At 41.7% G+C, this 72,089-nt stretch overlaps 2 protein-coding genes across 2 annotated transcripts in view; both read right to left on the bottom strand.

Moving 5' to 3' along the window:
- Positions 1 to 19,232: 19,232 nt before the first annotated feature.
- Positions 19,233 to 46,209, bottom strand: LOC137884722 (F-box/WD repeat-containing protein 7). The gene is made up of 11 exons (XM_068726686.1): positions 45,752 to 46,209; positions 41,521 to 41,603; positions 39,978 to 40,119; positions 35,367 to 35,501; positions 33,069 to 33,192; positions 32,740 to 32,876; positions 32,021 to 32,134; positions 26,816 to 26,997; positions 25,021 to 25,246; positions 23,773 to 23,983; positions 19,233 to 21,848 (listed from the first exon to the last, which is right to left on the bottom strand). The coding sequence occupies exons 1-11, from the start codon at positions 45,788 to 45,790 to the stop codon at positions 21,580 to 21,582; spliced, it is 1,662 nt and encodes a 553-aa protein (XP_068582787.1). The 5' UTR covers positions 45,791 to 46,209; the 3' UTR covers positions 19,233 to 21,579.
- Positions 46,210 to 67,433: 21,224 nt separating this feature from the next.
- LOC137884723 (cyclic nucleotide-gated channel beta-1-like) overlaps positions 67,434 to 72,089 on the bottom strand; it is a 32,452-nt gene continuing 27,796 nt past the window's right edge. The window contains exon 4 of the mRNA XM_068726687.1: positions 67,434 to 67,530. Within this exon, the coding sequence (XP_068582788.1) occupies positions 67,438 to 67,530 (93 nt within the window). The 3' untranslated portion in view covers positions 67,434 to 67,437. The remainder of the gene's footprint in view (positions 67,531 to 72,089) is intronic.

Here is a 72,089-nt window from a genome sequence, read left to right as displayed (position 1 = left end):
ATGGCTCGAGAGGATGTGGATGGGGAGCAGCACTAACACCACACACATAAAGACAGAGCTAACAGCTCTGCACTGTCAGCCCCGGCGCTGCCTCACAAGGGGAATCCTGCTCTAAGAACTTCAGGAAAACTCTGTGCACCAAAAAAAAACAACCCTTGATGACCTCTCAACTCTTGGAATAGGCTGCTGTCACCTGGCTGGTAATTACCTGCCAATCAGGGCAAATGGACCCGCAAAGAAAAATGGGTGGCAGTCAAAGATCAGACCCAGTCGCAAGGATAGAGAGGGAGAAGAGAGGGTGAGGTGCAGGGAGAATGCTGAGACAGAGAGGCTCATAATGAGGCCTATGAAACAGACACAGCTGTCAGAGCAGCAGAAGGAGACTGAGACGGTCGGGCTGGAAACACACACTCTTGTTCCTCAACTATGGATGCCAATTTTGGGGGGCTTTTATCTGGGGACGCCATTGTGCTCCATTTTAGGGCTCTGATACTGTACGCTTGCTATTGTACAAGACAAACTGCAGGGGATACAGCGGTGCTCGCTGCTGTCGAGCAGATGATTAGAAAAGAAAAGGGAATACGGGAACAAGGACTGGAAACTGGGCTACATCTTTAAGTAATATTAGATCCATTAGATCAGGACTATTTTTGGAAATCTAAGAGGATATAATGAATTGGCACTGATGGTTAATTGATTACATTATGTTTCTTTTTTTTAACCATGTTGTCAGAAAAAACTGTTTCTCTCCTTTGATGGCCCGTTGATGTGAAGCAGCAAGACATTCTCTTCTTCTGTAGGATTTATTATTTAGGCCCGACCATGAATATTACATTGCTTGTAGTTCCTGGAGTGTTGATCCCGACTGTGCATCAACTTTGACTTTCAGGCACCGTCACTGAGTTTCTGTAGAAATGGCAGCTGTCTCCAGTATGTTTTAAAAGGAGGTTTTCATGGCTGCAGATGGTGGATTTCAGTGTCAATAGTTAGTCGAAAGAGAGTGTGAACTTTAGCAAAATAAGAGGGCTCTACGCAAAGAAAACACAAGCAGAGCTTTTGTGCCTGAAATACTGATTGTTGGATTGTGGATGTACTTTTCCAACGTCAAACAAAAGTTACAAATTCTGAATTCCTTTGAGGAAAGAATGTCCCAAAGTGTGCACCTTTATCTCGATTTTCAATTGATTATCTTGACTATCTCTATGATGACATGCTGAACAGCTATAAACACTTGACTTGGTCGGACAGCATGATGACTAGTTTCTTTCAGACATACCTTGGCCTTCAAAGTTAGTCAAAACACTGCATGGTGGTTTATAATACTATGAGACAGGAGTTTAATTGTTTGGAAATTTATCAAAGCAAGAAAAATGGTATCTTCTGTCTCAATGATTGTGAAGTTAAAAGTGGAATTGAGTTACAGAGTGATCTACAAGTTTGTTTGGCCGCTGCAGTTAGTTGAAGAATTGGTTATGTTGCATTGTGTCTCATTGTAATGAATAAGGGCACTTCAAATTCAGGGCTGTCCCACGGCAAGACCAACAAGTGTTTGAGGAGTCAGGTTAACTTTTGAGCCATGGAAATCCAAAATCATAAAAAAACTAAAATGTAAAAAAACATGGAAAGAGATGGGAGGAACATACATACATATAACATACTAATGGGAGCAAGCGCTGTGTCTGGCCTTTTATTACATGAAGACATCAACATGTGGCCACATTTTTAAACATTAAAAAGGTAAAAGTGTTTCTCATGTTATAGAAACCACTAAAAGTTATTATTGTGATATTGCTACTGCTGCCTCCCGCAGGTTAAAAACAACAACGCATTTAGTCTGTGCAAATAGAAAAATCTCATGAATGTGACGTGTTTATTTGCATATAAAGCGAGGAAGTAAGACCTGATCACAAGTGGTCACAAGTGGTCACATGTGGCGACGCAATCTAATGCCAGATGTGAACTTACGTATTATGAGCGGTCCACTTGTGATCAGACCACCCGAGAGGCATCTTAATGCCGGGTCTGAACAGATTACACTTATCATCTGATAAATTATCATCACTTATGCTGATCATGCATGTGATGTCATTGGAAGTGCTTAGTGCTTAGAGTGGACACTGGGAACTTCTCATAAGAAGGAAAAGGAGCAGCATTTGGCCCTCTGACCTCTTATTTTGGCAGAAAGCACAGCTTCCTGTTTGCAGTCTTGAAGGTGCACAGACAGAGAGCAGGTGGGCAGACTGAGGCCCAGTGACCTGTGACGGACTGTGGATACACCTGCTGGAGCTGCAGGCAAAACAGACTGAAAGGTTTAGTGGTGCCACACAAATGAACCCAAAAGAGCAGACATGAAATGAGACGAAAAGGGCAACTAGAGCAGGAAGGCTGCAAGCACAAAAATTGTTTCATTTTATTTCAGTGCTGCAAATGAATAATTTCATACCAGTGTTACAATAGCCAAAGGCAGTAGCACTCCGGAGAGAATTAGCAACAATGAGGTTTGTTTCACCTCCCAGTTAACCACTTATCACTTCAACATCATCCATGCTTGTGGCCTCTATGTTAATCAAATAACATGTAAAAACAAGAGTCCGTAATGTTTGTGAATTTCATCACATTTCCACTAGTGTGGCAAGTGGCCATGTTTAATTCATAGTTTTTTCTAAATGATGGAGGGCAGCGCTCGATATTGCTCTGGACAACGGCAGGCTACTTGAAATGATGGAAAACCTGCTAATTGTCATTTCCATCGTAAGTTCCACGATTCCTCTTCGAAGGCCGCGCTTGTGAGACGGAGCTTCATTTCAGGCCATTCAGGCTATTTGGATCTGTGCACCATTTCAATCGGTCACTGCCATCTCTCCATCCTCTGCTTTGTTAACGTCGGTCTCATTATGGCCGCTGTTCCTCCTTCCTTGTTCTGCTCAGCTTGCCTCCTGACAAGCTGAGGGTAATGGAGATGGGTAGGAAAAGGCTCCGAGCGTCGCCCTCAGCACAGAGATATGAAGAAACTGAATAGCTGTGAGAGTTATGGAAATAGATTCATTTGGACTTATGATAGTTTGAATTTACTGCTTCCGTGTGCTCTTTTTCTTTTTTTCTCCATCCTCTCAGGCGGAATGCCAACAGGATATTGAAGTTGGGTTGTTCTGGAAATCAGCAAACAGACAAGCGATGACTCACCGTGATTTAGCAAATGTACATGGAAAACATTATGAATCCATTTTGCCTTTTGTCTCGTTATTTTTTATTTTTTTTAAAGCACCATGAGCTAAGTAGCACTGAAGCATGAAATGATATCTTAACTATATATCTGAGCTGGCTGCAGAGTAATGGGCTTTGCCACTGAGTTTATGTAAGCATTGTACACAGAGAAGAGGATCCTGTGAGTATTGATCAGTGGGACAGATTCACTTGCAGCCTTTTCTCCAGATTGACTGGAGCCTCTCGTTAGGCCTTTATTATTTTGGCAGACTTCTTATATTAAGGATTTGTTTCCTTTGTCCAAGAAAAATTGTTCCCTGCACGCACACAAGCGCACGCACGCACGCACGCACGCACATGCACACACACGCACACACACACACACACACACACACGCACGCACACGCACACACACACACACACACACACACACACACAGAATCACTCTTCATTTCCTCTTCTCTCCTCCTGTTTCTTCCCCATCTTCTCATGCATTCCCCCACTCAGTACCCAGGGGTGCTCATTTTTCAACAAACTATAGTTTGCTGCGGCCAGATTGTGTGCATCACGCACAAAAACAACACTCATACACACATGTGGAGCCGCTGCAGAGTGTTTGCATTATAGATCTGCAGTGGCGGATACCTGGAGGTAATCATTGGGAAATTAATTTGAGGCGATTCGGGCCAGTGGCGATTGATTGTCTGCCTCCTGTGTCGTTGTGATGCCCACAGGAAGGCAGCCAGTCTTCATCTGAAGCACCTCTACAATAAAAAACATACATTCACTTATACCCCACAGCTAAAGCAGTGAGATGAGACGTATGAGGAATACTAACAGAGATTCGCTGAGGCTGGAGGTGAAATAAAAGCATGCAAGCTGACATACTACTCTCATTACATCAGGGATTGTCGAACTCATGTTTCATGTTCCTGGATGGAAAAATAATAAGCAGATAGAAAAAGTGGGAACTGTGCTAGTCCTACTAATGGATAATTTAACACATATTCTGGCTTTGCATCTTTCTCCACTTTGTAGAAATACTTTATAGAAATATATGGCTCATTACAAGCGGCCACAGCTTTGAAAATGAGCGGTGGATTAACATTATGAGCTGTGTTTATGGATCTTTGATTAATGATGCTCCTCCCCGGCCGTCTGCTCCCTAATGCAATATGTATGCATTGTTTTTCCTCCGTTTCCTCTCTGAATCTGAACGGACTGCAACTAATTACACACACGGCAAAATGAAAAATACAAACTGCTTTCACGCATTCAATTTCCATTAAATCTGTCTTTAATGTCACTTAATTTTAAGCTTGATAAAAAAAATCTGAATAAAAGCCTCTCTGAAGATTTGCTTCCACAGGGGTTGTTTGTGTGGAAATTCATGCGGCTGCGTCTTTGCTTTGTTCCAGGAGACAAGCCCAACGTGGAATCGGAGTCAAGCTGGAGTGCTTTAGCTGAGCTCGGCTGAACCTCATTATAACTTTTCAATTAGAGGCTGATTGAAGTCTGCGGCGACTGCAGAATCAGAAACTCTCCAACCAATCGCGGGGCTTTTTAATCATTCCCTTTGGTTCAAGGGGAAAGTATGAATGAGAGAGGGTAACGCATGGCCCTGTGAACTGCAGTGCCAACTGAAAATGGGGTGCTGAATTGTGTTTTTGTTGGAGAAGTTATTGTTTTTGATAAATAGAAATTCTTTTATTTATTTATTTCATTTTAAAATAACAAAAGATTGGATATTCTCATTCACACTCGCATGCAAAACACTCTTCCTGTAGACGGGTGGCACAAGATGCAAAGTGATAAACAAAAAGACAAAACTACAACAAAGAGATGCAAAATGAGACGCAAAATGATAACAAAGAGACGCACAACAAGAGGCACAAAACAAAAACAAAAACAAAAACATGAAAAATGACTAGAAAGAGATGCAAAATGACCACAAAGAGTTTCATTGTTTTTACTCATATCCCAAATGCTCCGCCAAGCAAAGTTTAGTCTCAGACAAACAATTTAAGTTAGGTTTTGTTTGCACCTTAAAGAACAGCAAAACTGTCAGAAACCAGGACATCCTCCTGTTTCTTCTCTGATACAGACACGATACTCTATGTTTGGTGATGTCAACTCATCCCATCTGCTGGCAGATCATCTCATCCCACTCACTGTCTGACTGTGTGACATCCTTCTATTCTACTTCCTGTCTCTTTGGTAGCAGCAGGCCACATAGGGGAATCTTGCATGTTTTAAGGCCGAATGTTTGGCGGTTACACGTGGGTGTTTTTTTTCTTTCTTTCTTTAGCACCAACTCCAAATTTCTCCCACCCTCCCCTCATCTGAAAGAGTTGTCCTCCAGTGCAAGAGCCCGGCTCAGACAACACAAGCCTGCCAACAGTCTGCCACAGATTCCTCCAATCCCTCTTCACAGTCTTCTTATCCCGGGCCTCATTATCCCAAGGGTCTGGCAGTCATCAGCTGCACGGCAAACGTCCACCGAATCCACTCTCAACGGGGCCCAGAGAGCATCTTCATTGTGTCGAGCAAACTGATCGCATACATCACGGTCCGCCGGGAAGGCCTTTATGCATGCTTATTTCACCAGGGTTTGAAGGAGTCCTCCCTGAGAGAAAACAGCCTATTTCTGTAAAACATCTGATGCGCATTCATTTGCTCATTTGCTGTTTCTATGGTGAAACCAGTCTCTTTCCTTCTAGGATATCTCTCTCTCTTATTTCTCACTCTCATTTCAAACATTAATTTTCACATTTCATATTTTAGGGCTTTGATCAGTTTTGTGTGCTGCACATCATCATGCACGTCGTCTCACACAGCCGGGGGCTACCATCATTATTATCAGTCAAAATACAGTCCGGAGCATTGCAACGCTCCAACGTCCATCCTCAGTTTCCTTAATTATACATCACAAACAAAGACCTGCAGGCTTCAAAAGGGGAGCGTGTGTGTTGGGAGGGTGCAATGTACAGTCTTTGTAAGTGGACTTGATTTGTCAGGTGTCTCCTTGACGGTGTTTAAGGGCATCTGGCTTTGCTTTAAATCCCAATCCTGTATGCTGCAATCTGCTCCCTAAGACGCCCCTCAGCCTGCTCTCTGTTCTGACACGTTGTTCATGCCTGTGTTTGCCGTGTTTCTCTCCTCTCATTCGCCCCTTTGAAGTCGGGCTTTCTCGACAGTCTGAGCTCTCCTACTCTTTTCATTAGCAGCAGCACTCCCCTCCCTCTACCCTGCGTGTCTCATCTCACCCAGGAGGGGGGTTAAAGCTTCACCCAGCGACTGGCTGATCAACTCCCCATGGGGGTAAAGAAAAAAAAAAAAAAGAAGAAGTGAGATATTGATGTGACGCAAGCCTTTAGTGTCACAGTGGAGAAATGAAAGCAGCACAGTCTTCTTCTTCTTCATTAGTGCTTAATTACATTTCCTGTTATAGAGTGAGACTGCTCCTTTGATGTAACACTAATTAATTGAGATAAAAAATTAAAAAAACGAAAGAAAATACATTTCTTCAGTAGCTTTGGAGAAGGATTAGCAGACGCACCATCGTTATTATGGTTGTGATTATCTGCTCTCTAAAATAGTATTTCAGCAATTAAGGTGATTAGACAAATCAAGAACAATGAGAATCAATAATGATTACACAACGTTTCGGGGTAAATCACTCGTATTGGAAGCTTTATCATACTGTTGGAGAAATACATCACATCCTGCAGAGTGACAGAAAGCCATTTGGTAGCAGGAATAATGTAGCAGAGAAGAGAATGGCAATGACTTCAGGTCACAGTGAGGTCATGAGGGGTCGAGATAATTTGTGATCCTCTTTCATCTCTAGGCCCCAGGTAAAGTTGACTTCTGCTCTAAGGTCACACTGCCATCAAAACAAGCTTTTAAACTGAGCGTGAAGATTCATTTTTGACCTTAACAAGAACAATTGTAGCTCAAGGTAGCTTTACAGGCTTTCTCCTGGGCATTAAACCGCATCTCACGGTCGTAATCAGCACATTAAGTTTGCTCAGTTTGCATCATGTGGCTGCAATATGACATGTCGGTCACATGATAACAGGTGGTCGTATATATATATATATATATATATATATATATATAGGGGGAGATTGTAACCTTCTGTCTCCTCCACTTCCCCTCGGCACTTGGTACTACATTGCAAGCTTCGGGGGAAAAGTCTGAGGGGAGCGGATGTTTGAAAATGGAGCATCCTTGGCCTAATTTCTACATAAACTGCTCAATGAATCGTGAAGCAGCCATGTAGGAAACTACACAGGGAGGAACTACACGTGTACTGTGTGGTACTGTCTTTACCACATACTGTAACAGCAGAGATCTGGAGTTGTTGAATAGTTTGTGGAAAGTACTGAACCTTGAGACATGAAGTGAAGGGACGATGCTCGTGGTCCATGGTTATTCAGCAACATCTTTCCTGGTCTTATGCCTGGGAGGGATTCTCCCTGCATTTCCTACTCACTGTAGTCTACTGTCACATTAGTAGATGGAGTTAAAGGAATACTCACCACTCAAGTATTAAGCTAGAGTCAGGAGCCCTATGGAAGTTTAAACACATGCCTACCAGCACCTCTAAAGCTCACAAGAGAATATGTTTTTTTTTTATTTTATTTGATCCATACAAAACCAGTTTTAGTAAGAGTTACGTAGTGTTAACTTTTCTATGCTAAATTAAGCTAATCGCCTCCAGCTCCATACTTTAAACACAGATGGCCGAGTTAGAGTATTCCAATTTAAGACCGTTTTGTCAATAAGTTGTTAAAAAAAATTGGAAAAAGTGATGCTTTCCATCCTATTTGTATTGGGAAGCACCTTTTGATGCCTGTGAATTGATCTGGCTAGATTATTGCATCATTCAAAATGTAGCCTCTCACATCTTGATTCAGTCCCAATCATTCCAATTCTCAACTTCGCTCCCTGTTAATTACAGAATCGACTTTCTCACTCGAGAATTGAAAGATCTCGCTCCTGGTCCATGAAGCTCTTAATGATCTGGCTCCAGATTATATATCTGACATGCTTCCAATTTATCCACCCAACAGATTTATCAGGTCACTAGACAGATGTCTCCATCAAATTCCCAGAGCTCAGTCTAAATCTGGCGACTGAGCATTCAGTGTTTATGCACCTAAAGCCTGGAACAGCCTGCCTGTTAATTTGAGGTTTGCACAAACACAATCTTCATCTACCTCTGTGTGAATATACGATTTGTCTGTCTCTATATGTTTTAACAAATTGTTATCACCCTGTAAAGCAGTTTTGATTGCTCTTGTATGCGATTATGCTCTCAAATTAACTTGAACATGTTGACAAAACTAATTCAATGCTGCTGTGACCTCTAACAGGATAATAATCATACTGTTACATTGCAACACTTGACAGGAGCCATTTGCAGACTTGTATTGGTCCCAGGTTGGAAGGAAGTGTTTCCTCCTGGGGAAAAGTGTGATCATGATGAAAGCCTACCGACGCGGCAGGCTTGGGAATCACTGCTGAGCAATATTTTGCAGATGGTGAGTATAATTAGTGGCCTGGTATTAAAGGCACTTTAAGTAATTGCTCCATTGCATCCTTCCTCTCTCTCTCTGTCTCTGGATAATATTTAACCTAGATAAAGTAATGCCTTTTTTTTTCTTTCTTTTTTTTTTACAATCATTCCACTTACTGTGTGTTGGTAAAGGGAACTGGCTTACCTCTGCAGTCCAACTTTGGATAAACCTCTGGTTCTTGCAGTCAACTGGCCGGGCAGATTTTTATCCTGGCCAGGATTAACCGTTTTTTTTAAGCAGTTCATTTAAAGATATGAAGGATGACAAAACTCATGAAATATCCTGTGTACTGAAGGAGAGCATTTGACATCCTGCAATTAAACAAGCCAGGGGGAGCTATGTTTGGGGGGGGGGGGTTGTTTAAAGGGAACATATCATGAAAAACTTTTGAAAGAATTGCATATTCTTGTGCATATACATTTGGGTTTCTGGAGTGCTAACCAGCCCACAAACTGTGAAATAAGAAAAGCCTGTCAGTTTTTTTGTGTGCTGCCTAGATCAGAAAACAGGCTTCCCTTCCTACAGTATGCCACATCGCCCCCATATTAGTACCTCCACAGCTTGAGAACTACTTTTCATAGCTGCTCCATAATTTTCTTGCAAGCAGGAGTGTGCGCTTGCATGGATTTGACTGTCCAACGCATCTCCTTGCTGGGTGACGTAGAGTAGCTTTGCAGCAAAAGTTGAGCCTGGTTCAACTTTTTTTTTTGCTGGACGACCCTGCATTGTTTTTGATGGAGTCCCCTCTCCATGGACGGACTGGCTCCCTTTGAATTGACTAAGAGGGGCTCAATCAGCCTGAATGTGGCTTTTACAGAGCAGCTTGTTTCATGTAGGCACTCACCTCCACCTGCTGAACCTTTATTCTGTACTGCCTTATAGCTTCTTATACACTTGAATCAGCCCAACCACCAAATTTAACGGCCCATGTCTTCAATCATAAGATAAAAAGTCTGTCGCCACACTTACAATGCTCAATGTTCTCATAATTGATAAAAAAAATAATGGCCTAAACTATGAAAATCAGTTTAAGTTTTAAGTTTAAGAAACTGAAATACTCTTTAAACATGAGACACATATGGTGTGAGAATTTTGCAGGAGGTCAGGGCATCAGGGACTACTTTTTTTTTTCCACCTCAGCTCCGTTGAGTCATAAGCGTGCTCCAGAAGAGCTTGTCATGCCCGAGCTTTGCCAGCAGCACTCTCATGCTCTGCGTCTCCTGCCAAACCACAGCGGGCAAAGGCAGGCGAGCACCAGCAACAACCTCCACACACACACACACACACACACACACAAACAGGAGCACACAACTGCTTTAACAGGAAAACAGAGCGGACACAATTGCATTTTCCAGACATCTAATCAGTTAAAGATTAGATATTTCTGTTCCATATTCATGTGAACATAACAAATGTGTCTCTGAAATGTTCACTCTGTCCTCTGTTGCAGAAAATTGACCGCATAATTAGCACTTGAGGACGACACCACAGGTGAATTTGCTTACTCATCTACTCTGCAGATAAATGAGAGCACACACCGTTGCACACCTTGTGCTCATCAGTTACCCGAGTGAGACAGGTGGTGCTGGATAGTCAGCGTGTGTGCCCTCTCCATAGCAGTATGTACTGGCATCCTCCCCTGCCATACTTTCGCCGCCTACGCACACGAGTGTTGCAGATGGGCTCTGGTGTAGCGTGAAGCAGAATGCTCCTTTACAGTCCTCCACGGTAGGAAAACACATTTTCATAGTTCACTTCCACAACAAACTACTGAGACAACTGCATGTTGCTGTCTTTGTACTTGTACTCTATGCAATGACAATACATTTGAATTAATCTAAACTAGAATTTGTCCAACCAAACATGCCAAGGTTTCTACTGTAGTAAGTGAGGAAATGTTTTTTTGTGTATGTGTGAGGAGATGACTTAAGGCCTCAACACACTGTGGGATAACAACGATCTTGCAGGTTAATTGCATCTTGCACAGTGTCATGTCGCACTTTCCAAGATGGGTGTAACGAAATCTTGGTTGCAATCTGTGTCTGACTGTAACAATATACATTTTGAGACAAGTAAGCAGAGACACATTAGTAAGTCATCCATCTTTGCTGCTGTTATTCAGCCATAGTGAGGTACACAAAATGTAGTCTTACAAAAATGCTGCGATGTCGGCCATTTTATTGTATGTCTCTTCATGCCGTAGTCCAATTGATTACATTTTAGACGTGAGTTGTAGCAGCAGCCACATTGAGAGAATTGGGCCCCTTCATTTCTGACTGGCTGTCTTTGATCACAAAAGCCCTAAATTGTACATATGTGTGGAAGTACAGCATCTCCCACTATGCACCGTTTTACAGTAACCTCCAGAGATGTCACCACCTCCTTGCTCACTATTGCCATCTTTTGTGAGGGAGCCCAAAACGACATTGTGAAGAGGCGTTAAATGATCCAGGTCAGAGGATAATATTGCTAGAAGTACTCACTCACAGATAAGACCATCCTGACATCCTCTTTCCTCAGGCAGTTTCACACCAATTCATGGCATAACTCACTCACTCTGATGACTCACATGACTGCCACGGGACCTTGCTGACCCTCAGGTCATGTTAATGTGTGATCAACCAGGAAAAAAGGTTCAAATTCCTGCGACAGTAACTGTAATCTTCTTGGGTGAGTAACAAAACATCTTTAAGATTGAAGTACGTCTAGACAATAAAGCTCTGCCACTCATGCTGGTTACAGTGTTGAAACCCTAGATGTCATATTTGTGTTGCTGCACCATTTGATCAAACAGATTTTTTTTAGACGTCTCGTGCATTATTTTTTATGTTTCTCTATAACTCAGCCACACATGGTTGGTAATTTATTTAGAACATTTTGACTCTGATTTAAAATAAATGTCTAGCGTTTGGTGGTCCGTGGGATTGTCAGTGATATGATTGAACGACCCCTGCAGTTTTTCCTCCTGCTGTCAGGTTCTTGATGCTGAAGAAGTGTCATAAATCCCATCAGGGCAATCAAAGAGTTTCCAGCTGACCTGATCTGCCTCGTATTCACCAGTCTGTTATTAACCTTGCCTGATTTGAAGAGAGAGAGAAAAGATGAATGAATATTTCTGCTTCTTGCTCTCTTTCCCAGGATTATTGTAGTCAAGAATGGCTCCGACACATCTCATTATGAAACACAGAATGTGATTCGGTGCGCTGCTGAGCTGTGAGCAAATGAAGGAATTCATTCAAATTGCCAATTTTGACAATGACGAACCCGGCATTTCAATTGGGTTTTGAAGAACTGCAACTTCTTTTAGGGAGCAAGACGTGTGTAAAGGTCAGACTCGTCAAATTCACACACCTTCAGTTGAGTTGAGTGAACATGCTGACCTCCCAGAGGGCAACTGTCAAATTCAATGGTCAACATCAGCTCCCTGAAAGAAACAAAGGCATTTTAGGTCCTCCTATGTGTGTTTGCATGGATCAATGGTGAGCTCTAATACTGTACCTTCATTCGGCATCATCCATTGACAGCAGGTTATGGTGATTAAGTGCTCCTTTATCAGTTCTCGGGCTACAACAAAGGTCCAAAATAGGATTAAGCGGAGACGTGAAACACTACCGCTGCTAATGCTACGGCCCTTTGAGAATCTACTGGCAATAAGAAGAGCCGCGATGCTGCAGGGCAGGATTATGGAACAAAGAGATGGAGGGATATGGAATGAGGTGTGGGAGCTCTCCCTTCTCCTCCTTTTTTCATCTTGACATCCAAACCCCTTGAATGCTTCCCGTACCATCAAATTGTGCTCTGTGAGGCAGCATCGCTCACTCGTTTATCTATCCCTCATGTCCGTGGCGTGTTGTTTTGTCGCCGGATGAGTCAGTGCTGAGCGGCAACAGTAGATGTGGTTCTTTCAAGTGGCGAGAGCAGCGAGAGGGACGTTCATTCATCAAGACGAAGTGCAGTGCAATCGAGGCAGTAAGCGTAAGTTAGATTAATGGCTAATAACCTCAAGGAGGGAGATGATTCATCACTTCCTAAAATTAAGTTCATTAAAGAACTGCCTGTGGACATACATCAGTGTCTCCTACTCCAGATGATCTTGTTTGTTACAGTATAAAATATATTTAACAAGTTATTTCCTCATATGAACACAAAAAAAGACTGTAAGGCTGCACCATAATATTATTTTGATCATTGATACTTTTATTTATTAATCAAATACTCGGTATTGCTGTTTGCAGCGTTGTTGGGAACTTCTCATCGCTCGTAGACGTCAGGGAAGTGAAGAAGAGTTTGGTTGTAACATTAGTGCATCCAGCAGCAAAAGTGAACTTCAGTCGATGTGCGGCGGCCTGTAAAGGCCCACTGTAGACAACGTGCTCGGCTCACTCCACAGAGCCCTGAGGTCCCGCCCCTGCTGCTACACAGAGTGATATCGCCTCTTTATTAATATTGAACGTGCCGAGTGTCCAACATGCACCAACTGACACGGCAAATGTTCATGACAATTTTTGGCACAGTATACTATGATTTTGTCATTCAATTTTAGACATACTATACTATGACATTTTATAACTTTACAAACCCATTTTTTGGTCATATTTTTTTTTTTTTACATATTATACTATTACTATACTAGTTTCAACGTATTATACTGTAACCACTTTCGATACAATATACAATATTTCGTGACTATTTTCCCTTAATTTTTGGACAAACTACACTGACTTTTTTCATGACATTTTGTTCATACTAAATATGACTTTTATTCCTGACTCTTTTCATTATACTAGGATATGACTTTTTTTATTGCATACTATACTATGACTTTATACTATTTTTTCCTGACTTTTTTCAATATACTATGTATTGTTTCATGACTTTTTTATGGTTTTCTACACAGTGACTTTTCGTGAGATTTTTCGGAAAAACTATACATTTACCTTTTTCATGATCATTTCTGACATATTATACCAAGCCTTTCTCATTTCATTGTTTAACATACTTTTTCCATACAGACTTTTTTTGGACATTTTCCTACATAGTATACAATGATCTTTTTCAATGCTTTTTTCGACATACTGTACTATGAATTTTTTTATGACAATACTATACTATGATAATACTGTGACATTAGTCAACATACTATACTGACGTTTTTCGACATATTTAACGATTTTTATTTTTTAAAGTATGATTTTTTTCATGACTTTTTTCAACATACAATACTATGAATTTTCACTTTTTCAACATACTTTTACTTTTTTGTCCATACAATACAATGACTTTTTTCCGGCATAGTATACTATATTTTTTCACGATGTTTTTGACATACTTTACTATGACTCAAAGACAATTTATTGTCATTTTGAAACACAAGGTTACACAATGAAATGCAGTTGTAAACCACTTTCTACCCCAGAAAAATATGACTAACAAAACAGGAGTGCATTCCTGTGCATTCTTTTAATTTGCATCAGGAGGAATGTAAACAGCAGCAAAAAAAACTGTTCTCTGAGCAATATGGCCGACATCTTAACACAAAAAAATTGAACATCAGAGAAACATCCACTTTGACTATGTTTGGGTACCAAGCATCATTGATGAAAAACAGAGTCGGCTTCCTCTCGTCTCACCAGAGTTTTGTGCTCTGTCCTGCGGATCGCCTCAAATGCAGCTTGATCTGGGATGCAACAATGGAGCCAGGTCTCCTTAAAGATGTGGGCACAACAGTCACCGACCTCCAGTTGCTGGGTTAGCCTGACATAAGTCAGGAGCCGACTGGGTGGTGGAATAGTCTCAGATCCGTTAGCTTAGCTTCCACCACGACCTCCTCTCCACTCCGCTTTCAGAAGCGTTTGGTCTGACTTGTCTAGCTGGGTGGTCGGCCATGGGCGGTGATGGTCTCAAGGTCTGTTCCCCTTGAATGAATCCAATCCCATCGCTTCAGCCTCTGATTTTGATGAGTGTATTCTGTCTTCTGCCATAAGTGCTCAATTAATACAAGAAAAGACAACAAATTAAGAGGAAAATGTAACAAAATTCATGGGAGCAACCTGCTGCAGCATGAACATGCGCCGCAGTTACCATTTTCATTACATTTGTCGACATTCTACACTGATTTTTTTCCTTTTTTTTATATACTATTCTACAACCATTTTTATGACGTTTTCCTACATACTATACTATGACTTTTTTCATATTTTCCGACACTACACTGTATCTTTTTATAACTTTTTTCGACATAATATACTATGACTTTCTTATGACTTCTTCCACTTTTTTGACATAATATTCTTTGACTTTTCAACGTACTATTCTATAATATTCTATTCTATAACTTTTTTCATTTTTTTTCGACATACTATACTTTTTTTTAGATGACATACTATGACTTTTTTTTACTTTTGTATGATTTGTCGACACACTGACTATACTATGACTTTTTTATGACTTTTTTTACATAATTATACTATTACTTATTCTTTTTCATGGCATACTAAACTAGGATTTTTATTGTGCCATTAGTCGACATTCTATAAGACATTTTTCATTATACTTTTTGACATATACTATCAATTATTGATGAAATATTTCAACACTCTATACTTTTTTCAACATGCGCCTCTGAGGATGCTCTGTGCTTCCTGCAGCGTGTTGAAGTTGTCCATGGAGGGAAGGTCAGAGCCGAGGATTCTCCCTGCAGCTTTAATGACTCGTTGAAGAGATTTTCTATCAGCCTGGGTCGTGTTTCCAAACCACACGATGATCCCACTGGTGAGAATGCTCTCACTGAGTCCTCTGGAGGCTTGGCTGAGGGGCTGATGGCTGAGTCCGGCCTTCTTCAGCAGCCTGATGAAGTAAAGCCGCCGCTGTGCTTTCTTCACTGTTGCTACAGGCCCAGAAAGCTGCAACTGTCAGCCGACTCCACCTCAGTCCCCTTGATGGTGAGAAGCTGCAGAGGGGAGGCTTTCCACCTGAAGAAATTAGGTCTTTTTTTGACATATTTTGGCGTTTTAGTGACTTTTATTAACATGACATACTATGATGTTTTTTTTCCCCCATGACTCATTTTGACTTACTATACTATGACTCTCTTATTACATACTGAACTTTTTTTTTTTTTTAAACTCTTTTTAACATATTATACTATGGCATTTTTAAGATATACTACACTTTGTCTTTTTAGGATTTTATTTTAATATTCTATAGCTAATTATGACATACTACTCTATGCCTTTTTTTTTATTACATACTATACATACATACTATATTTTTATGATTTTTTGACATACAGTGTCTCTAAAGTCATAGTATACTTATTCCCTTTTCTCTACTTTTTTATGTACTACACTATGACTTACTATGTCATAAAAAGTAATTATAGTCACAAAAAGGCCACTGTATATTATGTCAAAAAAGTTATAGCACAGCATGTTGGAAAAAGTGTTAGTATATGTCAAATAGTCAAGTAGGATGTGGGGTTTCTTGTCTGCGATTGTTTCCCAGATGCTCATGCCCATCTTACTTCATGGTTTGTTTCTGAAGTAGCTCTACATATGACTTAATGTCATATAATAAGTCACACTAATAAAGTTATTTGAACATATTCTTTGAGCCAGCTCTTGTTTGGTTAAGCTGTTCCAAGCATCATTTGTTGAGTATACTAGGTTGTCAAACAAGTCATTACAAAGCCATTGTATAGTATGTCATAAAACATACAAAAAAAGCCATGGTGTATTAAAAAAAAGTAGTATATCATTTACAAAAGGTATGTCAAAAAGAAGTCTTTAAAAAGTCAAAGTAAACTGTCAAAAATGTCATAGTATAGTATGTCATAAGTCATAAAAAGACAAAATATGGATGTAAAAAAGCCATAAACAGCCATAGTATAGTAATGTCAAAAAAGTATATTGTATAGAATGTCAGAAAAAGTAAATAAAAGCCAAGTCATGAAAATCATAGTGTCGTATGTAATAGAATCATAAGAACAAATTGTATATTATGTCAAATAAGTATGTCAAAAAGCCATTGTATAGTATTTTTGTATTATGTAGTAAAACATTAGTATAGTATGTCAAAAAGTAATCCCAGCATTCCATAAAAAATAGAAATTGTATATTACAAAAGTCCGAAAAATAACATAGTATACTGTGTCAGAAAAGTCATAGTATTGTCTGTCACAAAAGTTATAAAAAGACAGTATAGAATGTCAGTCATAAAAAGATGGTATAAAAAAGTGATAGTATGCTAAAAAGATATCTGTATAGTGTGTCAAAAAAGTCAGATGACATCACTTGAGGTAATTTATCAGATTTTTAAAAAATGAATCAGTGGTACCGCCGAAGACCTTTAATTGGACTTATTTGCAGAATTAGCACACTTCCCAGTGTACATTTAAATGCAGGACTTCACTTGTAAAAGAACATCCTTAAATTATGGGATTGGTACTTTTACTTTAGTAAAAGATCAAAGCACTAGTTCCACTACCATTTTTCTCAATGTGTTGAGCAAGCGTTTAGTCTATAAAATGTCCACAAGATAGTGATTAAACTGCTCATCACACCTTCCCAGAGCCCACGGTCAAGTCTTCTTGTTTTGTAGGACCAACAGTCCAAAACCCAAATGTATTTAATCTACGGCTACTATAATCCAGAGACAAGCAGCAAAACCTCGCATTGGAGAAGCTGCAACCTTGCTTATTAAAAAATGACTAGAATGATTCATCTTCTATCAAAATTTGTTGCCGATTTAAATTCTGGCTATTCGCTTTAGCCCTTTTTAAAATCATGGATTTGTTGTAGCATTTTGTGTCGGTGTATGAAACCAGAAACGCATCAACAAATACTGTATAAAGCAGATTACTCTTCTCCATGACCAGTCAGTGGAGCGGAGCTGCTGCTGCTTACACAACACATGAGCCGAGCCTGGGAACAAACAGGCGCTCAGAGTAACCCTGCCAACCAAAGTGGAAACTCCCCCACGCGTCCATTCATGTGAGGATGTACGGCCATCGCTGCTTCCTCACAATACCGTTTGTACCGCGAGGCCACACTGAGCTCCGAGGCCCCGGCCAGAGACGAGCTATCGCTAGGCAACAGGCAGGAAGGGAATCCGCAGCACAGACTCAGTTACTGCTGCTACAGCGAGCTGTGTGGGCTCATGACGGGGAACGGGCTGGATATCATGGACACAGAGGGTCACATTCAATTTGGTCATCTTCATGGCGCTTTAGATACAGAAAGCAACATGTTCTTCCGTTCAGGCTTCAGTGAAGCTAGAATTGCGTGTATTATCTCAACAGGTTGGAAAACAAGAATTCAATTAAGGACAAACTTGGGGGAAAAAAAAAAATCCCCATAATCATGTTTTCAGGGCAAAGATTAATCTCTGGGGATTAAAAAAAGATCTGGCTCTTAAGGTTACCTTCATTACGATTTTGTGTGTGTCACGCTGTGAAACGACACAATAACAATGTCTACCTTCAGTGTATCACAACCCTTACAATGCTGGTGTCAGAATTATGTTTGATATTTGGTGCAGGGAATTAGTTTCCCCCAAAAATCTAATGCCAGAGAAATAGTGCGGGAATTGACTTGATTTGTTGAAGCCATTCAATGTGCCTTCATCACATTGACTGTGATTCAGATTCATTTTTCTATTTTGCCAAAACAGCATTACAGCATTAGCATTAGGGCTGCAACTAAAAATATATATTTTTGATGAACCGTTAAATGGTAAACATTTTCAAAACCCAAAGCTGCATCTTGAAGTTGCTCGTTTCCGCTGATGAATATTCCAAAACTCAACAACCACAGATCCTCGCATTTGAGGAGCAGGTAACAGGTGGATATGTGGATTTCTTTTGCTTGATAAATCACTGAAAAAAATGAATAGATTATCATAATCACACAGATTTTAGTTAGTAGTTAGTGAATTGTTCAGTAATCTCAGTATTAGTTAGTATTTTGCTGTGGAAGTGATATCGGGGGCAGGATTTGAATGCGTTTTCTGTGCGACGGTAAAGGAAATATATTTAGCTTTAGCTCTACATCTGATCGCCTAATTAATCTAAATATTCTATTCATTTTTTGGAGTCTTGCTATCCCAGTTAATATCCTGACTTTGAGAGACAGAGCTTGGTCAAGGTTGGGAACTGTTGCAATTAAAGACCGTTAAGACTTTACGTAACAAATTGTGCAATTTAAATAAACTTGAGTTGACAAACGGGACTGAAAACTGGCAGAAAAAACAAAAAATGTATGATCTATAAAGTAAACGAATTATTTTCTCAAACCAGAGCGAGTCCAACTGGAGATGAATTAAGAGAATCTTACCTGATAAACATTACCAGGTTCCGCTGAATTTGAGGCTCATCATACATCATTTGCAGAGATCTATTTGGTCTACAAAATCTGCACTAATGAATGTTAAAAGTATTCCCTCATGGATGTACTTAACCAAATAATTTGCTTTATTGAACATATAAGATGCCTTCACACAGGTAACAAAAACAGACAACCGATATGCTTGAAATGAAAAAAGAAAAACCCACATTTTATTGCACTTAAGTTATAAGAAAATAAAATTCTAAGTGAATCAAACAAATACACAATCCCTTTAAGGTTTTTTCTGTCTGTTTTCTTTTTTGCCAGGCAGTTTACATTAACTGAAAAAATAAAACACCTGCAACAAATCTGATTTCTCAAACCAGATCATAAATTAAAACAGAGGGAGAAAACAACGAGAGGAGATAGAGCAAGATTGTTTTCTTTTTTTTCTTTTTTAATATACAGTGTTATACCACTTTCACAGTTCAGCTTGAGTTGTGACTCTTGGAGATTGAGACGATTTTTCGTTTGGCTACAATGTTTCTGTTCACGTTTGTTGCCTTTTTGTGTTTTTATTTTTCCCCACTGACAATCCTCGAGGCTGCGACCGCCGCAGAGCAGCCGGCCCGGAGGTTTTAACTGCAACACATGTAACACTAAGACTCCTGGCAGCTCCACCCGTCAGTTGATGCTTGTGATGGTCTCCTCTGTCGCTTCAGACATCTTTGAATTGAACAACAATCACACACGGATACGGACAGTTCTTTCATTCACGTGTTAAAAATCGATACATCTGCTAGTTTTTTTTTTTTTTTCTTTGCCAGTCCACACAGCATTTGTACATTTTCCCAAAGAACAGGCTGAAAGAGCGTTGTCCCAAGGAATGTGTTTACAAGTTGCCCGTTAACACGCTAACACACGCACTCATGCACACACACGCACGCCAACAGTGTACATCCCCTCGTTTCCTCTCAGCAGGCGATCCCGTCAGTATCTGTCGGACGCGCTCCCTCCTCTCAGCCTCGTAGAGGCACGTTTGGCTCAAGTTTCAGTGGCAAAAACAAACAAAATAAAACAAAAAAGTTGGATGTTATCTTTTGTGATCTTTTGTTCCTTAAAGTCCAAACATATAGAGTTCAATTTGGAATTTTGCCTGGGACTAAAACGTCACAGCAAGTAAAAGTTCCATCTCTCTCTTTTTTCCATTCATCTAGCAGCATAAATACAGTTTGGCCACTGGGAGAAAACAGTAGAGGGGAAGGGGCTTGGGGGGGGGGGGTTGGGGTTCAGGGGCATTAATCCACAGCGCTGAGAGTGAAGAACCTTTACTTCTTCTCGTCACAGCACTGGCACTGACAACACCACCCCAGCTAGACTGAAAACCTCTGGACAGCACGGATGTTTGACGTGGAGACGGAGCTCCAAACTCAGGTATGTAGAAAAAAGTAAAGGAAGAACAAATCAAAAAGGAAAAAAAAAAAAAAACCTTGTGACAATGACAGCAAACCTAAACAGAGCAGGTTGTTAATACTGGGATTTGTTGCTTTTGGCAACCGCAAAGAAAGAAAAACCATGAGTGAATCCCCTTTCATATGATAAACCAAGAACGTGTTGAAATTCACAGTTGTGTTTGTGTGCGATATTGTAAAGAAAACTAGAGAAACCGAGTGTAGAACAATAAGAACGGAAATGGAGTGACAAGAAACGAGCCTGATTACAGGCTGAAGCCTCCAACTGCCTGCTCTCCTTTACAACAAGCAGCTCTTTCGGGGAAACTGTGTGTGTGTGTGTGTGTGTGTGTGTGTGTGTGTAAATTTACCTTTTAAATGTCTCCCTTCCTCAATCTTTTCCTACAGTGAATGTTTTCCGGTCGGCCGTTTGAGTGTATGTGTGTGTGTGGTGTGTACGCTGATGGGAGGGGGAGGGGTGTGGGTGTGTGTGTGTGGGGGGGGGGGGGTCTTTTAAAAAATAATATATCTCTGTACATCTCAAAATCTGTCAGGCTTGAGCGAAACCAAGTCTCTGTGCGAAGCGGACCCTCGAACCGAAATGGTTGAGAGTCACTTCAAAAGAGTTCAGTCGTCATCAGTCGTTCCTTTCTTCCTCTCTTCTTCCTCCCAGCCGATCGAGGGACAGACCGGTGGAGCCCCGCCGCCTCGTTTCCAGCCCGATCCCCTCCGACTCCACTGCGTACTGGTGGTAGGGAGTCGAAAGCGGGGGCTGAACACGTATGAGGGTCTGTGGCTCTGTCAGTAACATTTGCCCTAAAGGGGGGACGGGGGAGTTAATGGTAGAGGACAGGACAGCCCACTGTCAGTGGTGGTGGTTGTAGATTTTGCGAGTTTGGGTGCAGAGTTCTGAGCTTTGGCCCTCTGGTTTCTCGGTGCCTCGTCTCCCATTCTCTCTCCATTCCTTCCTCTCCGCGGTTCGCTCTCTTCGTCCTTCCCCACCGACCGCGTCCCCTCTCACTTCATGTCCACGTCAAAGTCCAGCACCAGCAGCTTGGTCTCCTCTGTGCCGTTGCGGCTGCCCACCGCGCACACCAGCTTGGTGTTGGAGGCTCGGATGCGCCACACCACACCGCCGCTGCCGCCGCTCTCCAGAGTCACGAGGTTTCGGATGAACTCGCCCGTCTTCAGGTCCCACAGTTTAACTGTGCCATCGTCGGAGCTGGTGATGACAAAGTTCTTGTTGAACTGGAGGCACGTCACGGCGCTCTGGTGCTTGTGGGGACCTGAACACACAGAGAAACAGATTGTTAGAAGAAAAACACTTAACTGGGCCTCTGTAGTTCCTGCTACAATTTAGTCAAAAACAGCCATTTGTAATAAATAGAGTAATGTAGTGGGTATAGAGATGTGGATGGGTGAATTTAAATGAGACTTGGATAACAAATAAATAACTCAAAACCTCTGAGACACAAAGGGAGAATTCACCTCTTTTATTCCTGAAGCTATTGTGACAGTGTAGTCAAGACTTCCTACTGTAGGCAGGCTTTAGGACTCGGGCTGTCACTGTCACGGAGGCTTAGCGGCTCCAGCTACACCTCCGTCTGTGTCTGTGTGCTGGTAGCTGGCAGGATGCCACACTTTAAGTGAAGATGGCGGCTGTTACTGCCTTCACTGAGGTGACTTTATTTGTGACTCTACACGTGCACTGACTTAAGATTTCCCTAAGGGCTTGAAAATGATATCTTAATTAAATCAATTAGGGTGACACAAAGCACAAACAAGCGCAGAATGAAGTGCTGGCAAATGAACTGCTTATTATTTATTTATTTTTAACTGGAGGTTGCTATAGCAGCTATTTCATTCAGACAAATTCAATTTCTTCCCGCTTTCACAATCCATTTGAAGAGAATTTTCTTTTGAATCTCACCATCAACATGCTTTCACATATTTTCCATTTCTGTCTCCAGTTAGTTCAAAGGCTGTGATATTTACTAGTGCTGTGCACCAACCCCCAACAGGCCTGCCTCTCTCCTCCCCTCCCTGCATTAGCACAACAAAGCCTGCTCCATCATTACCTCTGCGCTCTTCAGCTGACAGTGACGACCTTGTTGTCGGCCCATTGTCTTATCAAAACACGCTAATGAATGGCACAAATTGTCCGCTGACCTAATTATATGACCCACAAAGTTCCCCGGCCTCCATCCCTTCACTGTAGTCACCCCCTCTTTACAGGACACACACACACACACACACACACACACACACACACACACACACACACACACACACACACACACACACACACACACACACACACACACACACACACACACACACACACACACATCCTTCCCCCAGTCTGTCGTATCCCTCCCCTCTGTCTTCAGACTCTCACTGGGGCATCCCTTTGTTCAGCGGGGGTGTGTGTTGGTGTTTGTAGAACTAGCATGCAGGGTTGTAGTTTGCTAATGAGGGTATTTAGGGGCGGGGGCGCTGGTGGTTGCTACAGCTATTCAGCAGAGGATTTCCAACTTCCTGTGAGGCACCAGTGCTGCTGCTAATGGGGTTTGAACTATTCAAACAGACACAAAGGAAATGAGAGCGTAATCAGGACCAGCAGGCCCACAAGGTGTTGGCTCCGTACTGCCACACGGTCATTTATATAGTGTGGATTTTAATTGGACGGTTTCAAGCTAAGGCCCATCTTATGTGCTTTTTGTTGTTGTTCAAGGCGGCTATCGCTGTTTAAGTTACATGTTTACAGTTCTATAAGTTAAGTGTATATCTGAATGATTTTGCAGCCTTTTTGCACAAACACCACTGTGTACAGTCTACACTATAACGTAAAGCAAGACGACTGTAATCCAAATGTTGTAGTGCAACATCCAAGAAACATGGTGCAGGAAGATACTACCAACTAGTACCAGATGTTAAAAGAACCTACAATAGACTTAAAAGGAAATGTATGATTTTATGTATTGATTTTTAACTGGATGATATTTTAAAGCTGCTACATTTGAAATTGACATTAATAAAGCAGCAAACCACTTGCTATGTAAAGATATAGAGGAGTAATGTCTACCTGAGCACAGAATGAAGTGACCCTTTCTCCGTTTGTGTTGTAGTCCGAGCTTCTCTGTATTTGGTCGTCATAGCCAGTCAGGCTGCGCGTTTAAAGCCAAACTTAAACTGGGACGGCAGACTCACCTTGCAGTGTTTGCAGGCACTGGCCCGTCTTGATGTCCCAGATCTTGACGGTGGAGTCTGCGTTGCCTGAGACCAGGATGTTGTCTTTGAGCTCCATGCCGCTGGTGAGGGACTGATGCCCCGTCAGCGTGTGGATGCAGTTGCCCGTCTCCACGTCCCAGACCCTTATAGACGTGTCCAAAGAGCCACTCACGACGTGGATCCCATCAAACTAGAAGGCAGAGGGGATCAAAAGTTCAGCCTCTACACTGGTGTTCCCGTTCTGAAAGCAGACTGAATGTTGATGAAATTCATTTCAAACCGACTGAAAATCAAGCTGCCTCTTCAAGATGACGGTAAACGTCACTTTGACTTGCAGCCGAGGCAGGAGCAGCGTACTTTCTACTTCTATTAACAAACTTAAGATTAAACCCATTGAAATGAATGAATGTTATTGATCCGTGTGAAACTTTCCCTTGTATTCACACGTCCAATAGTGAAGCATCAACACTTTAAAAAGCCTAACGATGCAGCGCGCTACAAAAACCAATCTATCAGTGCAGTAAACAGCCTCCTCCCTGAGACTGATGGCACCAGCTGAAAGTGCACCGTAATCACACAGAGTGGGTGAGAGGACATCTTAGAGGACACAGAGGCATGAATTTAAAACACACACACACACACACACACACACACACACACACACACACACACACACACACACACACACACACACACACACACACACACACACACACACACACACACACACACACACACACACGGAAAGGCTACATTAAACATTTAAAAACAGTAAATAAAAATGTTAGTGCAATCACATTACATTGACTTGTTTATGGCTTTTTGTGTGCCACGTTGCCAAAGCAACAACCTTACATAGAGAATAAATGTTTTTACTCTTTTACTCCGACTGCCACGTGTAACGGTTACCAACTGACAAAATCGATTGCTTTGGTGGTGCACTATTTTACAGTGTTAACTAGATACAATTACCTTTTAATGGCACAACCCTTTTAATCCAATGATTTAATTTCAACTTAACAAGCTACTTTTTAAGACCTCAGGTAGGACTTTAAGTACAAACTGGATTTATGAATAGCTGGCTCAACCCAATCCAGCTGTATTTTCTTAATGCAGATTGTGCAGGTCCAGCAGGAAATTTAATTGAAGATGAGAAAAACAACCCAGAGCATCCTTTTTTTTGTTTTTTGTTGCCACACTGCTGAATGTGTGTGTGAAGCTGCTCACCTGTAACGAGTACACTCTGTTGGTGTGGCCCTGCAGCGTGTGGAGGCAGGTCTCCGTCTCGGGGTCCCACACTTTCACCATGAAGTCGTAGGCACCGCTGACCACCCGCCGCCCGTCATACTGGACGCATCGCACGGCCGCCACGTGGCCCATGAGGACGTGTAAACACTGACCTGTCTCAATGTCCCAGACGCGCAGCGTGGCGTCGCGAGAGCCACTGACCACCCTGAGAGAAAACCAGAGAGACAGACGTGTGGTAAAACATGACGTTTTAAGACACCGTTGACTGTAAAGAGTAAGTTAAAACTGTTGAGCTTTACTTTCCCACATGATGTCTCCCACAAGTAACAGATTCCGTATGATTGAATTCAATAGTCGACCCAACACTTTGATTCATACTGTGGCAGCTGCATTGACAGGATAATGAGACCGGTATGAACATTTTCTTTCACTCCTCTTGACTTTGCCTAACCTACAGAGTCACATTCATGTTCATACTTGAAAGCACAAAAACAACCATTTAACTCTAACAGCCGCCCTCCAGCAGTGACTTCACCCCCGGAATGGAAAAAAAAATACATATATTACAGGTCATAGAAATGGAAACTCCCTTTAGGGTGAAATCTTTACTCAAGTTTGACATTTTTCCAGATTATTACGGTAAAAACTGTTTGTACCGAGAATATCATTCGTTATTTAAAAAAAAGAGACGAATAGGAATTTAAATCTGGTAAATGATTGACACCGCTTTCCTTAATACTCATCAGATTCACAACGCTACAGACTGAGACAGACATTCCTCCATGTTAAAAAATGATTTCTATGTTTAAAAAAATAAATAAATAAAAAATAAAACCCAAACATGCTGTAAAAACACACATAACATTCTCTATTTGTAAAAGGCCTCACAGCATTACATAGATGGAAATCACCAGCATGTTATTCACTGTCTGCCTGCAGCCTGCAGCATTTCCACTGAGTGAGTAATCAAATGCTATACACAAAAACCTTGGTGGGCCCTAAAGGCGAAGAGAGCACTTTGAGTCTCCGGAGTGTAATACTAAGTGAATGAGTGAGCAGCAGTTCACTTAGGACGGCTCACAGGGTCTATTTAATCTCTGAGAGACCACATGCTCACTTTCATAGAGATACTGTCCTCTTAGAATGTTGCAGAGATGCTCTTTTTGCTTGGTGGCATCGCTGTGAAGTCGGGCGTTATGATTCTAATAATAACAGAGCACACTTGCTTATTTGTTTTCAACAAAACAAGATATAAAATGTTATTTGGTGAGCTTTAGAGGTGCTGGTCAGCGGATTTTATTACCTTTGGACAGAGCCAGTCTAGCTTCCAGTGTCTATGCTAAGCTAAGCTAACATCCCATGGGAACAACTTCATAATCAACATACAGACTATAAGATCAATATCCCTCTCGTATCGCTACTTAACCATTTCTTTAAGAGAAATCATTTTTATAAATAAACCTATCGATGCATGTGCTGGTTTGCAACAAAATCATTTGTAAAGCTCACTAATTAACATGTTAATGGATTTATTTAGGGCCGCTATTAATTATTTTAATTTCTCTCTGCCCACTATCTCCTCAATTAACAGATAATGTTTGTCATTAAAAAAAAGTGAATAACATCCATCAGACTGAAGCTGTACGTTCTGTATAACCAACAGAACAAAGCCCAAAGATAAAAACCTTAAACGGATTAATATTCTGTTGATCAACTCATAAATAATAAATGTACTCTTTAAGTTCTAGATGCATTAGTGAAATCTGCCCCATACCTTTTCTCATGTAGGTGCATGCAGCGCACTGTTGAGGTATGCCCATAGAGGGTGTGGATACATTCGCCTGTCTCTGCGTTCCAGACCTTGAGTGTGCGATCAGTGGAGCCGCTGATTATAATGTTGTCTCGCATCTGGGATGACCACACGCCCCCTGTGTGGCCCACCAACGTGCGCAGACACTGAAAAGATCGCAGAAGAAGAAGAAGTCTCGATCAGTATATTTCTCACAGCTACTGTGAACGTCGGATCAGAGAAAAGTTAGCTTCGAAGACATTCAGGTTGCTTTCATTCATATACATCACATTTGAGTGGGTACAAATCACATTTGCACATTTCCCCACTGTGACCTCCTACTGCATTCAGGGGGGAAAAAAAAGACAAGGAAAATGAAATGTATGTGACCTTTTCAGGGAAAGAAGAACCCAGCCGTTGAATACCTGCGGCTGGGACAAAATCTCTCTCTGAGCATCTTTAATTGCTTTTACTTATCTGTTGGAAAAGCAGACGATTCGTTCTCTTTGCACAAAAGGTTTTACAACTGTCTTCAATTAAAAAACGCACCCATTCATCCTCATTAGGGATGGTAGATTAGCTATTGATTAAAGCTGTTATGGAAATCTTTCTGATCAATTGAATTTGTGTCTCCACTGTTTCTAATTTGCCCCTCGATTTAATTACCCTAAATGCTTTTAAATGAAAATGATTTGGGGAAAGGAGCGAGCTGTGGGCGAGGTCGGTGGCGAGTGCTGTGGTCATGTCAAGTTCAGAGTGGAGCGTGTCTACGGAGTGTTCAACATGTGACCCCCGCTGAATGCTGCTGATAAGCCGCTGAGCAGCGAATGGCGGCGCAGGAGAGGCGAGAGGTTTTATTGCAGCGAGTGAAAGCGGAGGAAGATGCTGCGGCCCGTCTTTGCCCTCTCTGTTGCGCGATAAAGAGAATCACTTCATTAACTGTGGGCCAATGTGGCATGACCTGACAATCAACCTCACTACAGTGTTAAAAGTCTCTGGTTTTATCACCACGGTCCATTTTCTGAGCTTTATACCGTAGTGAAATGAATAATACAGCTGTTGCAAAAACAGCTGGCTAAACTACAATTTCTTAACGTGACAGACACATGGCTAATTTTCTTTGGGCACATTGTGGTACATTAGGATTATTAACAGCACTGTTGGCCAGCATGCATCTTAATCCACATTTCTGATACTCTGATATTTGCTTGTCTTCTGTAATACTTAACCACAGGCCTGCAGTTTATTGTAACCATACTCTCAAGGATGAAAGATGTTCCAGTGGTCGAGGTTCCAAAACAAGAATCACAGTGTGTGAGTAGAGCGTCCTCAAACACTGCGTGGGAAGAGAGTACCTGAAATGGAGGGCTTAAGCGTCTTTATCTGTCTATGAAAAAAAAAACCATAGAATGAGGCCGTCCCTGAGAGTGAAAGAAGACGTGCATTCTTTTAATGAACACATCAGGGTTTTTATACTGTGCTTAACAGTTGCATTATGTTTTCATACATTTAAAGAAAGAACTGTGGGAGAGTATCCAGTACAGCTCTAGACCATGTAAGACTGGTTACGCATTGTAGCTTTCTCTTTGTAGTGAAACAGCCACATTCTTTGCCTTAGCAGGAAATATCAGAAAACAAGGGCTAAGAGGGCTAAAGCTGATGGAGCCAATGATTTGCAAAGGTTAAATTAAACTACCTCAGGTCAAGGAATCACATTACAGACTCACACTGCATGATTCAAAGATCACCCAGGCCACTGCTTTAAGGACTAGTCACATGTTTTTACATCATTTAAAAAGACTTCACAGTTTGTGAGTCAAGACACAAGAGAAAGATCTCGGATGTCCCTGGATGTTGCCAGTACTTCTACCATGGCCGTGGAAAATGCTAACAGCTAAGCTAACAAAATACTTGCATCAATAATACCCACTATAATAGCCCAAAATTTCAGTTCAGTTTTTCTGTTTTGCTCTCTCTGGCCAGTGGCCTTTGCAACAGATAAAAGTGACCATGGTCTCAGCTTGTTTAAAAGAAGCATGCTGGTGGAATAAGGGAGATAAATAACTGAAGGTATTATGAGAGCTGAGCGAGGATGAGGAGGGCTATAGATGGCTATGATTTACTGGTAGACTCCAAACACCGACAGGCTGTGTCTCATATGCACAGATACACTGTTTTTCCTCCAAAAGGCTTTATCGTGGAGACAATACAAAGCCTCTGTTGCATTAATGCTAGATGGCCATAATTACCATAATTTATCTTAACAATATTCCAAGTAAGTTCACAGCTCAAAAATCTCGTATCTCTGCTAGTTAAGGAAGAGGAGAAGTTAAACTGGGAATCTGAGAGGACACCTCTCCCCGGGTACGACGGCAGCCCACAGGTCTGCCATCTTAGATCGGCCTGACAGCTGAGACTGCTGCCGACAGGCGCCACCAAGGACATGCGCTGCTCTGTTAAGCGCCGGGCCGCCACCTTTGAAGCGATGAGATGTGTGCGGCTGTTTGTGCGTGGAAGATTAACATCTTTCACTGACGCTGGCGGACGCGCAGAGACAAAGGTCCATCAGGTAAAGACAGGAAGCCTTCAGGCAGGAAAACAAGCTTTTTAAAATTCCTACAGACTGCAAATCTGATTAATCTTATTTAATCTCACACTCTGGTGTTTGTTAAATCTCTGATGCAATACTTTCACCACAATCAAATCCCCACTGTTTTACCTGATCGCTAAGCAACGGCCCAGTGCTTCCAGAGGTTTTGGAGGCATTTACATGTAAATTGCCCGAATAACAACTCGGAGTTCAATTCACGGTGTTTTATATAACAAGATAAATCCAGGGCAAGACAAAACTGGCAGCAAAGACGAAACATTCGCGATTAACATTATCTTGGGGAAATGGCAAGCCTGCACTGATGAGTATTTATGAAAATATATATTAAAATTAAGCCACGTCCCGTCAATATGATGGGACACTTTACATGATTCACAAACAGATCTTGAACAGAAGAAAAGGATATTGGACAGATACATTAAACAATTGATAGTAACATCAGTTAAATCTTTCCAGAATCATAACATATGCACTATTTAGATATGTGAAGAGGATACTATGAGACGAGACACATGACATTTGGACGCTGTCAAAGTGATGTAACACTACTTGATCCACCACACATTGTCTCATCACAGGGGGAATCTTTTTGATCATTCCAAATTGAACAAAAGGTTTCTGCGGAATAGCAGCGAAAGTGGCAGAGAAGAAGTGTTAACGCTGCTCTACCTCTGGCACATCTAGTCTATTTCTATGACCAATTCCTTTCTCCGTACCCTCAATTTAAATCCTCTACCTGCAGTTCAAATCTCTCATCTGAAGAAGACAGACAGAAGCCGCTGATCTCTGAGAGAATGAGCCAATTTACTCTTGTAATCTGTTACTCATTAACTCCTATCGGAGAGCCTACTTTTTTTGTGATGACAGAAAACATCTGCAGTCTACTTGCGGCAGGTTTCATCTCCGTTGATTATCGTGCTGCTATCTCTTATTGATCCAATTCTGAGTAAGACCTAAATTCTGGTGTTAGCGGCTGAGCTGTGGAAGGTTACGCTGAGCTCTCTCTGAAGTTGGAGGGTTCATGGGAGAGGTAAAAGGCTCATCACGGGCAAACATCACTTTTAAAAGGAAGATTATGGAGTAGATAGTATGAGCAACAGGAAGGACAAGAGGAATGGACATTGGCAGGTGGAGTGGGAGCCAAGGGCCGTCGCAAACTGTCTTTTTACTCAACACCTTGAGATCCCTGATGGCCACTTTACAGGCGGTCCTCTCACAGGGACGACAGACGGTGAAGAAAACGTAACAATCAAGTCCTCAAGTCGCTGGCAGAGACGATAAAGAATGTTGACAGAGGAGGAAAAACAAATGCAGGTGCTGGTAATCCCATTGTATTTTTTACTTTACCGTTTTACTGGCTTCGACAGACACTTCACCCGAAATGGTTGACTAGGCTTAATTGGCCATTCGTCTCCAAGTGAGAGATTCTCTCTCTTGTGTTAAGAGCCAAGGAAGCAAAGAGATGAAATCCCACAGAGGGGTTTGTGTTCTGAATACATCGCCCAAACAGAAACGGATTTGGGCTCATCTCTTCTTCATGACTAATGTAAACAAACAAATCTTAGGCGGATTAGCGTTGTCAAAACCACAGACAGTGTACTGTGTTGGCTGTGACGTCGGTCTGAATGCAGGGAGGTTTCACAAAAAAGCATTTTGAGCCCGCTGGTGATGTGACTCATCGCAGACTTCCACCACCAAAGTGGATCCGCTGCAGCTGTAACTCAACGACCCGTCATCCAGATGTCTTTGGGTGAAGGAGAGCCAAATCGTGCTCGGATGACCTTGGCAAGATGTGTTCGGATCAGCAAATGCTGAGACGGATACGAGTGTAATCACCAGCTGGCCGAATGCCAACTTTTAAGCAGTCTTTAAAGCAGTAAAAAGAAAACTCTCTGGTGTATCGTGTCCAACCCAAAGAGAGACCTACTGCAGTGTGATCATGCAGAATATCAACTTTTCTACGAATGTATTTTTATTTGGGTTCACAGCTCCACTTGTCTCAATTACTCGCCAAGTAAAAGTGAAAGGAATAGAGTGGAAAAGAGGAATATGCAACAACAAGTTTACAGAGGATATTTTGAAAATGGAGTCCAACACCGAGGCGTGAAAGAGCTGCGATTCACAACAACCTGTGAACCGCTCTCCTACGCCACAGTACAACCACTGCTTTTCTTTTTAATACACAGCAGCGTAAAGCTGCAGCCAAGGCCTGTGTAGCTGCACCAGCCTCAGCTATGAATACTAACAGCTCTTGCAGACAAGTGCTGTGAAACAAGTCAGCAAAACCGCAGAATGTAAGAGGAGAGAATAGACAGAGATAGAATGGAGGGTGTTTCCACCTGATGGGGCTAATGTTACTAATTACTAACTATGTTGATGGTACAGGGAGTACATTTTCATGTTATAATTTAGATGACTGTCTCATCCACTTCCCAATAAACAAGTCGGAAAGATCAATGAAGTGAATTCAGCTTGAACTTGCCTACAGTCCATTAGCGTCTCACAACAGTGCAGAAGAAAAGGAAGCCATTAAGATAAAAAGGAGAAAACAGGAAATGGAAAAAGCAGTTAACCCATACCTTTCCTGTGATGGCCGACCAGACTTTGAGCGTGTTGTCGTCGGAGCCGCTGACAATGCGGTTGCCACAAAACTGGAGGCAGGTGATCACGTGGTCGTCATGACCTTTCAGCACCTTCAGATGAGACAGATCAAGAGAGACGCAATGAGAAGGACGGGGACGGCGGGGTGGATGCAGAATGACACGGCAAGGATTGAGGCCGACAATGAGGCGTCTCTGGTGCTTTGTACATCAAAGGGGAGATAAGAGGAAAATGTCACCAAGTGCTGGAGGTGTACACGGCTCTTTAAGCAGTGTGTGTGAATGTGTGTGTGTGTGTGTGTGTGTGTGTGTGTGTGTGTGTGTGATACTGGGACACAGGACTGCTAGCTCAGCAGACTGCATATGCAAAGGAGTATGAAGAGCATCAGCGGTGGACTAAAACGACCCGCAGCTGTTTCAAAATGAGCCAAAGCATACAAGGACCATTAAGGATCAGCTGTAGCATGCTGCTCATGCTTTATGGGGAACTTCTGAACAGGCAAAAAGACAAATAGTCTTTACATTAAAGGACAGTAAGTTCATCCTGTGCTGCAGCTTAATTATTATTCAACAAGAATACTGTGGAGACCTGACCTCTCACTAACTTCCCATCAACTTTCTGAGACACAAAGCCATTTAATATCAGGTCTATGCGATCATCCGCTGGCTGGGGAATTTAAGTTTGAAGGCAAAGCTACCTTGGGTGATTTGAGGTCCCCTCTCCTCCAGTTGGTGTCTATTCTGTGCTGCCTGATGTAGGCACTCTTCCAGGGGCTGTGAGTGAAGCCGGGCTTGACGATTTTCCTCTTCTTGAGAGGCAGAGGCTCATCGATGCCTATGAGGAGACAGAGATGGAAGCAGATTAAGGCTCATGTTTTGTCCTCTAAATGTTTATTCCAAAAAAAACAAAAAACGGGTAGAGCCGCATCTTGAAGCACAGCATTGCCCACAGCTGTAGCTCCAGACGGCTCCCGCTGTGTGACTGCATGTTTTCTGTCCGCATCTGTTGCAGAGACTTAAGACTCACCTTCTTCCCTGCATTTCTCCCTCCACAGCAGGTTGTCTTCCGCCAGGATGCGCCAGTAGCGACACGTCTGGGCTGCTTGAAGGAGGTCCTTCGGTTCCAGGAATGACAGCACGTACAAAGCCAGCTGGTGAAAGATGAGGAATGCGAGAGGTGTAAATGGAAAAGGAGACACAAAAAGGACACATTATTCACTGCTGCGGGTGTATAGAGCAGTACCATCACCTCATACAGGTTTGAAGTAACTAAATCACAACAACAAAAAGGAACAAACTGTGTGCAAAATATTAACAGCACGGATCTAACTGAACGATGGTAAACAATGGTATTACCATAAAACTGAATCAACATTTCTATTAAAGCCTAACGAAAAATACACAATAGGAGCTACACAGCCGGTAATGATGTCGGGGCTACAGTTCGTTAAGCCAAAGCCGGCATAAAAAGATACAAAACCTGGTTTAATGAGCATAAATCTGGACCCCTGAGCAAGGAAGAAACAAAATGCTATGTTTTTTTCAAACATATTGTATATATTTGGACAAAGGTCTCAACACACAATGTTTGTTTTATGAAGCAATGCGATGGATCATCCATCAGGACGAGAGATGCTCTGTATCATCACAAAAAGGTAAAGATTAAAGGTTCATTTTGTAAACGGTTGTATAAATATTGTTTTCTTTTATGACATTACAATAATCCGAGATGATAATGACCCTGGACACACTGTGTGAGTGTATCCGGCATGAACATCAGCAGAACCAGGGGCCCGTTTCTCAAAGGCCTTTCAGACGGGTTAGTCGTGTTAATGTTGCTCTTCCATCTAGTCTAGATTGAACTAACAATTCTTTTTCATCACAGATTAATCTGCCCACTATTTCCTTGATTAATCATTTGTAATTTATCAGTCTGAGGTGATTTATCCATATCGCTTGTTTTATCCAACCAAATGTCCAAAACCCAAAAATATTCCATTAACTATTATTTATGACAAAAAATCCTGGCATCAAATCCTCACATTTGTGAAGCTGGTTGAGAAATATTGTTGCCAAACGATTAATAAATGAATGTTTTTTTATTGTTATACTCTCCTTATAATGCTCTTGTAACTGTTGAACTCCATTGACTCCATTTAAGACAGTTTAGAACTAGACAGCCCTTTGCAACTGATGAATTCAGACTTCAATCTAAAATCTATTAGTTTGAGTTAAGTCAAAGTCTATCTTCGTCAAAGCGGGCTTCTGATCTGAATGTCATTGTACCTTTGAGAAAGATTAGGAGATGTCTCCTTTTTAAATATCCAACTTCAAGCAGTTCAAAACTTCTTTGACAACATTAAAGAGGACTGAGGATCATTATGAAGAGCCATCATAAGGTTTATTTTTGTTGTTTTCTGTACATGCGGAAGGCTTTCCAGTATTAAAGTTTAGTTTTTGGGTTATTTCAAATCATTTGTCCCAGACAAGACCCACAAACCTTGGCATTGCTAAATCACCTGAGAGCCTAAGTCTGAGTCAGTTGTCATTACTAGGATTCAGGTTATTTCAAACGTTTTATGAATGGACCTCGAGCCTCCAGTGATTGCTTTTTAAGTCTGACACACCGCCTTCTGAAGGTTCTCTTCATGGTTTCAATTTCAACTGCATCTGTAGTGCTGCCACAGGGATTGTCCTGTTAAAATGACTTGACAGCCCCCCTCAATATATTTCCAGCAGAGAGGACAAACAGGATTATCAAAAGAAGTCAGAGGGACCAGGATATATATATATATATATATAAAAAAGGAGAGACAGAACAAAATGAAAAGAGAGGACCCATGTCCTGGTGAGAACACACATGATGCTGTTGTGTATTTGGCTGTAGAGCAAGTGATTCTCGACTTCTTGCATTGTATTGCCTCACTCTCTATGCCAGCAGCTCCCAGCTTTCATCCCAACACCTGCCAGCGAGAGTCGAGGTGTTAAGTATTTGATCAGCTACACCAGATACGGTGGAGTGAGGCGGTTTTGTAAGAATCCCTTATGTGATCTTATCGTCGGTGTGGCACTTCAGAGTGTTTGCATTGTCAGTTATGATGCAGAGGAAAAAACAAGACACCCCACTATGGATGTCTTTAAATGATCTGAAGGAAGATTGCGACAGGATTAGGGCTGGGGAGGAAGCGTAGTCTCCGTCACGTGTCGTACATTCATAACAATGTCTAACTGAAGGGATTCCCACGGGAGTTTAGGTCAGACGGAAGGACAAGGAGGTAAGACGAAGCTGTGAACTGATAAAAAAAAGGAGGATTCGGGAACTCACCTCTTTGGGCAGCAGGGAGATGAAGTCTCGCTGAAACTGCGGCTCGATCACCTGCATCATATGCTTGACTTGTGTGGGCTCACAGCTGTCAATCAACTCATCCAGCGCCAGCAGCTTCTCTGGGCCAGTCCAGCTCTGCAACACAAAGGAACTGGTTTAAAAAAACGCTTCTGTCTAGTGTTCAGACCTCTATAGGAACAATTGAAGAAAAAAAGACCGATTGAAACTAGCAACTCTCAATGCACAACAGAGAAAGTACAAGAGTAGTCTCAACTCTGCTAATAAAAAATATATATTATAAGTCAAATCAGGATGAAATCCAAACACCTAAGAAGCTAAGTTACTGTTACACATCATCCGAATCACAAACTTCGATGGTTGGTGTCAATGAAGAAAAGGTGTAGCCAATAAAAAAAACACTGATCTGCACGGGTCGTTAGCCATGTAAGATATTGTTAGAGTTTTATCAGATTTAAACATTAGAGATCTGGACTCAAGTCCACTCCAGTCACTGTTTTGATGACTTGAAACTTGAAAGAAAGAAAAAGTTAAAGAGTTTCACAAGTGCAAGACCTGCTAGTGCAAGACCTGCAACCCAGAATAAAACGTTGGCATAGCAACGTTACGTTACTTGACTTGGGACTCGACTTTCCTTTACGAAGGACTCGACTTGACTTGCTCAAGAAAAAAATGACTTGTGTGAGACTTAAACCAAATGACTTGAGTTACATGTCAGCAAAAGCTTCCACTTTTTCAACATCCATGAGATTTTGGACAGTTATGCATTTTGCTAGTGTCTTTTTAGGAGCATCATGTTCACTATGATGTAAACATTCCTATAATGTCCCTTTTATCTTAGGTTAAGTAACTTTGCATCTTCTATAACTAAATCATGGACAAACTTTTTTTTGTGAGTTCTTCTCATATGGTATCAGTTCAACATTTTAAGGGCTGTTTGACTTGTACATAGCGTATCCTGCTGGTTTTTCATTGCTTTTAATTTAACTGCAGTCTGTATTCTCTCTGTAACGCCGTCTCAAAAGTCTTTAAAAGAAAGGGAAAAACATTTTTGGCTATCACAAGTGGCAACACACCAGTTGAACTCTGTCAGCAGAATATTCATTACACCTTCACATCTGGATTGCCACAGCCAACACAGCTGTAAACGCAGAGTGCTAACTGAAAAACACAGCAGCGGGCCGGTCCTGTGCCAATTTATTGTGGTCAAAGTAAACGCCTCGGTGTGCTTGTGTAAGCTCTTACTTTACTTTGATTGGAGAGCTCTGGAAACACACAGCCTTGGTCAGTGCGCCTGTAACACGTTAATGTTCCCTACGTGTCCTCAACGGCTTGTTGCTCGAGGCACCTGCCTATTTCTAGCAGCCGACACATTTGTTGATCATTTGAACATCAGAAACCAGACTCCATCAACAACACTATAAGAACTCTGCGGGGTCATTTCTTCTGCTTGAACATTCAGTTGTTTAACGCTGGCTGATGACTAGCGCTGCACTGTATGTTGGACCGAACAGCCGCAGTTGTTTGTCTCTGTGGAGCGCGGAAAGCTAACAATGATTACAGGCTACGAGGCAGGATGGAAAGTCTGGCACACGCAGACTACCTGTAATTTGGCAGCTAAAAGCTTCAGCTAGAGGTGCTGGTTCTGAGGGTAATCAGGGGGTTCAGAGACCTCTTCTCTGCCATTGGGAGGACCATGCAACAGCTACTTATGTGTTGCATACATTTTCGGCCATAGATAATCATTGGGAATTGTGAACCTGTTTAAACAAAACCTAACATGTAATGGGAATCATTTTTTGTTAAAACTGAAACCCTCTAACTTCTAGTTTTTTTTTATGTACTCATATATGTACTTGGCAATATTTCATGTTCAATGACAAGGGTTTGTATTATTTTAAATATTTCCTCTATAATTCCATTTCATTGTTCTCTATGGAGTTGTAAACATGGCAGAATATTGTTGAATATTTATCTCAAATCAAAATTCTGAAGGAGCAGTGTATTCCAAGAGCTTCCAGAATCAAATCCTGGAATTCATTGAAATTGATCATTTTTGCAAAACTACTTCCCTCAAGATGTCAGTCCTACTGCTGCTGCTGCTTTTGTTACGGATTTCTTAAATTTCTCAGAATTTTGTCAATAATCCTCTCAGAGACACAAACCTGGAGTTAACACCTGGGATCACACTGCTGACACTTAAACATGCAGGGAAACCCGGCTGGTTCACAGATGCACAAGTGTGAACCACTTGTTCACAACGGATCATTTTGATGAGCTGCTGATAAAATACCGCAGCTCAGACATTCAGGGAAGTGTGGAAGTATCTGCTCAAAAACACTTAATTTTATTGAGAGGTACAATTAATGTGAGATACTGAGACACTAAAGAGGCAATTCTTTTTATCTTTCATGCCAGTGATAATAACTGCCTGTGCCTTGCTTGGAAACATTTAGTAGATAAGATGTGTTTTCTTATGTTGGTTGTGAAAAAGGAATAGTTTGAGATTTTGGGAAATAGGTTTATTTGCTTTTTTTAAATTGTTTTTACCAATAAGTAATCCCACACATAACCCTCCATAAAATCACATGTTGATTGTGTTAATTTGTCAGCTTTGGAGGTGCCAGTAGGCCGATTTTGTTACTGGAGGAGGGAGCGAGACCAGCTGTTTCCAGTCTTCATGCTAAGCTAAGCTAGTTGGCTGCTGGCTCCGTGTTGATGGTAAATGTAATTGATTGAAGCAATAAATCCCTCCGTGTGTGCTATATTGATACAGAAAGCTGAGTTTGTGCTTCCAGTCATTTGGCGTAACAGTGACGTTCATGGATACAAGGAAGAACTACAGGCTAACTCAGCTTGGATTTCTCTGGGCAGCCAGGAGTCAGGCTCTTTACCGCTCAAAAACAGAACCAACTTATTCTCTAGGCTTGTATTGCAAACTGCGAAAATCCCAAAATATAAATGGATTGAGGGTGTTATGGGCGAGGATACATATTATAGTGTTTTAGCTGGCTCAAATATTCAGCCGGATTTATTCGAGCCATAGTTTTTATTTTTTTATTTCCCCTTTAATGGAGAGACATGAGTGTCCTCGCTCTTCTCATCCAACTCTCTGCAAAAGGGCGATCAAGTGTATTTCCCAAAATCTCAAACTAATCCTCTAATGTAAAATGTGACTTTGCCATGAACATGCGTGTCCTTGTGGTTGTCTTTGAGAGTGAAAAATCCCAAAATAACACCAGCAGTTTGGACATTTTTTGTGAAAAACATTCTCTGTAGCTACAGTATGCTGCTGTGTAGCTTCCCTCTCTAACAGCAGCTACAGGCTAGGACTGGACAGGGGAATGTACAGAATGTAGGTTTGAGGTTTAGCGGCCTGAAGCCGGTGATGTCAAATTAAAGACTGCAGCAGGTCAGGCCTGAAGACGAACACATATAAAATAAACACAGAGGTGTCACAGCTTCGCCCAGCTTTTCAAAGAAAATGAGTTTAAGGTCTCTTAGGTAATGAAGTCCATGGCAACCTATTATGAAGGAAATCAGAGAGGCCGCATTAAGGCTAATATGTTAAAATGACACATCTTATTCCCATGAAGCCAGGACTCATTAAAGCTGAAGTCACACATTATGTTGCATCTGTTCAGACCAGGAGAATATAGGAAAATTAACATGAAAATAGGGTCAACTGTAATATGGAGAAAAACAGACTTTATGTCTCCATCAGTCTAACGTCTCTACTAGGGCTGGACACGAATATTCAACTATTCGGTTATTCATTCCTTGGGTAGGTATTCGGTTTTCAGTTTTGGTGCCTTTAATTAAACCGAAAGACAGGTGTTGCAGTATGCACGATGAAATGTCCTTTCCGAGTCATTTCAATGGCGACGAGCCATGTCAAAGCCCTCAATAGCTTTGCTTATATCGGAGGAAAAGGGCTGAGCGAGCACTGGCGTAGAGGTGGGGTGTAGTGCAGCCTTAAAACGCTGCCGTTTGGGAGGAGAGGGCCAGCAAAACGTGACTTTGAGGTACATCTTCATTCAAGACCAAAAAAATGGTATTCAGGACAGCACTAGTCTCTACAGACAGAGTAATCGCTGAATGAAGTGGTTGAAACAAGATACAACGACTTAGCGTCGTCTATTCCAAGTTTTCTAATCATGGACACAAAACGACCTCTTAAGAGACGTAAAGTCGGCTTTTCTGTCCTTGGATAATGCAGTAAAAACACATGACCAGGTAAAAACAGGCTTAGATTATTCTGCAGTGACTTTAACTTCTTTCATCAGAGGACCATAGAAGACTAAATGTGTTCAACTTTTAGTACAGACTTTAAGTCTACAGTAGAAACAATTGATGTTATAACTCTGCTTTTAAGTCTGAACAGGTACAGCTAATTCCAATTCCACGCTACAGCGGATATGCTAATGTGGTGGGCCCGGACAACAAGGCAGCAATTATCTCAGAGACTAAGTGAACAATGATTGGGCATAACATCTGCTTTTTGATGAGCTTTTGCTCGAGGGCTTCGGAGTTGCCCGTGGGAGGAAAATAAAAAAGAGAAGAAGAAGAAGAAGAAAACTCCACCGTGCTCACCTGAAATGTTCGGAGCCATTCTTGGAGACCCGTGGGTGGCTGGATTGAGGTGATGCGCCGTCTCTGCTGCCCCTGACAATTGGCTGTTCTAATGTGGCCAAATGTGGTGGGTGTGGCCGGACATGGGACAATTCCTGTAGGGCTGCAATTTACAAAAAAGGAAGGAAAAACGCTTAAAACGAATAATAAAATGAGATCTTCACAGGCAAATAGCCTACTGCAGACAATAGGGAGAGGACGAGAAACCCCTGCTTTCAACAAGAAGCATCAAGGTAAAAAAAATAGAAACATTACAGGAATATTACAGACATTAAGGATACACTATTGATGAGAAAGTTAAGCTCAATATGAGAGCATTGAGTTGTTTTGCTGCAGCTTCTGCAGATATTTCCAATGCAAATTTTGACAACAGAGAGAACACAAACGATGGCAAATACTGAGATAAATATTTAAAGCTGCACATAAAACTGAAAGCATTTTGCCACTCACAGATTAAAACCTCAGCTGAAAGCACGTGTATTCTGCCAAGTAAATAACAAGAAATTGTGTTTTGTTTTTACATTATGCTAATTTTTTTAATTGACCCCCATTCCTTTTTTTTTTTATTATGTAGAGTTTATGGCCAACTGAACAGATGTGTTGTTATAATAATGGTTGAATCTCTTTCAATTATATAAGAATATTTCAGTTGCTGGTGGACCTGCAGAATATAATTACTTCTTGGCTGAGTAAATAAAAAACAGTTTTTGTTGTACAGTTCTAGACCCAGGAAATAAAAATTTACAAATGTAAATAAATCTCCAGACTTCACCGAAACAATCTTTAATTCCTTATCACACATTTTCTAGTTTCAAACTGAATGTTTTCCTTAAGTCAGAGACTTCAAAGTGTGCACAATCCCACAGAAATCTGCTACAGTCCAGTTTCTCCTGTTTTAAGAACCTGGATGTGAAAAGCAGCACATGACTTCAAAGGACGCCCATGTGCCCTTATAATGTCAGGGCAGTGGGAGAAAGCATCCGCCGGGCTCCCTCAATTCCTCAGATTCTGCTTGTTGGAGGGAAAATGGAAAGCTGGGGGTCCATTTCATTATTGATTCATTTTTAATGAATTTTGGAAAGTGAGCCGGAGCGAGCTACATGGCAACATTTACAGTTAAGTGACTGTGTTCAGTCTGAATTTTAATGTGGCTACATGCGAACACGGGCATTAAATATTCAGGGCGAGAGAAACATCTGGGACGGCTGGCTGGATGCTGGAGATACAATATGATGTGAAGCATCATTCTGTTTGAAGACACAAAGCATCTTTGTTCATGCCGCTTGATACCTTTTCATCATCTCATGTCATGGTATGTTCATTTAATACGCGAGTAGCACTACAATAAGGAGATAAGACTCTTTAATATGTAACGTATACTAAGATCCTCTCAACCCAAAGGTGTGAAATAAATGCAGGACACTGCAGTGCAAGGACGACTGGGAGAGGGTGTGTCTCTGATGAGCAACTGGGAGACTTGTGAGTGAAATCTAGGATGCTTTACCTTGGGTACTCGGGGCCTTTGCAGGGCTTTTTTCCTGAAGGGAAAGATCGGACCTCGGGGCCATGGTCCAACTTTCTCTTCATCTGAGAAAGAAAAACAGAGAAGAAAAACGTTAGAAACCAGCAGAGCATTACGATGGAGGAGACTAGTTTAAAAAACACAGAACAGAAACCTAATTATTACACTGTATCCTTCTGAGAAGCAAATAAAAATGTGCACCAATAGAATGTGGAAGGAGGTTTGGGCATGTCTGGTGTAATCCATCATTGCTTCCTTCCCTTCTAATAACTTTCTTTCAAACACAGAGTCCAAGTCATTTCACTTTTTAAGTGAGAAAACAATTCTTGAAAAGCAAATTTAAAAAAAGACACGCGTCACATTCTTTAAACCAGCGGTGGAAGAGAAATTGCCTTTAAAATGATGTCTGAAATCCAGCATATTAAAATACAGACGCCACAGTCTTGCAACAACTTAATGCAAATAGTAAATTAAACTCCAATACATAGGCTAGAGATTCAAATGTATTAACATGTTCCATAAAGCCGAGAGGTAAAGACCTGTCTGTAGAGGAGGCAGCTCCACGTTATGAGATAGTAGGATACAAAAGCAGGTGCTTGTATAACAACGCTGAGCTTTCCTTTGATTAGCTTCTTCTTCCAGACACCCCATAATATCCAGAGGCACTCACACATTCACACCCGAAACTCCAAAGTAAAGAAACTTGTTCAGGGAGGGTACAGGGTGCATTCTTTGGCATTGAAGTTTGATTCATACGGATACTTGAGACAGAATAAACAGAGTTCTTTATCTCTTTCCATCACCTGCATGTGCACACACCACCCAATCCCTGTTACCACCTACCCAACTGTGCAAACAAAGGAGCCTGTGTGAGCGCGGGCAAGCCAATTTTCTTCATCTCATGCCTGCCACTCTCTCTGGCAAGGCCTCTCACTACACATGCGAGTGATCACCGTCTCATCGCCGCTCCCTCGCGGTTCACAAGCTAACGGAATAATGGAGCTGGAGTGTCTGGCCAACATAAGATTTACAATGCAACGGGCCTGTTTTGTTTCTAGAGTAATTACACATGTTTCATGTTGAAATGAAAACTGAGGTAGATGTGATTGTGATCCTTCAGTTTCAGCCTCAGAAATAAATAGGCTGTTCTCTCAACTGGACTTAAAATGCTATATCGTAGGAGCCACCAGCAGAACCTACAAGGGTGTATTTTGACATCACAGTGCAGATGAATAATTCATTACTGCACTTTAACACGCAGCATGTTTTTCACAAGGTTCTCTGACATTACTTGTGGCATAATCTCTTTTTTTGTACTTCCATTTAGGGTTGAAATAACGTGTCAACATTTTGCCTACAGTTAGTCCAGCCTGTTGTGCTGCAAGACACAAACTGTACTGGAAGCTGATAATGGTCTTTTTATGGGAGCTTAAACCACATTCAACATAAACTCTAATTTTGAGGCAAACAATATGTTGTATTCTGGTGTATTTTTGGCATGTTATTGTAGCATTGGATGCTAAGAATACACTGGCACCGGACACGCGACTCCATACTGTCTGGCTCCTCTGTGTCATGATTACACATCTCTCCTCAAGATGTGTGTTTTTGTTTTGTTTATCACTATAATTTGGCGAGTGTGTGTTTGTACTCCGTGTTTTCAGCCTGAGTGGCACATTTGAGTGTTGAGAGCAGCACGAGGGACCCGAGAGAAACAATTCAGAAAAGCTGAATGATGCGCAGGATATCAGCGGCGGCACCCATCGCATCAGGGATCAATACAGGCTCAAAACAAGCAACGCCTGAGTTTATAGAGGCATGTGTGTATGACCAGCATGCCAACTTGTACTGCAGGTTAGATGCCCCCTGGACTGTACACACTGTGATCCGACCACTGATTTGTGATCTGTTCCTCACAAGTCGGCTCCTGTGTAAAGCTGCAGGGAAGAGCCACACAGATATTGGGTGAGTTATTACGGAAATGTAGAGAAGAGGCATTGGGAAATGTAATCTTTGTGGCAAAAAACCAAAAACACATTAATGTAGTCAAACTGTTTTTCAAAAGCTTGGTAGGTATGCACTTATCTACATCTAAAATATCTGGCTGACAGCCTGAGTGCTAAGGAATATAGGGGGGGGGGGGGGGTTATAAGATATTCCTTCTTGTAAAGATCCAGCTCTTAAACCCAAATGCCTTGTTCTTAAAGCGGTGATCTCACTGCAAAGGCAGTTCAGTAGGCAAGGAGAGCCTGGGTGTGTGTGTACGCATGAATTTGAGTGTGTGTGTGTGTGTGTGTGTGTGTGTGTGTGTGTTTCCGAGTGGGAGAGAAAAAAAAAGGGGGAGTGCTGGCTGGCTTTGAGTGTGTGCGCCTCTGAGTGTGTGTGTGTGTGTGTGTGTGTGTGTGTGTGTGTGTGTGTGTGTGTGTGTGTGTGTGTGTGTGTGTGTGTGTGTGTGTGTGTGTGTACGTGCAAGAAAAAAAGCTAAAAAAGCAGCGTGTAAGCAGCCTCTTCTTGTGTTCCAGCCTGGGAAAAAGGTAACCAGAGCACGCAGTGTTTGTAAATCACCACTAATCAGTCCTCCCCTCCTTCCTCTTGGCTTCCCTATCTGGCCAAAAAGCACGACAGATGGATACACAGAGAGTTAATGATATTTTAAAGACAGCAATCGCTCTTACATAATGTGTTGATTCATTTCAAAACACACACACACACACACACACACACACACACACACACACACACTACATCCTGCAGCATCAGTCACTTGAAGAATCTTTTCTCGTTTTTCAAATGCCGTTTCACGCAGCCCTGAAACGGTCTCATCATGTCGATCGGCATCACAATACATCCGAGAACTGGCCATTTTGGACACAATTGGCAACTTGTAGAACTGATAAGGACCAATCGAACCACAAAATGGGTTTTGTATACGACTTAAATAAATCAGTCTGGCCGTTTCAGTTTCCTTCAGAGCCATCAAAGAGCGGCAAGAACACATTGGAGCTCTAGAGGCTGACTTCAGAAGCCTGATATCGTAGAATGGGCACGTCCACAAAATGGATGGAGAATACAAAAGGGTCACCGTTCAATTTAATAAACTATTGCCCGTTGATTCAGAGTGACAATTTCACTTCATTATTAGGATAAATTGAGTAAAGGCTTCAACACGACACAGCCAAAGTGCACACAGCGACACAACACAGGAGTCGGAATTTGAATGATTAACAAATTTGTTTCCATTACACACACTGCGTAATGGATTCTCTTTCATATTCATGTTTGCACTCTCCATTTCCAACTCAGGGAGCATCGTCTCATGGCTGCCATCCAGCATAATACCCTCAACATCCTTGAGGATATTCTCTACCTCACGCAGCCTGACACAGTGACCCATTATCTGCGGTTGGAGCCAGAGGCAAGTGCACAATGTCAGGGAATAGGCTGCTCCAACAGGCAACAGCAGACTGATCCACATGCACGCATCTCAAGCAGTCTCTTTGGTCACTGCAAGATAACCACTGCTGCATAATGTGGAACCATAATAACCATTCACACTGGGGAGGATCGCAGGGGGAAACGGGCTGTTCTTCTTCCGGGAACTGAGAGTTAATTACAAAAAGTGGACATGTGAGGCGATATCAGCCATCTGTGTGTGGTATATGTGTTGTAACTAAAGCATCTACTAGATCATGTGGAGGGGAGGACCACAGTACAGGTGCAGCGAGCCAAATGAGAGGAAACATTTGATTTTATGCCAGCCAGAACCGGGAAAGCAAGTAGAGTATTGAGCGGAAATACGAACATATATTAATCCAGCAATCCATAAAAGTATCACAGCGGTAACCTATTTAAAAATGCAACGATGAGCCCTGAATCGGTGCGGTGGCGTTTATTCACACGGATGAAGTTACTGTGAAGGAAATGGTGCCAAAGCGCGTCGTGCAATCCCAACATTTAACGCAGCGCTAACGTTACACACACACACGTATATATATATAGGCCCGGGCAATTAAAGCGGAGTCTCTCGGGGTCTGCTACGCTGCTGTTCATCATCCGCAGTGGCCGTACAATCTGCCGCGAGAGGCGCGTCAGAGATAATGAGGGCGACAGAGCGAGTCAAACCCTAAATAACGAGAGACGGGGGGGGGGGGGGGGGGGGGTTACGTGTTGGAGGTGACACGGGCGGTTGTATGCAAGCAGAAATCCTACTCACTTTGTAGAAAATCATCTTTAAAGTGCCGTAGAACCCCATCCTTGTAATCCGGTGTTTTCCTTCTTCCCCCTCTTCAGTGACAATCGGTGGAGTCCAGATCCGTGCGCGCGGTGGGGAGGAGGCTGTGACAGTGTGAGGGCAGCGTACTCTCAGGTAAATCCAACGCCGTCTCTGATGTGAACATGCTCGGGCACGTCACCGGACTGGCGTGCATGCGGTAGATTCCCCGGGTGTAGGTATTCAAAAAAAAAATAACATGAAGGGGGGAAAAAAGAAGCTCCGCTGTGTCACACCGATTCAAACAGAGCTCGCTCGGTGGGGTGAACAATGCGATGCGACGATCCCGGAGGCGTGTGCGCAGCCGACCAGCCTCGCCGAGCAGGGAGTGAACAGATGAGAGAGAAAGAGTGGTGACACTCGGTAGAAAGTGGGAGGAGTGGAGAGGGGTGGGGGGAGGAAGCGTCAGAGCAGCAGAGTAGTGCCCTCTTCCTCCTCACAGGCTGCACTACGGCTCCTCCGAACAGGATCGGATTACGGCCTCCCCAGTGGAGACGACGGGAATGGTGCAGTCCGACATTCAGCACCGAGCGCAGCGCATCCTCCGCGAGCAGGGTACCGGGGACATATGCGCGCAGGCGGAGGCGGCGCACGGAGACCGGGTGGGGTATATGCGCTTGTCTTTCAATGCGTAAAACGTGGACCTCCACTTGTTGCAGGACCAAAAAAAACAAAAACAAAAAAAAACACCTCATCCATCCGCTCACCCCGCCCAAGTCTACTCTCCCTTCGTTTTTACTCACTTCTAAAATGCTCTGCAGCAAACAGAACATTTTGCCACTGCGTGTGGAAAGTCACAAAGACATTTACTCAAGTACTGCGCTCCTGAAGCAAACAGTCGGCCATTATAATCCATCATGCAACAGTGTGAATGGATCCACGTCCGCTGCTTATTTGCACACGCAAGGAGCAAGCAGGCCAATATTTGCATTTCAGTATGCCAGGTGTATCCATCGTGACAGCACCTGCCCAGTTAACAGAAATGTGCACTGCTGGCTTCAAGACTGCATTACAGCTCCTAAAACAACACAGCCTCAAGATGGCAGTTTTAGTTTAAAAACACATTTAGTGCAGGGAAAGTAAACTTAACATATATATCTTCTACAAGATAAGTACATAAGATGTTTGAGTCATTTGGACAATAGACTATTAAACGGTGTACCTAAGTTACATCACAGCGCTGCAAGAGAACAAACACTAAGTATCAAACTGACCAGTTGACAAGTGTAACAGTGAAGTTTGCGCCCGGTTTAAACTGAACTTTGAGCATGGGTTTGCCATAACTCCATGTTCTCTGATTTAAAATATCCAGTTCACACCAGTTGGGACCACACCATGAGTTTCTATACATCTTCAAGACTTGCTACCTTTGACCTCACTAGACGTCAGCATTAGCTCATGGAAACACGGGGCACAATGAAGGGTCATGGGAAGGGCTCCATTCACAGGTGATGGGGCATTGAGATCTGGCAGCCTTTCAGACACTCCCAGCTTACACCTGTAATTACTGCATGACCTGGGGGGGGGGGGGGGGGGGGGGGGGGGGGGGGGGGGGGGGTATTTGGGCTCGTTACTGAAAAGAAACACTTGGCAAGAGACTTCTGGTAAAAATCCACCACAATTTGAGCTCCAACTGTTGAGTTATTTTGGACGAGACACTAGTGAATGTATGTGGCGTGACGCTCTGCAAACCGTACAGCTTTCTGCTGCATGGTGCTTTACCAAGTTAAATAAAAGCTAATCATGTACAGTGAGTCTGAAAAAAGTCAGCTTGAACGACACGACAGGTGTCAAAGGATTTGGCTGATTCTGGCATTTTAGTCACACTTTCTCACCACAGCCACACACACACACACACACACACACACACACACACACACACACACACACACACACACACACACACACACACACACACACACACACACACACACACACACAAGCACTCAATCCCCAGAGGATGTTGGGGTGCTCAGACAAAGCTGGTTGAGCTGTGTGTGTGTGTGTGTGTGTGTGTGTGTGTGTGTGTCTGTGTGTGTGTTTAAGGTGGTCCTCATGAGAAAGGCCGTCTCGTTGCTCTCTCCCGGTTCAACCTTTACACAGCACATTGGAATGCTTGGCATGCAAGAGCGGTTGCACTGTGGCCTTTGAATAGGCCGTGGCCGTCTTTGTTGCTCTCCTTCTGCCAGTTGGTAAAGAATTAACCGGCCCACCCCCCCTGAAACTGACCTTCTGCTTATCAAAACCAAAATCCTGCTCGTCAGTCGTTCGGCTGCAAAAAACTGCTTGCGCTCAAAGCCAGCTCGTTGTTGTTGTTTTTTACTTGTTTCGGGTTTTTTTTGTTGTTTTTTTAAATCAACAAACAAACCAGGTACCAGTGCTCCATCAGACATTGGCTCCTTTTGCTGCAATATTTGAACAGCAGAGGATGTATAAAAATACACATCGCAGTGCAGTAGACAGCTTGTGGGGAAATGCAAATCTTGTCTTATTTGACTGTGCACAAATAATAGACAGCATCCATACCAAGGTTTCAGCACACTGACTCAACAGAAACTCTACAAGCCTGCAGATCCTTATCAGGTCATTTATTGATCATCTTTTGTTTCATAATTTATAAAATATGCAACGGCATTTTAAAAGTAAAATCCTCACATTTTGGATGCAAGTGTTTCATATTTTTTGACTTGACACATAAATAATGAATTGATTTATAGATGAAATGATCAGTCGAATAATCGATGAACAGAGAATTAATGTGCAACAATGAATTAATTAATTGTAAAAATGCCAAAAACTCACTGTTATGGCTTCTGAAATGTAAGGATGTGCTTGTTTTCTGTCTTCTATGATAATAATTTGAATATCTTTGGGTTTTGGACTGTTATGTCAACTTGGTCTGTGAAAAGTTACTTCATAGAACAAATGATTAATCTATTAACCAGTAAAATATTCAGCAGATTAACAGATAAAATAGATTAAAAGTTAGTTGCAGCCCTGAATTGATCGATCTTAATTTTCACATTAAATATCTGTTGAGTCACCCATTAATCGTTTAAGCCTTGGAGGAGGTACAAAAGGTCTAACACCTGTCTAGTGCTATTGGAGGAACGTGACCGGCCTACTAATACAAATCAACAGATGTTGGTGGGAAAAAGCCTCACTACACGAAAAAAAAGGAGCTTTCTTGAGCAAATGTTTGATGTGAGGTGGTGAACTTGAAGGAGGCAAATACTTCTTGGGCAGTGATGCATCACTAAACGGCGCCGTGTCATTGTGCGATTGTCTTCTCTGTGGAAAAAAAAACGAGGACTAGGGGGGTCTCCTCTCAATAGATCTTTCCTGAAATGGTGAAGCGTGAGCCCCATTCCAGACTGGACAGATGTAATGCGTGTGGGGGAGGTTTGATGAATAAGGAAACCATGGATCATGGCATTCTGCGAAGGATAATAATAGCATCATCTGCAAGACGCTGAATTATCATATCCTGCAGCCACCCACGCGACCAAAACATTCAAGTGGGAAGGGGTCAGGTCAAAAAATAAATTAAAGCGAGAGCCACTGGTACCTCCCTCGTGACTGCGATGGTGTTCATCGGAAATAAATGAAAAACAGAGGTCGGTATTTGCAATTAATGGTAATTATTCAGAAATTGGAATTTTAAACAGGCGCAGCATTTTAAAATGTATACAAGCAGAGAGACAATAATTAATAGGCAACGGTCTACGCAATGAAAAGGAAAAAGAATAAAAGCACTAAGACTAAGGAGAGAACATTAAAATTCAAAGAGCCGGTGTCCAGAGTTGTTCCCCACCTTCCAGTAAAATACTGGGCAAAATGTTTGCAGAGTCATATTTGTTGCATATCACTCACTAAACATAATCTAAATTTGAATTTCTGCCAGTTAATAAGCAGTGACGTCTCATTTTATGATTAAAAAAAAACTAAAAACTTTGTGAGAAATCCTTAAATAAAACTGGTTAAAATACAACTGCACAAGGCCCGTCACAATGTCTGCTTTAACAATCAGCAGAAGGTAGGAAGCAGAAAACCACAATAATTATGCAAAGTAGAAAATTAATTTCATTTCTTAGATATAGAAGGTTTTAATTAGAACTGGTGGCTGTGGGCTTCCTACCAGAATGACAGTCGTTACAGTCCGTCCTACTGCACTGTGACTCATGATCTACAAAGTAGAACTCAAGGAGCATAAAAGAAGTCACACATATAAAAAACATTAGAACCTTTCTTGAATCTAAAATCTGGACTTCTTCACAGTCCAGAACTAACTACAGAACAGCTTGGACTAAGAAGGTAAACCTCTACATCTGCAGCATGTCTCCTTATTCAGTAATGTGTACCATCAAAAGTAACCACAGAGCCCTCCAATAAGAGACAGAGAAGCTGATTTCCCCCGTGGAGAATAAGTCACTCTGATGAGAGTGCTTAGGGAAGATGATATTGACACTCTGGTCTCAATATGTACACCGAAACGATGAAATATGTACACAGAAAGCCAAAATAATGCTACAAATCTCTAAAAGAACAGCAGCATAAAACAAAATCTATAACCTTATGAATTTTGATGAGCAGAATAGAAATGTGTCTGCAGATACTGCATTCTGATTGGCTTCAAAACCCATAGCAGCGGCGATGCAAAATACTATATTCTATATTTTATTGACAATATAGTAATATGAACTTAGATTTTGGATATATGGCATAAGTGTTGCCTTTGCCCACTTAGTAATTATATACACTTTACTCATGATTATTTATTATTAACTCTCATTATATAAATATTTAGTGAAAGCACCAATGGTCAAACCTACAATATCATTGCAAGATCAATATTGAAGTATTTGGGAAAAATGTTAGATTATCTTCATTTCAGACCTATTTACAAAACTTGTTCAATAAAAGATTTGGATAGATCCATGCAGGAAGAAAACCTACTGACCCGGAGCAGCGTCTGGCTGAGGTAAATTGTTGTACAGGTTAAAGCTACTGTAAGCTATTTTATCGAGTTTCCTATTAGTGCAATGCTTTGAGTTGCATCACAGTTACGCAGTACTCTATATGTCTGAGGCTGTTATTGTTAAAGAGTGGATCTAATAAAGTAATAAAGTTTGCTGACTTTGCTCGGACTGCGGAGCCTCTGTTTAGTGTGCATTTTGAATACGTCTGTTCCGCACAACGTGATTGGTTGATGCCTTTCTTTGTGGGGCGAAAGCTAAGAAAAATCGACATTTTGGGGGGGAAATGCCACTTTTTGCTGCATAATATTTATGCAAAAGAAAAAAAGGAAAAATGTTGCGTTTGAAGTACACTTCTGTCCCACTGATGTTTAAATAAGACAAGTATGTTTAATTCTTTTGCAACAATACACACAATCTCACCTAATGAGAATAATATGCACTTCCTTGCAGACTGCAGTTCTTCCCGGCAAGGACACCTGGACGCCAGTTGTCCTTGTAGTCCCGCTGGGAAGAATTTTAAAGGTGGGGATAAAGATGGACACCGCATCCGTAATTTGTCCTCGCTTTAATTTGTTGCACTGGAAGTAATGAAGTCCAAGCAATCAATAGCAGAATGTGTGTCTCTTTGCATTTTAAAGACTTGACTGATGCTCTCAATCGTTATGTTGTCCAATCACAAACATCATACCCGAGTCCTAGGGCCATCAGGAACGTGTCCAGTGCTCAGTGGAACTAGCTTGCTGGAAACTGTTGTGAAGAAAAAGCTTCAAACAGAAAAGTATGACCCTCTGCAAGAGCCACCGCCGCTTTCATTCTGACCCGCATTGCATTTGACCCACAACACGGCGAAAAAAAAAGTTGGCCAGCATGTTTGGCCAACTTTTATTCAGTGAGGGACTCCTCTGAACTGCATCACCTTCCTCCCTCGTCCAAAGGCAAGTTTCTTTTTATAAAGTTAGTCTCAGAGGACTGTACAATCTGCACAATAACACCTGAACAATGACACCAACCATCCTGAGATCAATGATACATGAAGAAAAAAAACCAAAAAAAAACGAGCAAGCCTGACTCCTCCATACCGAACAGGCAGACAAACGGTGCCGTTTGTGCCGCGAAGATAGTAGCAGCAGCAGTACAGTATTGAGTGAATAAAATGGTCAGTGTAATATGTTTAAGAGTTTCAACCTCAGGATGCATATGAAGTTCTGAAATGAGCAAAAAAGTCAACAATTAGTCAGGACTGTTTAAAAGTTTGAAAGCAGCTTTTGGCTCTCTAGAGGAAGAGTAATGAAACTTGGATTTTCTCAAAGTCAAATAACTCATTTACTACATGATAAGTACCTCAGGAGCAGGTCATATACTAAACACTCTAGTGGCAAATTGTACAGGAAATGTTAACATTTTCCTCCATTTCTAATCCTTTTCCAACGATAGGCCTATCTAGCTTTTGCATTTGGATGCAGCCTGAGCCGTCATATCTCATTCAGAAATGAAACAGGGTTATGGAAATGTGTGTGATGAGCCAGGTGAAACTTGGCTGGGGCTGGCATCAACATTTACACAGAAACGAATAAACCTCTTTAATCATCCAGAATTACCACTCTGCATCCGAGATGAAGCAGAGCGAGCCAAATTGTGCCTGCTGGGTGTTGCCTGTCGTATGTAGATCCCTGAATATGCTTGAGACGGTGGTGGGAAACCGCGCGGGGACATTGTGACGGTGACTTGGTCGCATGCCTTGACCTGGACTTGTTACATAAACTCATGAATAAAACTGCCTTTGGTATTTTATCCCCTCTGTGATACTGATCTCATCTGGAACACCATCTTCCCATACTACCCTTTATCTCTACAACAAAGCAGCAATTTGCATATTTGCTGCTCCAAATACAGGATTTCAAAAGAAGACATGCCTGAGTAACCTCTGAACGGAGGTTTTACCTTAATCCGAGTGGATCAGTGATCAGAGGAAGCTATTTAACAGTCCGGTAGAAGCAAGGAAGCAAGCAAACATATTGATCAGTATTTGCCAAGTTGCTCCAGACTGAAATATCTCAACAATTATTAGATGTATTCATGATCCCAGTAGGATGTCACCCAATGACTTTGGTGACTTTGTTTCTAGCTCCACCACTCAGGTTCTCAGATTATTTTAGCTAATAACTTTGATGATCCACCATGGGGTTGACATTTCTGGGTTTGGGTAAAATGCTTCATATAGCGTTGAAAGAATTGCCATAACCTTTGGTAAAGACCTTCATTCCACCGTCAGGATGAACTGTAGATCCCCTGACTTTTAATGTACGGCCATCATCGATTCATAATTGGACTTTGTGCACCAGATTGATGCATCCAACTTTAGAATGTACAATATTGTTTTCCCCCAGGGAACATGCCCGCAGACCCCCTAGAAGGTCAGAGGTCTCACACACTCCTGTGGGAAACACTGATGGCCAAATATCAGCAAAACTAATGACATTACCATCAGGGGAAGGGAAATAAGGTGACCATGATACACAACTTCTTCACATCTACAAGTTAGCATCGTCTTTGTGAGCATCTTAGCATGCTGACGTTAGTATTTAGTTCAGAACACTTGATATGCAACAGTGTTACTATATGAACATTGCATATTCTGCATAAATAAAAGTGGTGTGTGACGCATGTTAAGAACCTCTTCCCAGAGGTGTGCAAGTATAGTACACACTGAAAACACAGCATTTACCCTATCTAAGCTTATGTTATGATGCGATGGAAGACAAACAGTTTAAAAATAGTTCAAAGTCACATGCCCGTGGCACTACTAAAAATACTTATATGCATTCTTATTGAGCCTCCTCTGCCAGAATCTGAAGAAGCAGGAAGGCAAGGGAGCATTGAGGGGAGTATCTGTCTTAGCGATGTTCCTAAAAAAAAGTTTCCTTGAAAAACCAACAAGTTCTACTGTGGGGAAAAGATCATAAACTTAAGCATAGGACAGACTGTAGTGGCTTTCCCACCATGACAAACCGGTGAGGAACAAAAAGAGCAAAGAATGCAGGGTGGTGCTTCCTACACTGCTGCGATAAATGGAGGGATACTTTTTTGTAGAACGACCAAACTCAAGACAGAGGAAGACAGGAAGAAGATTAAACTACGGTGGATCCTACTGGTAGCTGAGCCTCGCTAATGACGGAATCTGGAAAGAATGCAGGTAGAACATCTTGTAAGTTTGCGCAGTTTAAAGTTGAAAACGCTATTTTTTTGTGAGCCCTATTCTTGATAGCGAGGTTAAGTAGAGAAGTGGCTCAAATGGACAGCGACTAAAACAAACATTTGATAAGAGTGAAATACGTGACTCCCATGTTTACACAGAAATCCAATTGCCACAAAGTGAAGGGTACATTTGATCTTGTTTGGATGAGTCTACTGGCCTGGCTTTGAAAGCCAAGGCTCTTGTCGAAAGTGTTTGGGATTATGGTTATCTTTGATGCACCACCAGCAGAGTGGGTGATAGCAGCTCTTTTAAGTGCCTGACTTGACTGCTATCAACAGACATGTCTGATGGCACAAAATGAGACTCATATAATGGCTATACGTCAAATCAAAGATCAAAAAGACAGCAGTTTACACATTGTTGTATTTGGCCGTTTGTTGGTAAAGATGAGTGATGCAACGTAACAGCAAAGCAACTCTTATGAAGACTATCTACTGGACTTTCACTCAAGTAAACATAAACTCAACGAAACAACTTCCGCCCAACCACAGGCTATTGTTATGGTTAATATGGTGAACATGCTTATTTACATATCCAGCAGTTACCATTCACTTAATCTTAATTAAGTGAAAGTAAGTCCGATGTTCAGTCTTTTCTTGTCTAACAACTCCTGATAAGTCTGGTTCTTTGGCTTCTAAATGCTCCACTGTGTTCACCAGCTATAACTTACTGCATCTGGTGGGCTGAGCAGGTAGTGCAGCCAGTGGGTTTTATAGCATTTCTCACAATTAAATATACATAATAGCTGCTTTAAAGAGTCGGTCATGACTGTAAAATCTGTAGCATATATTAATTAAAAAATCTATACATGTTATTTAAAAATCTGACAATAAAAAGGAAACCGTCAGTCCCCTGGCGAAAGCCTGAATAGGTGGACAAACAATCAAAAATGGCAATAAAATGCATCTTGAATCCCTCCACATTAACAAATGCAGACACTCAATAGTGGTGTGCACTGTGAACACAGAAGACGTGGAGCTATTTCTTAACAAAACAGCCCGAGGCAAAGAGAAAATTGCTTGTTGAGAAAGAATGCACCAGAAGATGACCAGAATTAATGCAATGATTCGGCTCATGAAGTGTACTGTGCTGTGGGGATCATATTTACCATGTTTAATCTGCCATACAGGTAGGCCTGAGGATCAAGTAGCCTTTTTGGCTGAGGCAAAGCAACTTAATAAGAAAAGTAATCTAGGTTGGAATTTTTGTACAATATGGAGGAAAAGAGTGGATCTCTTTGTTCTGAAGGACGCCGACCATGTTAGGACACAGTGAAGGGATAATACTGAATAGTGATGGGAGAGAGGTGTGTCTCCCATGACTCAAGAGGCTGTATGGAATGACAGAGGTCAAGAGGCATTCATGTTTCATTTCAGGAAGGGAAGAGGAGCAGTGAACCGTGGATGCCTTGCAAGCATGTTTGTTTCACTCCTACAACAGACATACAAATACTACTACAAGTACTACTGCAGTAGAGTAGTATCTCAGAGAGCGCGCAGGTTAGAGACTACTGCTGAAGTAGTATTCAAATGTGAGGCTTCGTGGGGAAAAATATCAACTCTTTAAAGAAAGAAAGAAAGAAAGCTCAACAAAAGACTTGCATAAGAGAATTCTGCTGAACAGCCCTTAATTAAAATCACCTCAATAAAACCCATCACTAGTTCGGATGCCTTCATCATTTGACAAATGTCTGTTGATACATAACTTGTATGCTGCTACACTGCCCTTGTTGATTGACTTACCTTGGTGCTACTGCTGTCCTGTTACCCATATCTGTCTTTGCGTCCGTCTGTTTTTGTGACGCAGTTCTGTTATTGTGTGTTTTGGCTTTGCTGAACCGTTATTTACTCAATATGCCTTACACCACGATTCATGTTTTAAACTTGTTTCTTGAGTTTAGGCTGCAAACTTCACACCTGGTCAGGGACTACGGATGAAAAACTAGCCTTCTGGCTAATTCTGCCATATCTGCAGTAATGATTATTAACATGCTCTGTCCCTGAGAAAATCTGAATTCAAAAAGGGGAAGAATACGCAGAAGAACAATACATATACTAACTAGGTCTGCAGTTGTACTCGGTATGGCTGATGTTAGGCGGGTGCCATATGTCCATTGAATCTTGAGACTGAAATCTGTGTGGCGGTGAGGGTCGGCAGCATGGGGTCTCTGAGGAGTTACATCCCATGCTGGGAAACATGGAGACAGAGGGAAAGCCCCAGCTGCTGTCAAAAGGAAATCTTGAATAGCTGGAAATGCGTTTTTATGTAAAATAAATGGAACAGTATGGCAGAATTTGTGTTCTTCAAAAGTCAGACCTTTGCTAACCTTGTCCAATACATCAAAAGATGAATCGACATTACTTCTGTTGAAATAAATTGATGAAGTTGAATGGTTAGCAGGGTTTTAATGAGCATTTCCAACTTTCTGCTGGTGGCTTCACCCTAAAAAAAAAAAAAAAAAAAAAGGACATACACACCGAAAGCAGTATTTATGTGTCACCGATTCAATTCAGACTTTGCTGCAGTCTTTTCCTCCTCCCTGCCTCCAACTCATACAGCGTCTGACACATACTCCGAGAGCACTCCTACACACTAAACTACACAGAAGACACCACTCTATTACTTCATATCTCGCAGAGAATGAATACGGCGAGGAGAGTATATTGGGTCATTTGGAGAAGCACCTTTAGGATCTCTGAGTTGGTGTGCGCTTGTTGATTTGTTGCTCATGTGCAGCGCTTTATGCCATGCATAATGGATACAAGAATTCCCCCAAGACCTCTGGCAACAGAAAAATACAACGCACAGTCGTACACCAGCAGCAGAGTGCAAGTCTACGGCATGAGATAATATTGATCCACTATACTAGAGAGTTTGAAGGCAGAGCAATGGTTTTCACGACATTATGGAAATGTCTGAAATATAATTGATATTGTTTGACATGCAAAAGAGTCAAAGCTAACAATACTTTCTGGAAAACTGAATGTTTACTAATGTAACCAAAATTAGACAGAAGATATCTTCTTCTGAAGCAGGTGGAGCAACTTTAAAACTTGAATTTGTCTCATCCCACCGGCTGATTTTAAACTTTGAATCATTTAGCGATGCCAGTGATTGTCTGTAAGGCTCTGTGTAATTTTGTTATGTCTGGCTGTGTTCTTTGTATGCATCTACTGCCTTTGTTTGTCTGGCTATGTTTATTTTTCATTTCCCTTCGCTCAACTCAGGTCGCTCTTTCAAAAGAGATCTTCATTTCAATGAGACTACCCGATTTAATTAAAGGTTACGTTCTGTGTATTTCACACTAAATTCTGTCACAATGTTGATTGTTGGCTTCATTGTGTGTGTGTGTTTTTTTTTTTTTTTTTAAATAGCCCTGGTGTTTGTCTTTACTAGTTACAAAGAGAGATTTTAGTATGAAAATGAACAAAGGAATATGTGGCGTTTGATTTCACACTCCATTGCTGTTGTGGCTTTTTCCGTGTCTCTGTTCTGAGAGAAATAAATAGACTGAGAATAAAAGGCTACTATTTTCCCCTCGCTAACTTGTTCAAAGTGGACTACGGCTTGACTGAAATAACACGGAACAATCGCTCTGGATTTTCAGTTTGAGGTCAGGGGTGTGGCATTCATTTGAAAATATCTGTCTATTTAACATGGAGGTCAACCCATAACACGCTGTAACATGCAAATTGTCACCTTGTGGCAGGAAGTGCATTGTTAGTTCAAGCTGTCAATTGTCTCGCTTCAGCTTCTTGATGAGCGACATCCAGCCTGTGGGCGAGCCGACCGACATCTTAATACACTGCTGCTGCTGCTGCTGCAAGCATCGAGCAGCGTACCTTCCTGTTCTGTTGCAATGGTGCAGACACCAAGTTTTAAATATTGGCCTTTAAATTTTGATATACACATTGGGATTGTTACAACTCAACACAGAGCGTCGTGAGAAGGAAAGAGCAACAGATGTCTGTAGTCACTCAAGTCTATCAACTGCTTGTGTTGGGTAGATGGTTATCAGAATGTTTTATATATATATATATATATATATATATATATATATATATATATATATATATATATATATATATATATATATGACTAGTCATACAGTCACTTCTTTTTCTTTACTTTTCCCCAACTTTATCAGCAAAGAACCAACCAACTGGCCAGTCAATGAAATGAGCACAAGAGTGGAAAATGGAAGTGAGGTTGGAACAACTTCCCAAAAATAGACTTCCCTCAGCACACACTGTCATACTCTCAAACCGCAAAACAGCATGGGAGGCTTTCATGTTTTCCACCAAGACACCACACTGTCTTTCTTTAGAGGATGTTAGCCTGCATTTAAAAAAATAGTAGGCCACAACTTTGGGGTCGATAGCGCTCAGAGAGAGGAAAGTAGAGTGAAGTGAATTAGCAGAGCAGCCACAGAAGGTTATCCCAACGTCATCCCCATCCACGCAGCACTCTTTATTGGAGCAGACATTTGAGTGGGTGTTGATGCAAGTCATTTTATTTATTCAGAGTAGCCGTAATCTATATTTTATGAAATTTTAAATGTATAAAGTACAATGTTTTTGCGTTTCTCTGGCCATTCATGAACCATCAGTCAAACTCCAGCGAAGGTTGTTTCAGGGTATCATCACTTTCAGTCACTTTCTATTTCCTCAGCCATCTTTCATAACCTTTAAGTCAAACGCAACCTGATATTAGAGATTTCAAATGTCAGGCAAGTCAAAATGATGCAGCTACTTAAAACTGTGTTTACTGACAAGTCTAGAAGGTTTACCCCTCATTTCATTATGGGTACATATGGAAGCTAAAATGGTGGTCATTTATTAAAAATAATGAAATCAATAGGTGGGCAATATACTATATTTTTGTTATTGTCAAAAAAAAAAAATCACATGAAAAATGCAAACCAACAACGCGTTAGTCCGTCTCTCAACACTTTCTGACTGTTCCAGCCGTTCTGTGGTGCTTAATGAACTGCCAAGCCCATTTGTTCCTACTGAAGGAGCTAATCCCTGAAAGCAGGTGATGAACAGGAGTCATTTCAAACAGCAGCTGGAAATACATTTTTGGCAACCATTACTCAAATAGGAGTAATTAGTATATTTGTTGGGGACTATTTTCACATGTAGATTTGGTCAGTGATTACGGCTGTATGTGGGATCGACTCAAAATAGACTTAATGTTTGGTCATAATGAAGAAACATGTCGATCAGAGGAATAAGTTCATGTATAATAAGCTTTTGATACACAGGCGATACTTGTCGGTAGGATAAGCGTTCGTTTTTGCCTTTTCATGGTGTGTGTTGACAATAAAAGGAGAATATAGAATATCACATGACTTTAACAAAGTGAAAATGTGTTTAATGCTGCTGATGCTGCTAAACACCCTGCTGGTAACCTGCACTCTGACTCCTGCTTCCCCTGAGCACGCTGTATATTGATCATATTCCTGACAAGCCACAAAAGCTATCATTAGCAAAACCCTTCACCAGCACCGTTCACGGATGGGAGGCGGGACTCACCGCACCAACTCAGCCTTGACCCTATAGATGCCCTTTAAATTTCACAATGGGCCGGCCACAATAGCCGCCATGTGCCTGTGTGGTTTAATCTCCACAGCCCATCTGCTGCGGCGGCTGAATCTGGGAGAGGAGAGGGAGTGCCCAGCTTCCCTCTGAAGCTCATGGGTGTCTGTCTCACTACATCCTGTGGGACAGCTGTATGGTAATGTGCACAAGAGGCCGGGGACAGCAGCAGTCACTGGGACTGCCAGGCAGACACAGAACAAGGAGCCCCTTCTCAGTGGGTAGCCAAAGGCATGAACTTGGCAGATTAGACATTCAGGAAACAAATAAGACTCCTTCACAGACAGGCATCCCAAATCAAGAACAACAACCAAACACACAAGGCTGCAGAGAGAGCCCGAAATGAGAAAAAAGGAACTCTGAAACTATTTCAGTGATGAGACTGAAGAACTCTGCCCGCCACCTTGTGGTTTTCCTCCCTTTGAAAAGCAAATACACGCAGTAATTAGGAAAGACAACATCCCAGAGACCTCGTCCGCTCTCCTCGAGAGTCCTTATGAAGTGAAAAGAAACTGCCGCATTAGAAATGTCAGTTTTTTATGGCTCAAATCGGGAGTAATTATTGCTATTACTCTAGCACTGCTGCAAGCGTTGGGTCTATTATTTTTTCTCCTGAGCCTCATCATGTAGCAGACTGGCGGTCAGTGACAGCTGATGTCAGACGGCTCAGGTAGGACGAGCGCAGCAAAATGTCGATGCTCGGGGAAAATCAAATCAATAATTCAAGGCCAGGGAAGTTGCAGATCTAATCCTGACGCGACAATGACGAAGGACGGGCAGGGGCGTGGGCAGCCGTGGAGGACCCTGCTGCTAGCCCCCCCATATCTGTAAACTGTTGCCTGGCAACAGGATTCGCTCTTGCTGGCCTCCAGGCTGCAGTGTGCTGCCTCTGGCCTCATCCAGGGATAAGGCTCTTGTTTGCTATTAGAGTCAACCAATTCTGGCTATGCACGCAGGGCTCGCCATTCACTAATGATTTCTGCAGAGGCCGCTAATAAAGGCTTCCGATTTCACGAGAATAAAGGCCAATTCTGTCACAAACTGTGACACACAGAATTCATAAAGCGGGGGGGGCTGGATATGCACCAGGAAATCCGTGCCATGTGCATTATTACAGTTTGTCACTCACCTCCCTCAGCTAACAATGGCGTGAACATCAGGCCACAGCCCCTACAGGCCGGAAACAATGGAGACGGCACATCTTGAGTTTCTCTTTTCCCCTCCTGTGTTGGCCATGCCATCTGTCTCTGATGCACACAGTGACAATGACACTTAATTGTTATGCAGGGGAGATGTGTTTACAACAAATGGATAGTTACCAAGCATTCAGCCCGTCTCTGAAATACCCACATCATCTGTGTTCCTCCTGTGTTGTGCTCACAGGAGAACCACAGATGATGTGGGTATTTCAGAGACACACACCACCCCCCCCCCCCCCCCCCCCCCCCCCACTGGAAAATGAAACCTAAAACACATAGGAGATAGAGAAGGTGTGGAGAGGCAAAGCTGACAGAGATTCAACTTTTAGGCTTTACTTCCAAACACTCAGCTACACCTCAGGCTACAGGCTGAACCTTACCTGGCATTACAATAATCCAAAGCACGTCTTAAAGGAAGAGCATTGTTTTAATTTGGAAAAGTGCTGAAACTCCGCACAGGGGAATAAACCTGGCAACAAACAAAGCAAGTCAACACAGCAGTGAGTTACTTTTGTGGCGAATACTGCTCGGAGCAGATGTTTACCGTTACTGGTTACTAAATGGTCTTAACAGAAGAGGATGCGTGCTCCTCTTCTTTAGAAGTGAAACAACTCTTCACGGAAGTGCAAAATATTCCAAAGTGTCTTAGAGGACGAATTTAGAGTCGATGACAGACAAACCACACATAGTAACCTTCATTTGAGTTATATAACAGACTCAAGTTCAACTGAAATCAGTGCAAACCAGTTGGTCTCCGCCTTCTAAGAACCACAACAGAAAACCGCCGACTTGTTCCGAGCCGACAGGTTTCATTTCTCCCGGCTGTAAAGAGAACCCGTACTCAAACAATTTCAATGGAGGACAAAATGAAGACTGAAACTAATATTAGCCTTCAGCAGTCTGAGTTGGACAAATCACAGGGATATGTTCCACATTTACAATCTTTTTAGAGTAATTCTCCCTCTTCTTGTTTCCCTGGACACAGTTTCCTTGCTGAGCTGCAGAGGAGAGATAGTGGCACAAAGACTAAAAAGACTATAACTTTGAAAGACTCACTTATTCCACCTTTAAAAAAAAACAAGACTGTTACCCCGACCAGCTACATTGAAATCGCTTTAGTAAGGGATTTCTTTAAAGACAGGTGGAATGATCACAGCAAGCGAAACCTGTTTCACGGTTCATACGGGCACCTGACCAAAAATATGTAAACCAATGCTTAAAATTCCAAAAGTTGAAAATAATTAACTACTTTAAATAGTTTTCTTCGTGTTTTCTCTGTGATTTCTGCACCGACTGAGTTCTCACAGTCCGGGATGAATGAACAGTTTGAAATTTACAGCTGTCTGAACCGTTACACTGTCTGCTGGATTCTCCATTTGATCACCAGTGGTATGAAATAAAGAGCAACAGGCGATGTTCACCTGATCCTCCACATCACTGGTGTCAACACTTTCACTGCAACGTGTTGATCGCCATGTGTCTGTAATCTTTGTTTGTGAGTCGAGTCACAAAACAAAGGCATCTGTGCAGATTTGGAGTACAAGGACTCCAGCTGTTTTTTGTTGTTTTTTTAATCTAAAGTCATTCTATCCTTTTTAATGAGTGAAGGTAACCACATTTATCTTTTGTAACAGCTATGATATAAAAACACAAAACTGTGAAATTGAGTCTCTTGTGTGCTTACCCTCCAGAAATGGTTTTACGACATAGTTTCCCCCTTTACAATTTGTGAAGGGTCCACAAATTATCTGAGATGCTACAACAGCCTACCAGCACTAGAGGTAGTGAAATATATTTCAAGTATTAAAAAACATGAATTTGCATACTGGTAAAAATGTGTGAGAGAACTCGCATGAACTTGGGATTGGACAGCAAATTATTCTTTAATCTAAAAGGAAACTAAGTGCAAAGATCAGTGGCGTGCAGAATGACTTCACCAATAGCACCCAAAGAAAAAGAGGCCTATTCAAATCCCTCTCTGGGCATAAAAAAGGAGGGTACTTCTTAATCCAGTACTGGCGAGAACAAGGAAGTGGACCAGGTAGCCGGTGCTGAGTCAGCAGGCGCATCTACAGCTGGCTAGGGGGGGATGGGGCAGCAGCACAACCTGGCCACAAGGCTCACAGCATCCCCGTGAGGTCCCACTCTCCCACGCTCATCACAAATTAAACCGGCCAGTCGGACCGAATCAGCACATTCTCTCTTATCCACTGTAGCGTGTCGCTGTTGAGGTGTAAGGGAGGCCCTGAGAAGATCAGGGGAGGTGAAGCATGAAGCGCACATGTGGGTACTGTGAGCCTTGAGCAACTCCACAGTGACTTCATCTCCACTGACTTTTGTTAAATCTAATGTGCATGAGAACCTCTCAAAAAGATTTCATGATCACATCTGACACCCTTCTGGTGTTCAAGAAAGCATTACAACTGGACTGTAATGAATAATGGAGAATCATCATGGAATATGTGGGAAACCGTTCTCATCCTGTGAAGTCATGCTCATCCTATAGAAGCCTAAATAAATATCCTAACATGTCACTTCAGTTTGAAGGCACTCTTGGTTTTTGCTCCTTATTCTGGGTTATACAATATGTTGTGTACGGTCAGGTGTACTAAATGTCAGAATATTGAAATCAGAATCAGAATGAGGCTTTTAATGCAGGTATTAGGATTCCTAATTGCAGATGGTGTGGGAGGCCGCCTTTACAGACTCGTGAATAGTTTAATTAGTAAACACGGCTGGATAGGGAGAAAATAAAAGGGAGACATGGCAGATTTTCAACATTATTTCACCTCATTAGTCATTAAGATTCCATGTTATATACATTTTACACACCCAATCAAGCTTTTAAGGGTTGATCATTGTCACATGTCTGCCCACTATAGTTGCTTTATGGAGTGATGTTTTTATGAGCGGGTTACAGACAACAAAGGCAGGGAAGACGAATCAATAAGGGGAAGAACGATAGATCGTAAACATGAATGATGGGAATTTAGAATATTTTTTGCATTTATACAACCGTATACAACACCTTTAAAATCATTAAAATGGACTGATCCACTAAAAAAGTCTTCAGGGAAAAGACCCTTAAAACCACTAATATACTCAAATGTATAAGAGCTAAACATATTATACCGGGAGTAATGATTCATTACATTTTGTTACAGTATATTCCATTAGAGAGGAAGGAGTCAGCAAATAAGTATGGACAACATTTCACTGGGGAGAATCCAGGGGGAAATGCCTGCCTCTAAAAGTTAACTTTAGTGTAACTCAGAGGAAACTTTAATTTGTCCAAACCTGAAGTCTGTCCCCGACACAGTTGTGTTTTTTTCCACCGGACTAATGGTAAACAAGTGGGAGGGGTAGCAGGCAGAGTAATGAGGCTTTGCTAATTACATCAGAGCTCTGTTTAAATGAAAGTCTGCGGATGTTGCTGCCTAGTTAGATGATGTAGCTGGAAAATCTAATGTAGCCATGGAATCCCTGTCATTGTCATCCATCACAGTAATAGAACTACTACCGACACACCGCAGCTGTAATAAACAAAACTCCTGAGTGTTCATGTATGTGAGCATCTCTGTGTGTGTGTTTATGTGGAGGAGCCTATCATTGATTTTTCATTTTTTATTGGTAAATTAATCCCAACAACGCCCCCCCCGTCCTCATCAGAGGACAGCATATTGATTGCCTGGTTAAAATGCGTTGAGGAGGCCATGAATTGTTAATCAAAACACAGATTCTGCAGGGAACTGCATCAGGGTAAATATTCAATTCCTAGTAATACAAAACAAACAGAGCCGAACTGTTGGGGGACCGAGAGGAAATGCAGCAGAGTCACTGCTTGTGACCTTGTATAATTTGTTTTTGTTCATTAGAAAATCTAGAAATGGCAAATAAAACATTTATAAAAACTAAAAAAAGGTTTGGACACTTATCCTGTTCATGATCGACTCTTACCCAATATGAATTCTAATTCATGATCTTTATCATTGTCGACTGTTTTCTGGATTGATTGCCCATTCATTACATAACATGTCAGGAAACAGTGAAAATGGCATTTGAAATGTTTCTTAAAAAGTTATTAAATCGCTCATTTTGTCTGACCGACACTGGAAAACCTAAAAATGACATAAGACAAAGAAGAGCACTAAACCCTGAAAATAGACATAATGAAAAGAGAATATTTGGTATTTTTGTATGAAAAATTACATAAAAAATTAACTGAATGCAATTAACTTCTCTTCATGGTACAAATTACATTAAAAACAAATTATCATACTTTAGCTCGTTGGTCGATACTATAGCTGCATGCAGTAAATCAGTTCTAGATAGCCGACAATTGTAAAAAATGTATCTACTTTCTTCATTCAAGAAAACATGTTATTAACCGCAGACATTGTACTTTCTGGCAAAACCACATCCAAGCCCTGTGGGCACTGTTGGCATACTTGCATACAATAAACTTGGGGCTGAAAATACAAAGGCATATCACAAAATTTGAATTTAAATTGGTCTTGGCAGCAACAGAAAGATTACTGGTGACATACTTTTTCTGGTCTGGCACTTAATTCCAGGCTGCTGTCTACTGTAATGTCTCTGTGCGCTGTGAGATGGTTCTAACACTCCAGAAAACACTGGAGCGTTTGAAGTACTGCTTTAACACGCACCTCCTTCCAATTGGTACTCCTCCATTATCATCCCTGAGGCAGCTAAATTATTTTCCTTCACGCTGAGATAAAGTGTGTACACTTTGACATAAGCACTCGGGCAGATGGCTGAATATAAGAATCAATATGCGATGCTGAAATGAGATTCTTGCTCCTTTTTTATGTGGACAATGCTTGAATTCAACAGGCAGCCAAAAACTGTCCTGAGCAGTAAGAATACAGATGAGGACAAATGCTTCCGGGCTGAAAAGGGAGCAACTTTTCTTTCCAGTCGACATCCATGTACAACGAGACGGCATCAACAGGAAGTGGCTGGTTTATGCTTTCCGTGTAACCCGGTGTGACCTGCAACTTTAAGCTTTTCATACCTGCAGACACCTTGCTGAAGTGAAAAAAGTCAACACTTGAAAAACATGAAGCTATCCATATTGTTTCAATGGATAAATTAGAGGATGATGAATTTAATTTCACATGAAGCATATTGGAAACTTGCTGAATGCACAATACGATTGGGGTAGGGTGGACACCTATAAATACCTGGGCAAGAGGATCATTTTTGTCACGTTTTTTTTGTAAGTTGACCCTTACATAAAGTATAAAACAGGACACTCTTATGGCTCCACACAAATGATACCCTTGGACTAACGCTGGGTAGCAGACCGGCCTCATCCTCCCGGCAGTGAAACAGAAGCACTGAAAAAACAAGAGATGGCAGTTTTGACCCCACACCGCCACGGAAAAACCAGGGTGCACTGATGCAGCACAAGGTCCTCAATTATCCCCGCGCCACTTCCTGCCGTGCACAGTTGTGACACTGGGAGCCACTTTGCATCGACTGACTTGCGCCCCATCAAACCGTAGCACACACCCAAGGCTGATAGCTGAGCAGTTCAAAGTGACTGAAGGCCGAACAGAAAGGCAATATTTAATCTACCAAAGAAAATTATGACTTGGGAAAGTACTTTCAGATTGTAGATGATCGTAGACAGATGTGGTACGGACCATCAGTCAACAGTACCTGTGTACCAAAAGTCTTTTTTTCACATTTAAAACTTCTATTGAGTTTTTTTAATGGAAGATGACATGCATCACTGTGATCCTCAAAACTGATTGATCCTCTGTGTTTTTCAGACTCAACACAAGAATCCTACTAGACACCTTTACTTTTGAAACAGCTACCAAAGTATTGATACAATTAACAAATTGTAATAACAGGCTGGCCTTTTATTGTTTAGATTGTTGCGTTCAAATTTAAGTTGTTTTTTAACAAAACCCATGGATCTTTTAGCACAGAGCTTTTTGTGAATTGCTTCCCAAAGGATTGTCTGCAGAATTACCATTGCATTAAACCTGAAGAGATGTGCAACAGTGTAAGAGCTTCATCAATGTTAATGTAGTATTGAATGCTGCACTTATAGTCGTCATAACAACCTGAACATTTATCGAAGCTCTTAGCCGGGAGTGTCTCCATGTGGGAAATGAGTGAGGAGGAGAGAGCTGGTGCTTGAAAAACAGCTGATATGCGTCCGAGGGACACGAGAACTGCTTATAAATACTCTTTTTTTTTTTTTGCAAGAGGCAGAGATGTGTACAGCAGGAGTCAAACAGACTTCAGGGCACAAAAGATGTGGTTGGGCGGTGTCCATGATTTCACAAAACTAAAGCATGACAACAGAGAGCCACAGAACCGCTGCAGATACTAAAACAACTGCAGCAAACAACATGAAAGATTCCTTTCACACCAGGAAATGCCACAACACTGTTAAAAAAAAAGAAGCTAATTTAAACACACAGTGTGCAAATACAGACAGAGCCGTAATGCACAAACCCTCTTAGCATACCAACATGGTGAAGGTGCAGGGCTCCACTGAGCTTTCTGCTGCCTCAGTGATCACTGAACTTTTAGTTCATGCTGCCCCCTAGAGGCATCAAAACAGCATTTTGAGTTGTTGCAGACAGACTACTTCAAACACCAGTGGGTTGTGATCGGCTATAATCAAAAAAAATGAGATGTTTCTTACCTGTGTGTTCCACAACAGGGGTCAGGACATAAGAGAGAGAAGAGAAAAGAAATGGACGTTAGTGAAAGACACAAATAAGAGCAAATAAGAGCATTATAGGCAGGTTCAAGGAGCGATGAAGCGCTACGATCACTTTCTGGTAATACAGCGCGATGTTGTCACTAATTAGAAACAATGTATTTAGTTACTATGTTACTCTGCATTGTTCGATACTGCTATGACTTCAGTGATGACATGTTTTTGGGGTGAACTGACCCTTTATAAGAATTGTTGCTAAAGTGCAACACAAACAGGTGTGGTCTAACCAGCACTAACCACTTCTAAGGATCTGTAAAGCTGTTCGTATGAAGCGGTTGATCTACCTGGTGAATTCACGCAGAAATAAAAAGCAACACCTGCTCATTCAACCTGTAAACTGAATATTAAAGCACCACAACTGCAGGTGTAAGAGCGTTAATCAACTGAAGGAATATGCAGAGGAATGAGTAATGAGGTATGTGATAAAGGAAGAGAGCAGGATTACAACAACCTGCACTGTAGAAAAAAAATCATAAAAGATTCAAACCACGTAAATCGTTTTAAATCTCAAATGTTTGCAGGGTTAAAAAAAAGACTGTTTAGCCTTCTGTGAGGCCGACTTTAAAGACTACAGAGGGATGGGATTCAGTAATGACGGCGCCTGATGTAATGTTGTGTAGGTGATGAAGCAAATTCACTTTGGGTTCATAGAATTCAATTCAGGTTCTTTAGTTTCCTGACCAAATGAACAGATCGGCATCAGCTAAAGGCTTTACAGCGCAGACAGAAAAGTAAAGCAATTTCTGTGTCTGGCTTAAAAGGACTAAAGAACAGTGTTCGTCTGAAAGCAACTACAACACCCACGCTCAAATCGCAGAGGTCCACATGCTGCGAGAAGGCTGAGGCGTCAGCGTCAAAAGGAATTAAATTGCACTTATTTTCCCCCATTTTACTGTCACGTATTTCTTTACTTATTCATTTAAAAAAAAAAAAAGTTATACAGCCTGGAAAACCTCAAACCAAAATACTGTTCATTAACAATAAGTGCCGCAGTCCTTCCAAAACATTTCCTCAAACGAACAGTAAAGATTCGTAGATTCATTTTAATATGAATGTCTGCTTTGTTGACCTTGCTACACTTGTTGTTCCGACAACTCGGCATAAAAAGGCCAGTGGATTTTTAGTTTGTAACTAAATAATTTGCACTTTTACAATGCCACCTTTTTTGGAAAGTCAAACAGTTTGTGCTCAGTCAGAGGGAGTGATCTGTACTGAGGCTGAATGAGTGAATGTAGTCGGGACAATAAGCCGCCGGTCCAGAGAGAGGAGGGCGGGTGTTGATTCTGCTCCTCGGAGATAAGACCAGGAGTCGTCTCTCCTGAACGAATGAGTGAACGAGTGAAAGAAAAGGCTGCAGAAGTAGGAAGAGAGAATGGTGAAATATAAGAGGTAGACAAAGGAAGACTTTTATGAAGAATGAGTCAATAATTCTGCCAGGCACAGAGCCATCCTCTCTGTTCTAAACCCACACAGGGCAGCTGAAAGGGAAGCTATAATTTCCACATCGTCCTACTGTTAATAACAAAGGAGAGACATGTCCTTGACAGAGTAGTGAGACATATATTTCTGTATAGCTCAGAAGGATGAAGATGTAACTCTCAGAAGAATGAATTCTCTGAAGTAAGAAGATTCCTCTTATTAAGTATGATGTTGTAGGGCAGCAGTCATTCATATATTATTCTTAGCACCTCTACTATGAGATCCTGGTAATAGATGTACCCTTTGGCCATACAGTGATAGTTGTCTATCAGTGGAGAGAGATGAATAGTGTACAATATTCCAGCACAGCAACACCAAAGGGAAACTGCCGTGTCTCCATTAATAGTCATCCGAGTCATTATTTACATCAGTAGAACGTTTATAATAGACGCATCCTCCTCCTCCTCCTCCTCGCAGCAATGATGCCCTGATGTTTTGAATAATAAAATGCAGAAAGTCAGAAGGGAGAGAAGACTAATTTAATTAACCACTTTTAAACTCATTCATGCAAAGTGACCAGAAAGTGAAAAGAAAGAATCTGGGGACTACAACCTGATAACAACCCCGTTTCCTCCCCATGCGTTGGTAGCGTGAGATGCCACATTGCTGATGCGTGTTCCTGGGAGCTTGTGTGCAACATTAACAGCGTTAGTCGTTTCGTTTACCTTGAGAACGTCATGTGAAAGTATCACGAACCCCTGTGCAGTGTTTCGGTATGCGATAAGCCTTCAAAGTCATTGATGTAGGCCTCAAACTAAACCTCCTGGATCGCGTTTCATTTTCTCACCGGTACCTGGAGCAACGCAGCCCCTTGTGGTTTTTTAAACACAGCGCGCTATTTCTGTTCTGAACACGGCCTCACTTGTCAGATCTGGAGGTACAGCACACCAGAGCCACGGAGCCAAGGTCATTTTATAAACTGCACAAATTATAAATATGGATGTCATGGCCCCAACCTGGCAGTCATCCATCATCCTTCCCACCGTACATGCTGCTAATCAATGTCAGATGATGAATCGGGTACAGTGTCTCACGCAGACTGGAGGTGGTCACTGGCAGCCGCCAGAGACTTTGCTGTACAGAGGATAAGAAGTTCACTTTTGGTACTGAAGGATCAAGTTATGTTATGGTTTGAGAAAATGTTCCTATTTCTGCAAATGTTGAATATCTAGCAATCTGACAATTCTATTCTCAATGAATCGTTCACCAGGGTTTTCCAGCATCGTCCACGATAACATCTTTATTAAACGTCTTAATTAGTCCGGCCAACCGTCCAAAACCCTAAATAGGAGAAGCTGGAAACAGAGAGTTTGAGGACTTTAACAAAAAAAGAAAAAAAGAAAGTCAAAACTATTTTCGAATTAATTAATCAACATTTCCAAACCCATTGAGTTAGTTAGAAAATGGATTGCCACAAAGCTGAAAACAGTTTATTTTATTGGCTCAGTATAACGGGTATTTAAAGATAAATGGTTTTCACTGATAATCGCTGATATTTTTGGCTGATAATCACGCAGTTAGAATAGTTTGGGTGCATGTCTCGCACAACACAATTGTTTTTCCGAGCCCGATGTCTTGTTGCCTTTGGAGGATGAGTAACTTGGATATAAATGTGTGTAGACAACAAGTCAAATCAAAAACGGTTGCAGAAGAACTTTCGACATAACACTCGAAAAAAGCTAAAAAGCAACAATTAATATTTGCATCCAATTGCCACGATGAGCAGCTTCGACACCCAGCAGAACCGCCACGTATCAGAGAAATATTTTGAATCCTCTTCTTTTCAACAGCTTTCTGATCGCCTTGCCCCGTTAGAGGCCTTGTATTCTAAAGGAGTGTGTAATCCTCTTGTTGCTGAGTAAGTATTTACATTTCTGCTTACCCTCTGAACAGCAGACCTCTGTGACTCATACACCCACCTAGAAAACCTCGTCTTCCTGCTGTTAAAGTAATAAAGAGGCTCTTGATACTTCAAACTGAAGCTCAATGTTGTTTTGTCTTTACAAATAGTCAATATGAAGACCTTCAGGGTCTTTCAACAGGGTCAGACCTGACTTTGAGTGTGCTTTCGCTGAATGGCTTTTGTACTTAACACGTTGTGACAATATTCTTGTGTTTTGTAGAGACGCTTTCCACTTTCTGAAAGACGAGATCAAAAAAGATGTTGGCACAGTTTGTCGGCCATCTAAACTTTCAAAGCTTTGGTAAACAGCCTTCACATTACCAATAACTTTCTTCACAGAGCCGACATTACATATCGCTGGACTGTGCAGGGAGTCGAGGACTGCGGCGAGTGTCCAGCGAGCCCTGCGGTACGACACGAGTGCACAGCAAAAGCCCACAGCAGGGTTCATACGAAGATTAGACAAACTATGCAGACGGCCGCGTCAGTTACAGCCGGTCAGCTATGCATTGACGGGCCGTCGTCACTGATGACCAGATTACAGCGAGCAGGACGTTGAAGGTTAGCGGAGAGAAGCGCTGATACAAAGACGGGGTCAAGGACCGGACACACTGATTCACGGCTCAAGTCTGGTATCGTCAAATACTGTCACTGTGGCAACGGCGATCAACTGAAGAGACAACTCATCAGTATGGAGGGTTCGGATCACCCACATACACACATACAGGAACTTAAACAGAGAGGTATGCAGACAGGAACAGTCTGAAGAGTATCTAAATACAAACTCAATCACTCTTCAGATCCTCTTAAAGTCTGAGTATTTCTGTGTAACAGGAAATATTCACAATAAAATAAGTGAACTTAAAGTTAAGAAGAAAAAACGTCCTTAATGTTTTTTAATGAAGAATTTAAAGTACGGATGTACTTTTGAATCAAGAGGTTGCATTGTCTTGATTTAGATGCGTTCAAGCTCTGCTCAGTGAAAATGAGTATGATAGAAGGTAGATTGCAACGCTATCATGATGTGTTCAAATGTAATCTTGTAAATACATACAGCTGTTTGGAGGAGATGTTTCCACAGCAGCTTTTAATAGTTAAT

The sequence above is a fragment of the Cebidichthys violaceus genome, unplaced genomic scaffold (assembly GCF_023349555.1).
Source record: "Cebidichthys violaceus isolate CVI_PGR_0920_01 unplaced genomic scaffold, fCebVio1.0.p SCAF_4, whole genome shotgun sequence".
In the NCBI taxonomy this organism is placed as follows: Eukaryota; Metazoa; Chordata; class Actinopteri; order Perciformes; family Stichaeidae; genus Cebidichthys; species Cebidichthys violaceus.
This window is presented reverse-complemented; position numbering and strand designations above follow the sequence as displayed.

Coding starts and splice junctions, on each gene's coding strand:
- LOC137884722 (XM_068726686.1), bottom strand. CDS start 45,790: ATGGGGTTCTACGGCACTTTAAAGATGATTTTCTACAAA. Junction 40,120..41,520: donor AAAGGCCCCGAGTACCCAAG/GTAAAGCATCCT, acceptor TGTAAATTGCAG/CCCTACAGGAATTGTCCCAT. Junction 26,998..32,020: donor GGTCGGCCATCACAGGAAAG/GTATGGGTTAAC, acceptor CGATCTTTTCAG/TGTCTGCGCACGTTGGTGGG.